Genomic DNA, 70,694 nt, shown 5'->3' with positions numbered 1-70,694 from the left:
TTTTATATGAAGTTCAGGGGTTAAAACAAAATTAAACCCTTTCATTTATCTTTTAAATTTTGTAAAAAAATTATATAAATTTTATGAATTTAAATTTTTTAAAGAAAATATATAAATTAAAAATAGTAAAATTATATATTTTCTATGATCTTTTATACAAATAATTTTATTTGAATATTTACAATTCAACTTGTTAAAAAAACCGATATATAATAAAGACAATTTGGTAAAATATATATTCCAATAATCTTTTATTCCTTTAAGCAAACACTGTAATCTTACATTCCTGTTAAATGAACCAAACACAACAATGCAATATTCCCAATAATGTGTTAGGTAATGTTATATTTCGGTAATTCTATTCCTGAAGATAATGTTACATTCCATGAACCAAACACACCCTAAGGTTACTCTACCTATTTGAATGTAATCCGAATCACCCTTAATTATCTGAATGACATTATCTTGCTATTCTAAATTATATACACATACACATATATACAATTTGTATTACATTGCATTTGTTGTAATTGCGGGCATAACAAACGTTATTGTGATGACTGCAAGTATCATGATCATGTTATAATATTAGACGTCACCGCTATTGTTATATAGCAGACGCTATTACAGTAGCAAAACGCTATGTAAATCCCTGCTTTTTGATCTACAAGGCAGAGAAATCAGGCTCCACGGGCTTAAACATTTTGGGCATTTTTAACATGGAATCATCATGGCCAAGCCGTGACATCATCCTCTGTGATCCTTTCCTAGTGTTTTTAGCAAATTTAGAAGCCAGTAGGGTGACACCAAGATCAGGTTGTTGGACCTGCTCGTGGGTATCCGGTGATCCAGCCTCGCCGTCATCGTCTTCTGCGATGGCTAATAATCCCTCGCTGCTATTGTCCATGTCGTCGAATAAGTTCTCTTGTTTTGCTAGCTCAATGGCCATCTTTTTCCTCTTGTACCGTCTCCAAGCAGCTTGGATGAAACAAGCTCCCCACGTCCTCCACTGGTGGGAATAGTATATGAATGCGTGTTGCAGTTGCTTGCTATGCATTCGCTTGAATTGCTTCGCCACGTATCTGAGATCCCAGGCGCGGAGGGTGAAGGCCTCGACTTCGGAAATCGACTTCACCGTTCGGGTCGACAATGGAAGGTTTAAGGAGTCGGAATTCGGAACCAAGGCCCATGTCAGCAACTCTTCTCCACAAAAGTCACCAGGGCCCAGTGTTATGGAATTGTAAAACCCTGTCTGATCGCCGTTGATCATCGAACTTTTGACTTTGTCTCGGATGATAAAAAACATCTCGTTCACCGGATCACCTTCACAGATAAGGAACATGTTGTTGGTGTTCAAGGATGAGACGAGGCACATAATGAAGGAATCAAATCTCTTATACCAATAACTCGGCGCCTGCTTTAGACCATACAAAGATTTGTTCAACCTGTAAACCAAGTTATTCTTTTCTTTTTCTTCAAAACCTTCAGGCTGGAGCATATAAATCTATTATTCAAGATTTCTATGAAGAAAAGTTGTTATAACATCTAGCTGCTCTAGATGTAAGTTCAATGTAGCACACATTGCCAAGACTACTCGAACTGTTGTTAGTCGAACCACGGAAAAAAAGATTTCATTGAAATCAATACCTTCTTTTGAGCATATCCTTTGACAACCAGTCTTGCACGATACCTCTCAACATAATCGTCACCATTTCACTTGATTTTGAAGACCCATTTGTTACCAATTGACTTCATTCCTTGTGGTAGTGACACAAGGTCCCATGTATTATTTTTATGAAGGGCTTCAATTTCTTCTTGCATCACCATCATCCACAGTGAAGCATCTGAGATGTTTATTGCCTCCTGGTATGTTGATGGCTCACCGTCATCTGTTAAAAGGCAGTATGCAATATTTCCTTCTATAACATAATATGAGTGCCAATTGGGACGTCTTCTTACACGATCTAATTGACGAGTTATTGGAACTTCAGAACTCTCTGGTTCTTGTTCATATGTGTTGGTTCTGCTTCAGAAAAATCTTATTGTTCAACCTTCTTTTTCCACATGTATCTGTGTAGTCTCTGACTTTTCAGTACTATCATCTTCTTCTTTTCTTTGTAGTTTATCTTCTACAAAGATAACATCCCTGCTGATGATCACTTTGCGAGCAGTGAGATCCCACAAACGATACCCCTTTACTCCATCAGCATACCCCAAGAATTTGCATTTCCTGGATTTTGGATCAAACTTTAAAATTTCTTGGGAGTTGTACATCACGTACATAATACTTCCAAATACATAGAGGTTTGAATAATCAGCTGGTTTTCCAGTCCACATCTCCATTGGTGTCTTCAGCTCTATTGCAATTGATGGAGCTCGATTCACCAAATAACAGGTTGTATTGAATATTTCTGCCCAAAATGATTTTTCTAGGCATGCAGCCCTCAACATTATTGTTGTTCTTTCTAACAAGGTTCTGTTCATCCGCTCTGCTACTCCATTTTATTGAGGAGTGTTTGCCACTGTGAACTGTCTTTTTATGCATTCTTTCCTGCAAAAGTCATCAAATTTTTCACTTGTGTATTCTCATCCATTATCTGTTTTGTAACACTTGATCTTATTTCCATAATCAAGTTCCACCCACGCTTTGAAGTTTTTGAAAGTTGAAAACACATCTAACTTCTTCTTAATAGGGTACACCCAACATCTCCTAGAGTAGTCATCAATAAATGAGACAAAGTATTTTAGTCCACCTAGGGATGTAACTGGTGCTTGTCATATGTCAGAATGAACCAATTCTAGAACACTTTTGCCTTTAGAATTTGACGTGTTGAATTTCAACCAGTGCTTCTTACTTGTTATGCAATGCTCACACAAAGTAAATGATACATTTGTTAAGTCTGGAAGTAGCTTTTGCTCCACAAGGACTTTCATTCATTGTTCTGACATGTGTCCAAGTTTCTGATGCCATAGCATTGCAGAATCTGAACTACATGAGGCAACAGAGGCTTCTCCTTCTAGCAGAGTCTCTCCCTTCAGCATGTACAAGTTTGCTGCTATTTTTTCGCCTTTCATCACCACAATCGCTCCACGGAACACCTTCATGATTCCTTTCCGTGTTTCAATCTTACTTGCATTATTATCCAATAATTCGTAGGATAATAAATTTTTCTTCAGGCTTTTCACGTGCCGCACATCTCGAACAACTTTAATTGTTCCATCATAAATCTTCAATTTGATGGTTCCCACTCCAATGATATCTAAGGCATGATCATTGCAACTATACACAGATCCTCCTAAGACAGGTTCATAATGATGGAACCATTATCTTCTTGAGGTCATGTGATATGTTGCTCCTGAATCAATGAGCCATATATCTGCAAATATTTTTCTGTCTTCCAAGGTGGTTGACGCTTTACAACATAGAGCATCTCCATTATCTGAACTGTTTGAGGTATTGCCTCATGGATTGGAGTTTTTATTTAGACTCCAACAATCATTTTTCAAGTGATCATTCTTTCCACAGTTGTAGCACTTTAAATTCTATTTGCTTCTCAACTTTGATCTACCATGTTTGTGACTGCTGCTTTGGCCACGTTATGTTGATCTCCCTTGCATCGTTGTCAACGCTTCTGCTTGTTGCAGATTTACTTGTCTGTCTTTCTTGTTCTTGCATCGATTTTCTTCTTATAGAATAGTAACTGCAACGTCATCGAAGACTAGACTTGTGACATTATTGTTTGTCAAGTTGATGATGAGTTGATCATACGAATCAAGTAGACTTTGAAGTAGAAGTTCAACGGGTTCTTATTCTCCTATTGTACATCTTAAGGATGTAAGCTGAGAAAATAAAGTGTTCAGCGTGTTTAAGTGCTCCGTCACTGAAGTAGATTCTGGCATTCGGAGAGTGTACAATTTCCTCTTAAGGAAAATTTTATTGTGCAACGATGTGACATCGTACAGTTTGGTGAGATGATCTCATATCTCCTTAGCTGTCTTCTTCTCATCGATGCTGGACAATACTTCATCTACTAATGTTAGATGAAAGTTTGCCATAGCATTCCCGTCCATTTCGATCCATTTGTTGTCATCTGTGAAATCTACCGATCTTTCACTGATAGTTGCTAGACAAACGTCTTTCCTCAGGATGACCTTCATTTTCAATTTCCACAATGAGAAATTTCTCCCATTGAACTTTTCAATATCAAATTTTGTTGTCATAGCTTCCATTACGGATAGCTCCCACTATTTCACGATCGTGAATAGTTCTCTGGAACCTTCAAATAATGGGTAATACCTTCTTACTTTCTTATGTTATAGGATCCACCTTTTGGTGGTAACCACAAAGACAATAAGTAGATATTACACACTCTAATCTAGCTCTAATACCAATTGTTGCAGAATACGGCTATCGGATAGAGCAAAATCTCAACTGATAATTTGAGAAAATAAAAAAAAGGATAAAGAAGACAAAAATTTTATGTGGAAAACCCCTAAATAATATAGGGTAAAAACCACGGGCAACAGTAGAAGAATTTCACTATAAGAAAATATGAATTACAACTTCTCTCGATCTAACAAGGAGAAAACAATAACAATTCTCTCTTGATAAAAAAGAGAAAAAAACTCTCAAAAAAACTCTTTAAATTCTCTAGTATTGGGAGAAAACTAGAATGATTTGGGATGGTTTTGAAGCTAAATGGGTAGAGTATTTATAGTTGAAGCTTAATGACTAATCTTATAAATATCCAAAATTACAGGGACTAAATGTACAATTACCCCATTACCCAATTTCAACAAATTCTGCACCTAATTCGGTGCCTACCATTTTTTCAACAATGCACTTTCGGTGCAGTCAAACTTTCAACAATATACCACTTGAAGATTTGATTGAAATAATTATATCTTCACACCATTCTTTCTACCTTGTACCTTCATGTTACTTACGTTTCTGACATGCCACAAGAGGATCGACACTGAGTAAATGTATCAACATTTACCACCTTTATCATAAAATCTGTTATGTTGTCTTTGGTATGTCTTTTCTGCATATCTACCGCCCCTTCTTCCACATGTATCTACCGAGTAAGTGGATATCATCGTTAATAAATTATCGGTTGACGGACTAAAATCTAACGTACCAATAATGTAAGAGATCAAAATTATTTTTTAAATTAATAATCAAAATTGGACGGATAAAAAACATCGAGGGCCATCTGTATAGTTTAGCCTTTGCTCTATTTCAACACTTCATTGTCGGTATGTCTACGGATGGGCATGGGTCGGGTTTCGGTCAACCCAACTCGAATTTGATCCAATTTTTTGAGATAAAATCAAAACCCGATCTAATCACATCCCGAAATTATAAAAATTATTATTTTTATTCAATAAAAAAGTGATTTAATTAAAAAATAATATATATAGAGGGTATTATTGTAATTATTTTTAAATATATATGGTAAAATTATATTTTTTGAATCAGATCGAGTCGAATATTTTTACCCTAAATCCGAATAAAACACAATCCAAACTCGATTTTTTTTTAAAAATTTCGACCCGATCTAGCCGGGTTTGGGTTCCATGCCAAAACCTAGGTATTTCTATGAAAGTAGGGTTTTATTACATCCCCCCCCCCCCCAGTTTCAGCTAAGAAAAATGGCAACCGAACTACCAAAACCGGCGACAGAAGAAGTAAAGGTGGATTTGTTCGAAGATGACGATGAGTTTGAAGAATTTGAAATCAATGAAGGTAATTCTTTTCCACTTTTTATCTACTTTTGTATATAAAACAATTTCCGTGGAGGCTGTTGTTAAACATTACTTTTAGGTCTATGTCAAGTAATTATGATAAGATTGATGTCGATTAGCCTGATTCTTTCGTTTTCCTCTATAGTTCTTGAAGTTGAATTATATGAACTTATGACGAACGGCTTCGTTTTGTTAAGCTTATATTGTTCTGGTTGTAATTAGATCGAGTATTTTCCTCAGCAGCTTCAATTTAAGAATAATTAGGGATATTTGCTGCGAGCGATACTTGATGGAGTCACACGGGCCATAGATTCTGTTGCGAATAGAATCTGAAAGATGTGATCAAATGAATCTAACATTGTCAATATTTGCAAAATTGGCTGCAAATCCCCCTTTCTTTTTCCATGTATCCCGGACTTTGTTCCTCTTGGTATTTTGTACGAATAATATACGCTGCCTGGGCTCTTCTCGTTTACTGGTTACTCGAAAAGTACAAAAAGAGACCCCGGCACTAGGTATGATATCAGTGGTCTCAAGCTTTTAGGGAACCGATAGGAATTCCCAATGGTAATACTAGCTCAGAGTCTTATTATGAAATAGCTCAACTGAAAGGAGAGGTGTTAAGGAGCTGCTTCTGCGAAAGAAGTTCTTGCCCTTTTGATCTTATAAAATCCAATTTTTTCCCATCGTTTGCACATCGATACATGCCTGATAGCAGTAAGAGTCTCAACCAAATCGCTTTCGAGTGAGGGTAATTGTCATAGTCAGCCAGCGAGCAATCCCAAGAATGCCAGCTACATAGTCTTTCTTATTTCCATTGCTAGCTGAAACTGAGAAATAGATTAGGAAAAATCTCACGGGGCTGGGGAGAATATCAACCGGTAGGAGTGCTTGTTTATGCAATTGAACTTCTAATTTTTTACTTGGATAATCTAGTTTGAAATCTTGGATAATTCTTGTTGAAAAAAACCTTGCAAAGTAAACTGATTCTTGATTCATCAATCTCTCTCTGCAATCCACATGCTGTTCACTTTCTCTTGTATATAATGGATGGATTATACGTATATCAACTTGTGCTTGGGGTAAAAGTGTGTGCTACGTTTTAGACTAATAATTCTCTTAGCGAGCCCAAGCTGAACTGACCTATTGTCATCTATTTGACTATGACAGTCTTTGCAATTAACAAGATGTGAGATGCCACCTTATTGCAATTTTATCCTCCTATAAGCCTGACTTTAAATTTTTCTAATAATAGAGAAGCATATTTGTTGTCTCTAGTTATGAATGAGAATTAAAATTCTCCTGATTTCAAGAGTTTGTTCCGGTACCAGATCACATTCGATCTATAGCGTTCTGAAACACTGAACGTCTGATGCAAGCAAACTGCAATTGGCTACTTGGTGTTATATTTCTATATGCCACTGGTTACATTTTTGTATGGCATTGATTTCAATACTGTGCTGCTAAGTGCTAACTGATGCACATATTTTAATTATGCATAGTATGCTTTGCCCACCCTATAGGACTCAGGGGACATGATGCTTGTTGTTCCGTCATTACTCTGTGATTTTGAAATGTGTTATCTGTTTCTTTAAATCACCACTTGTTTCCTTTGAATAATGGTGTACTTGGATTATTAAATCTTGCCTCTTGCCACCATAAGCTGTTGAATCTGTGTTTCGATTACCCCGACAATACAAATTTGAAATCTGAACACTTTTTTTTGTGGCAGAGTGGGACAATGAGGAAGAAGGAAAGGACATGACGCAGCAGTGGGAAGATGATTGGGATGATGATGATGTCACCGACGACTTTTCACTGCAACTGAGAAGGGAACTTGAGAAAAATGATGAGATGAAGTGAGTTCGAATCGAATTTCTATCGTCATTTCGTTGTGCTCAGCACACTTGTTTGAAACGGATTTTCCTTTCCTTGCAAAAAGAATGTTTGAACTTAGAACCGTTTTCGTTGAATAGCCTTGGATTGTATGTTTGATCGAAACTCAGAATGCAGAAATTGGTTTCATGGTTATGTTGACATTGATTTAACTGCTCAATGGCCATGAGATTTGTTGATATTAACCTTGGGCATAATGATCCGGATTTGTTTATTCGAATTCATTATTTACTTAATTTAGATGCTAAACTACAATAGGGCCAGTAGGTACAATTGGATCATTAACAGTATTAAGATTGATTTATTTCAGGGTACCAAAATGTCGGCCCATGTCTTGGCCCTTTAAATCTGGATATCTGTATTTTCTGGTTAGAGTATCTGGTTTATAACTTCTTTTAATTTATTTTTTAAAATTATATTATTTTTAAAAATATCCACATAAAAAATATATAAAATTTATAATTTATAATACATAATCTACGCATAAAGTTTATAAGTTCAAATTAGATAAAATTTGTTAAAAAAAATAAAATAAAGAAATACAATTAAATTTAAAATATCTTAAAATTAAAAAAATAATTTAAAATGTTAAAGGTGAAATAATTAAGAAATTAAGAATTTAGGATGTTATGGTGAAATAATTTTAAGAAATTAGAAATTTACAATGTTAGAGTAAAATAATTTGAAAATTATGAATAAAAAATTAATATAAAATAAAAATAAAAAAATATATAAGAAATTGAGTATCCGGTTAAGCATTATTTTATGACTTGGACCCGACCTGGAAACCTGTAAAAAATAGTGGGTTGGGTACCCTACCCAGAACTTTGAGTATGTTCACTATTTAATGTTCACTATTAAAGTTTAGGTCAAGGAGACTCCTCTAGTTTATGGTCAATGCATACCTAAGACTTAATTGGGATTTACATAAAAATCTACAGATTGTCCACCAAGAGTGACGGTGGTAGGATTCAAACTTGATCTTACAAGATTAAATTTTTTAATATCAACCACTTGTGCCAACACTCGTTGTAAAAGCGATTTTATAAGCATTATTAAACACAATACATTTTTCTTGTTGGATTTTGAAAAATACTTTTTCTAAAAAGTATTTTTAAAAATTATAATAAAAAATAAGTCTATTAATTTAAAGTTTTCTATATTACTTTTTAAAAATACTGTAAAATGTTAAAAGATTTAACTTAAACATGATATTAAAAATAAAAAGTAATTTAAATAATAATTAAATAATTTTATATTCAAAGGTTAAAAGTCAAAATTTTAAATTTGATTTGAAAAATATTTTTTTTATTTTCAAAAAATATTATAAATTTATTTTTATTAATTTTAGTACTAAAAGTATTATCGACTCTAAAAGTTTATTTAGAAAATAATGAAGAACTCATAATAAATCTAATCACGATTAATATTTATAATTGCAACCTAACAATTTTTTTATATTACAATTTATTTACTTTAAAAATTAAATTCAAATGGAAATTTTATTTTATCAAATAAAGTTATATCAAATTTACATGAATTAAAAACTTTTATATAGACACAAACCAAACGATCTCAATAGTAAATAAATTGTTATTATTATTTCATATTTTGAGTTCGAGCATGATGTTTACAAGGATGTATAAGACCTCATTATTAAACAATTGATTTTTTTAAAAACATATAATATATTATATTAGTCCGTAACTAATAAAAAAACTCTTATATTTTTCCTTTTTAAAAGAAAATCTTATACAGATGGGTGGATTGGACCTCTGTTTTGAAAATCGGATCGGATCGGTCGGTTCAACCGGTTCAACCGGGAACCGTTGCTTAGTCCGGTTTAATCTAAACCGGTTGAACCTCTATTAGTGAACCGGCCAGAACCGCTGAACCGTTCGAATTGGACCGGCTGAAAACCGAAAAAAACTGGGAAAAACTGGGATTTTTGTTTTTTTTAAAAAAATAAACCAAACAACGTCGTTTGTTAAACGAGCCAAGTCGAACTCGAGTATTGCTGAGCTCGACTCGAACTTGAAAACTTTAAAAGTAAGCTCAACTCAACTCAAACTCACAAGCTAAAAATTATCAAGTTCAACTCAAACTCGAAATATAATATTAAAACTTGAACTCAAAAAAAAATTAGAAACTCGATTGAAGCCTAAAATTCGAGCTTGATTGAAGTGAAAGAATAGTTCACTCAATGCTCACCAAAAGGCTCCATGATTTTGAATGCCAAATTACCTCTATTATTTATAGAAGTTAGTTGTGATGCGCTTCTATGTTTCTTAGCAATGTGAGATTGTTTTGTTCTCATATTTTTACTCTTTAGACTTTTTGTGATGCTCTTTTATGTTTCTTAGCTATGTGGGATTGTTTTACAAAAAAAAAAAAAACCAAACAATATCATTTTGTTATGATTTTTTAACCCCAAATTTATTTTTTAATTATAGTTATATAATTATATTTATTATTTAATATGTTTTACCTTAAATATTATGTTGTAGTTAATTTGAATCATTTTATTTCACTTGATTTTATGGTTTTTAACTTATATATATTATGACTTGCTTTGAATATGTCTTGTGATATAAAAACTTATTTTTTATTAAATATTTTTTGGTATTTTTATTTAATTTTTTAAATAATTATGACGTCGTCCGGTTCTTCCGATCGGTCAGATCAGTTAGACCAATTGAACCAGTAAACCGATAGCATGACCGGTTCACTAATCGGTCCGGTTCTAAAAACCATGGATTGGACCGAACCGATCCATTTCAAAAGTGAGTGGAGCAAGTTTTGGTCAAAATCCAACTCAACACACTAATATTTATGGGTAAATTATAAGTTTAGTATTTAAACTATCAGTTTTAATTTATTTTAGTACGTAACTTTCATTTTTTTCAAAATCATACCTAACATTTAGTTTTTGTTCACTTTAGTATCATTTCGTTAAAAACTTAATGGATAAGCTGACGTGTCATAACTCCGGTGGACAAATAACCAATTCGAATGGTGGACCATAAGAAAATAATGAGTCCACCAACATAGTCTAATTTCACACCCATCGGACGGTGGAAGATGAAGAAATCGAAGAGTACATCGTTGATTTGAACAAATTGAGGCGTTTCTGATGAAACATAGATCGAAATCCAATTTAAGGGTAAAAAGGGTACAAGTTAAAAAGTTTAGACTTCATCGGTCGACGGATGTAATGGCTGACGACAGCATATTTGACGGTTGATGAACTCATCCGTTAAGTTTTTAACAATTATGATTTAAAAAAAATTAAATACTATCAATACCGGTAGTTTAGATAGATAGGTTACCCAATATTTATAGCAAGAAACCCTTGAAAACCCCTTTATTTCCACTCTAGGTGCTTTAACACAGCCCCGCAAAAATGAACATGCCAAGCCACGAAGAGGAGGAGCAGGGCGAGGTGTTTGTCGAAGAATCTGATATAATCAACGAAGTTGATGTCGACGAAGAAGGTTTTCTATCTTTCTGTCTTCAAATACTCTTTTTCTTGTAATTTTCTCTTACTGTTATTTGTATGGTTTATTCAGATCTTCCAGATGCTGAGGATGAAGATGATACTGAAGATATGGAGGATCAAGATGACTCTATTCATATTTTCACTGGCCATACCGGTATTAACAATTTCTTCTCTTTTTTTGTTATTTTTGTCTTTCAGCTCCATTTTTGCTCTTCTGTTCATGACTGGGATTGAAGTAGAACTTTTCTAGGTAGCTTCAAACTTCTTAATTCTATTGTTCGAAACTTGAATTATCTGGATTTTAAGTTTAATTTTGAGGTTCAATATTAGTTCCTCGAAAGAATCATTGCTGTTTGTTGAATTTCAGTTTTCCATTTTGTTTCTCTTGAGAGAAGTTACTTTGCAATTATTTAAAGAAAAAGAAATCCTAGAAGTGTTTACACTGACGGAAATTATTCTATCAATATAGAACCAGTGACTAGAATCTTTAGAAAGGGTTGCCCCATCAGATTATTGTAATTTTTATTTTGTCTCCATTTACATTTTACTGCTTGTAAACACTGGGTTTTCCATTTTCTTTCTCCAGAAAGGCTATGTTTCACAATGGATGAACATCATTAAGAAATTCATCTCTATGTGACTGAAAGAATTTAGAACGGCAGCATAAATTAATGAATTAGCTTCGAAGTTCACCAAAGTTAGTGTGTCGTATCATGTATGTTCTGCGTGCTGAAGAATTATTTTCTATCACGATTTTTCCAGGTGAACTTTATGCAGTTGCTTGTAGCCCAACAGATCCTGTTTTAGTGGCAACTGGGGGTGGAGATGATAAGGGGTTCCTTTGGAAGATAGGTCATGCTGATTGGGCAGCTGAGCTACAAGGTATGGCCATGTTACAATATAACGGTTCATTCTCTTTGTAAAGCATAAGTTCTCCTCTTCATTTCTTATTCTTCTACTAAGCCTCTTGTAAATGCAATGCTTGTGCAGGCCATACTGATTCAGTCTCTAGTTTAGCCTTTAGCCATGATGGACAATTACTTGTAACTGGCAGTTTTGACGGACTTGTTAAAGTTTGGGATACCTCAGGGAATCTCAAAAACACTTTAGAGGGTCCTGGAGCTGGCATTGAGGTAAAACTACATAATACTTAGATGAGGAGTACTCTTAATATTATATGTTTCCATTTAGGGCATAACTAATGATGAACTTGTTGCTTGATAGTGGGTTAAGTGGCACCCAAAAGGACATCTGATCTTAGTAGGATTTGAGGATTGTACTGTTTGGATGTGGAATGCTGATAGTGGGAACTTTCTTAGTGTATTCTCAGGCCATGGTGCCAGTGTGACTTGTGGTGATTTTACCCCTGATGGTACTAGCTTTTAATTCTCTACCATTAGATTATTTGTTTTGTTTTTCTTTTCTTTTTCTTTTTTGCATCTTACTTTCTGTTTACAGGAAATTTATAATACATATATATGTGATTTAACTAGGCAAAACAATATGTACTGGTTCTGAAGATGCTACCTTGAGGATCTGGAATCCAAGAAGTGGTGAAACCATTCATGTTGTACGAGGTATTCATCTGAAATTGCATTTGAAATGTCCTCATCGATATTTCAGACCCAACCTAAATATTATGTTATAAAAGACCATGAGCTTAATTAATCTGAGAAAATACTATCGAAGTTAAGAAGCAAAAGAGATATATAGTTTGACCGCCAATATAGAAGCATTGGAATCTTCAGCTGTCAAAGTTCATGTTTTAGCCTAAAATTCTGCATTCTGCGAGTGTTACAGTCCCTTGTTTGCAATCGAGTATTTATCAGAAAATTATTTGGCTTACTAGGGATTTTCCCTTTTTTTTTCTCTTCCATGAAAACCTATGATGAAATGAGGAAACTCGTCAAGGGAGTTTCCGACCTTAGACTCCTTTAGTGAGAGTCATAAACCTCTTAAGAATTTTCTTAATCTGACTTTTAACTTCTTAGTCGTGTCAATTAGCCTCTTTAAATAGAGGTTACATAGTTTACTTGAAATAAAAGGCTTAAATTAAAAGATAAACAAAATAAAAAGAACTCGCAGTAATAAACAACTTTCTCCTAATAACTCTCATCATCATCTTAATAATAACTATAATAATTGAATCCTAATGATAATAAAACTGATGTCTCCTAAAATAATAACAGATAATAATTTTCCCGTAAAGCAATTAACATAACAGTGAGCCATTATGGAATCCAAAACAGCTAGCTGTTACAGTGGACATATCCTGCAGATAGTGATCATTTCAAGTTCTTCAATTTTTGGGACAAATAGGGCTGTTTCTAATGGTAGCAATTTGCTCAATTTTTACTGCTCTTTACAAGTGCTGACATACAATAAAACATTTTCTACCATGTTCATTCAATTAGAAGTTTCTTTCTCAGGTTTGCAAAAACAACATATAGTACTAAAATGTTTTGGTTTCATATGTTATAAAGTATGGTTAAAAGAGGTTTACAAGCATCCTTGTATGTTGACCTAGTTTTATTTAATTTGTAGTGGAGTTCGTGTTATTTTATTTGCTCTCATTTTCATAGTTTTTAGATTGTAGGTAGTAATTTCTTTTCTCTGTAGGTCATCCGTATCATACTGAAGGACTGACATGCTTGTCTATAAGTTCCGATTCAACTTTGGCTATTACTGGTTCAAGGGATGGCTCTGTTCACATAGTGAATATCACAACTGGGAAGGTATGGGTTCTGATACAGCTTAAGGAAAATGGATGTCCTAGCTCTTAATAAAAGGTCTTTTATAAAGGAATCTATAACCTTATTTTAGCTTCTTAGTTTTTTCCATAATTTCATCTTGAATTTCATAGATTTTTTTTACTTCTTTCCCTGCTCCAATCAAAAGTATAACTTAGTGACGTTATACGATTTAATATTTCCTAATATACTAGCAGAATATAGTTAATAAAACTTTACTGTTAACCAATGAATCAAGTTATGCTTGTGCTTCTGACATTAACATTCTAAATTTTCCGTTGTTATTCATATTTAGTTTTCAAACACGTTAGTTTTAACTGCTTTGGTACACAGCAGCAAAAAAATCTGCACCCCATTTCTTATTCCTTCTTTTGAGAGAGTGGGAGTACCGTGTGATGACTTATTCCTTACCTATCTACTCCTTAACATCGTTTTCACCAGCCATACAGCATATTCCTAATCATTATCTATTCCATTCAATTAACAGAACTGTTCAATACATATTATCCTTCTATTCGATTAACTAAACGTAATGTTAATGTTTCTCTGCACTTTTTATAATAAGCTTGCAAATATTGTCATCAATGCAGGTTGTTAGTTCTTGGGGTTCTCAGACAAGTCCAATTGAAGGCAATGCAGAGTCAATTGAATGCGTTTCATTTGCACCAAAGTATGTATATATATTGCTTTCTCACACAGCTAACCCAATTAGTTTGTTGCTTTTACCAGTCTGAATATGGTTGGTCTTTTTCATCAGATATTTTTTCTCTCAAGGACTTTGGTGAATCCGTGATTTTATGACAAAACAGATAGAAAAAGCTAGTATTTTGGGTTACAACTTAAGAAGTATTTTCCATAGATGACTAAGCTCATTAGTGAGATGATAGAAGTTTTCTCAAATTAGTTTAGCAAGCCCAGCTCGAGGGAGTGCACCCTAAGGTTGCCCTAGTGGGGTTAGGGCAGCTCGGGGATAACTTTGATGATCATATTACCCTATTAGAGTACATTCCATTGCTTTCTTTTTGTATGATTGATGTGGAGTTCTTTCAAAACTGTACATGACAGCTTCCCTTGGGCTGTTTCTGGTGGCATGGATCGAAAGCTTACAATTTGGGATCTACAAAGCTCATCACCACGTTTCATATGTGACCATGAGGTTAGTAGAATCATTTAAATCTGTGTAATAACTTAATAATAAGGGTAAAGTACACAAATGATCTCCCGACTATAGGGCGTTGTTTTGTTGAGTCTCATGACTATTAAAAGTTACAAAATGGTTCCCCGACTATAGGGTCATGTTTTGTTGAGTCCTTCAATTATTAAAAGTTACAATTTGTCATCTGATTATTCATATGTTTCAAACTTGTATTTTTCCATTAAAAAATTGACGGTTGTCTGAGATGGACGTTAATCTATTGACTGGGATATGATAAAATTATATTTTAATAATGTCTTGTTTTCAAGCACTAGTTTGCCAACATAATGTAAACAGAGATTCGATTAACAAAATATAGCTAAATTGATTTTGAGATCAGATTTATCATATACCAGTCAACAAGTTAATATCCATCTCAAAGGGTCGTCAATTATTTAACGGGAAAAAAAAGTTTGGAACATATAAATAGTCGAGTGACAATTTTGTAACTTTTAATAGTCGGAAGACTCAATAAAGCAATGTTCTATAGTTGGAGGTTCATTTTATAATTTTTTATTAGTTAAGGGACTCAACAAAATAACGTCTTCTAGTCGGAGGACCATTTGCATACTTTATCCTAATAATAATTTATCAACATTAATTAGCTTCGTGCTTAAAGTAAGCCTTTACCCTTCTGCAGGAAGGAGTGACATGCTTAGCTTGGCTTGGAGCATCTAAGTTCTTGGCAACAGGGTGTGTTGATGGGAGAATATGCATTTGGAATTGTCTTTCCGGGGAATGCGTCGAAACCTTCAAAGGACATGAACATGCTATCCAGTCTCTCGCCGTATCTTCCAATCTGGAGTTTCTTGTGTCTGTTTCCATGGACGGCGCTGCTCGTGTATTCGAAATCAGGAATTTCCATTGATTAAAAGTAAGCCTGTTGTCTTGACTAGTTACTGTAGTTTACTTTCATTTTTACAGTGTGGAATTGCTTAGAACTGTGTATACTTAAAATACTGTAATTTTTTATAATTTTAAGTCTGATTAAGTTGTGGGCAACAGTAAACATTAACAAAGAATATTTCCTAATTGTAAGCTTCTAAGAGCGTAGTTTTTTTTTAACTATTTAATATGATCTTATGGTAGTATCTGTTCTGTTTTTAGTCTGAATAAAACTCAAGCATATGTTACAGATAATGTTTATCTAAACTAGGATAGCCTATGTAAAACTTGTCTCCCGTTGTCTTGGGACCATTTTTTGGATTATAACTATAAATATTATCAAATTTTGAGTGTTTCGTTTATAATATCAATTCTTTTATTATGTCAATTTTAGTATTAATTTTTAATTATACTATTTCGCTGTTAATGACTTAACGAGACAATTATATGATAGTTGTGCGTCGTGACATTACTAAGGTTGTTGATGTGACTGTCACATCAAAATAACATCGTTTTGATATAGTTATTTTGATGCTCAAAATATCAAAATGACTTCGTTTTGCTTTTACAAAATTATTATAACATTATGCTTGGAAGTTTTTAACTCAAGGCTTTTAGAATCAAAGCTTAAAATTTAATCATTGAACCAACTTAAAATTTTAAATGATAGAATTTTTTGTTAAAAATACATGTTTTAAAATTTTAAATGATAGAATTTAATATTAATATCAAAACGATGTTATTTTGATGTAACAGTCACATCAACAACCTTAGTAATGTCACGACGCACAACTATCATATAATTGTCTCGTTAAGTCATGATAACAATAATAGTCTTTAAAATTTATAAAACTTGTCAATTTAATATCAGATAGTTTATCTGCTTTAATTATTTTATATTAATATTAAATTGACAAGTTTTATAAATTTTAAAGACTATTATTGTTATCATGTTAGACTACATTATTATTTTATCTAATATTAAATGTCACTCGGCCGTTGTTGTTTGGTCGTCTTTAATTAAAGCAGATAAACTATCTGATTTTTTGTCGAGAGAAATCAAAGATTGGGTGGTAATTAATATTGTTTTCCCGGGTTTTTATGCGCTTGAAGAATGTGATTGGGACTTACTCTTTGGCTCGATTCTTTGGTTGATTTGGAATAATCGTAATAAGAGGATCTTTGATTCAGAAAATATTGAGCATGAGATTGTTTTAGAAAGGAGTAGGCGCCTCTAGTTTGAAGCTACCTGTGCTCTTGAATCAGCTTTGTTAATGTTTCAGTCTTCTAATTGGGTGATTAACGTGCATGGTTCATGGTCTCCGTCTCCTCTTAATTGGTGTAAGATTAATACTGATGGTTCCCGTAGAACAGTCAATGAATTTGCTGCTTGTGGGGGTTATTCGGTCCTCAAATGGTGGTTGGATTCTTAGTTTATCAAAAGCGATTGAAATATGCTCTATCGTTGAGGTAGAGCTGTGGGGTGCTCATGAAGGTCTTACTCATGCTTGGAACCTTGGTGTGAGACAAGTGATGTTGGAAGTGGATAGCTTGGAGTTTATTTGTATGGTGCAGTAAAACTCTCATAGAGGCTCGCTCTTTACCCTTCTGGACCGTATTACAGAGCTGCTAAACCGGGAATGGAATGTGACCTTGAGACACATTAACAGGGCTGTTAACCAGGTTGCTGATAAACTAGCGAAGATGGCAGCAACAATAGGTGCTGCTGACATGGTTTTCTCCACGCCACCTTTGGAAATTGCTCCTCTATTGTAGCAAGACTATGTTGTTTCGTGATGTGGAAGTTGTTGTTTAAGATTTAGTTTACACACTTATTTCATCAAAAAAAAAGAGTTTCATTTACTTTCATTTTTAACAATTAAATTAACTAAAAACTATCACTTCTACGTACATTATAATCATCATTTTGGAATTTTTCCTTATAAACTTCTCTCATCATCTAAGAGTTAATTTCATGTGATAGGTCTTCCATTATTCCTAATCCAAAATAATTTTTCTCATAGAATCTAAGGTTTGATTCTAGATTAATTTATTTTAAGAGGGTATATTAATTTAGTTAAATATTATTTTGTTTATTATAATATTAAAATGCAATTTGGATATTCTTATTTGATAAGGAGTAAATTGTTATAATTTAAACCAAAATATGTATGATCATATTTTATTAAATTCACAATGGATAAAATAAATTTTAAATGATTTGTTGCATTATAGAATTTTCAAAACTTAGGTTACCATTTTAGACACACCATGTGCTATGAGTCGGGGTAAGATATTTTTTTTTACATAATCATATATGTCAAAAATTATCATAAAATAGAACAACAATATCCAATTATTATAAATCAAAGAAGCAAGAGAAATAAATACCCTATACATGATTCACTTTAAACTTACCATCATAATTTCATGTTAAAGGAATCATAATACTAAATAGATACGTACAATAATTAAATTAAAAATTCCTTTGAAATTTGACCAACAATATAAAACACCAATCAAATATGTCTCACAAATATTGAACTCATTGAGTTCAATGATATCAAGATAAAACAACTATTCTTAAAGAATATTTCTTTAGGCACCTAAAGTTAATTTAGGGTATAGCTTGGACACTTATTTTTGCATTAAGCCAAAATATAAACATGACACGCGTCACTTAACAATTTCTTTAAAGGTCGTTGTTGTGTAGGCACCTAAAAGTGTAATAGAGAAAACATTAGGCAAGTAAAAGTGTAACGGGAAATACATTATGCACCTATTTTTAATGAAAAATTCTTTAAGCACTTAAAATTAACTCAGGGTGTAATTTGGACACTTATTTTTGCATTAAATATTTTTTTCTTTTCAAAATCATACCTAACATTATGTTTTGGTTTCATTTTAGTCATTCGCTGTTAAAAAAGTAATAAAACTGTTGTCTGCTGCTATGACATTTTCTAAAGAAAGTTCAATGATGATGTGTCATTATCTTATGATGACACAACAATATTACCATTAAAATTTAAACGGTGGTTGATCAAAATAAAACCAAATGTAACACTATGTATGATTTTGAAATAAAACAATAGTTGAGTGACCAAAACAGAATAAAAGTAATAGTTGGGGTACTAAACTTACAGTTTACCCCAAAAAAAGAGAGGGTTGGGGCTTTTTCCGCAAGTTCAGCAGAATCGGAAGGGTGAGCGAAGCTAATGAGTTTCCGTTATCCTTATTTTTATTTGTTTCTCTCTTACAATTAAAACCAAGCAAAGTTGACCAAAATAAAAGATAAAAAGGAATTTAGGGTTTCCTAATCACCCAATTGTTTTCTCAAAATCTGTCCTTTTTTTCACCGGAACCTATGGAATCTGATTCGATCAGCAACGCTTCTTCTCCTTTGGCCTTTAGCTGCAAAGATATCTCCAGGAAGAAGAGAGTAAGGACTTTCTTTTATACTGTTTTTTTTTTATTTTCATTTTCCATTTTTTGTCATTTTAATTTATCTTTTTTTTAAACGTTTTATTTGTGGATTTTTCAGAGGTCTGCGAAATTGAAGCAGTGCAAACTCGATGCTCGACGCGAGCAATGGCTTTCTCAAAGTATGCTAATGGATAGTACTTTTTCTTTTGGTTTCTTTTTGAATTAGGGTTTTTTATGGTTGTTATTTGTTTTCTTTCAATTTTTGATTTTGAGTAGGTGCGGTGAAGAACAAGGTTTGTTGCAAGGAAGGAGCCAAGGATGGCGATTCGAAGCGAACTCAACCGGGTGAAAGGGACCGTTCCTTGGACAGCTTTGAGATGAGGAGAACTGGTGAGGCTAACGGAGAGGGAGAAGATGTATCTGTACAACACGAGAGCGATTCCGAGTCTTCTCCTATGAATAGCCACACTAGCAGCAGCCTGCTGGGAGGAATGGATTCCGGGACAAGCTTCACCAATAGCAGCAGTAGCAGTAGCAGCACGAGTAGTGGTGGATGCTGTTCTGGTAGCATTACAGAAGAAGAAGGCGATGATGGATGCTTAGATGATTGGGAGGCCGTTGCTGATGCACTGGCTGCCGATGATGACAAGCTGGAAACGGATCCAAACAAGAATAACAAGGAAAACTCTTGTTCAGGATCCACCCCTGGGAATGAGCCAAATCCCCTGTTAGGTTCGAATGGGGGAGGAACAGATTTGAGGAGCTCCAAACCTGAGTGTCCAAGAATGGTGCAGAGGGCGACAGGAAGTAGCAGAGCATGGAGGGCTGATGATACTTTTCGTCCACATACGCTTCCTCATTTGTCAAAGCAACGGAGTTTTCCAGCTAGGGACTGGCCTTTTGGACAAGGAGGGGTGTCATGGGTGCGAGGCAGTGCATTTTCGGTTCCATCATCATGCCCCATATGCTATGAGGATTTGGATTTAACAGACTCAAGTTTTTTGCCCTGTTCATGTGGTTTCCGGCTCTGTCTTTTCTGCCACAAGAGGATTCTTGAGGAGGATGGACGTTGTCCTGGTTGCAGGAAGCCATATGAGCATGATCCTGTGGAGGCTGAAGCTAGCGTTCAAGGAAGCAGTCTGAAATTTAGGATGTTGGCTCGATCTTGTAGCATGATTGCAAGGTCTTAGAAGCAGTCTCTGTTATTCTTGAATTATGTATGCTGCATTACTCATTTTTTTGCTCCTACTTTATTGTGTGTTTTGTTAGTAGTAGACTCTGGGAATTGAGCTTATGTTTCTATTGGTTTGGTTCTTATCTGTTTGGTGCATGAGTTGATGTAGAGTACTTATCTTGGATTGTGAATAGATAAGTTGGTATAGAAATTCAATAAAAAAAAGAGTATTATAATAAGTTTTGTGCCTCGCATTGTATCCAACTTCTCTATTAAAGTTCTGAATTTCATTTGATTATGCTTTTAATATCTAGTAAATATGAGTACTCATTTGATTATGCCTCACATTGGCATTAATACGACTGCTTTAATTTCTTTCTGTACCTCGAATCTGTGCTGTTTTCACTTTGAGATGAGACTTGCTTGGGTTTAGATTTTATCTTAGAAAGGCCATTTAAATTGTATTCACATTTGTTTCATATCATTTGCAGAATCTGTGTGCTTTTGGTAATTTGTGCATGCCGTGTTTTTATACAAGAATTACTTTTTCTTTATTTTTCTTTTTTCCCACGCAAAGTGATACATGAATATGGATTATGGACAAATGATAACACTCATTTTTAGTGGGTTGGTCTTACTTTGAGTATACATTTTGCTTGCATTTGGCTAAACTTATTTGAAATCTAAAATTTGAATGTCTAAATGTAATAATCATACTTTTATTTGCCTTTTTTCTTCTTGAAGGGTAGTTTGGAGGATGGTAATTAACCTCTCCATCAATTTTGCATAAAAGTTGCTAATTAGGACTATGAATAGAACTGTCTCTTTAGATAGTTAGATGTGAGATCCCAAGACATTGTTATATGCGTCTTAATTTATACCAGTATCTCTGTTCTGTTGCCATGTTGTCTTTTACTCTTGCACTACTTTGAACCTTTGTAGGCATTCTTCACTGCTAAATAAAGTTTCCACTAATATTGTTTCTGCCTTCTTTTTCAATGGTTTAGAAAATCATCACTTCAAAGGAGAATCCAAATGAATGACTACTACTAGTATGGTAATGGTGTCCTTTATAAGCTGAGGCGTTTTATAATTTTACCGATTGTTGGTATATCATTGTGTTAATGTTTGAGCAAATTGATGATCTTAGTATGCCAGACCTGGATGTTTTGCTAGGTTCACACCTTTTCTCTTTGAAAGATCCAGTGTTGTAAATGTGCTCAATCCAGTCCTAAGACCTACATTGCCAATTACCATTTATGTGAGATTAAGGGATCATTTCTTTAGTAGTTTTCTGAGGCACGTCGAAAGATTTCATATTTATCCATGCCTTTAAGGACTCCTGGAAGGTCATATCTCCGTTCTAATGGCCATATATGCATTGTACTTTCAAGAAAAATGAAGTCGGTGTAAACATAAGATATGTTTGCTTATGTTATTGCTTCAGGTTTAGTTATTATTCAGCTATCATCCTTGACACTTTAAACACAGATTTAACAATATTTGAGATATAATCAGGGGCGGACCTCCATGGAGCTCGGGATATCCCGGACAACCCCTCATCTAAGGGTGGACCTCCATGATGCCTATCCCAAACAACCCTCCACAAGTGCCACCCTTGGGGCTCTTGAAACCCCTAACGAAGGCTCCTGAGTCTACCTTTGGATATAATACGAGGACTTCTATGATATTTTACCGTCCAATGGTTTATTCTTTTAAATGAAAATTCTAATGTGCTCCTTTTATCCATGGATAAAACAGCAATCTAGCTTTTCTTTCAATTTAACCCCTAAATTTTATTTTTATTTATATTAATTTTATTTAATTTAATGAACTTATCTCATTTTAATCCCTTTAGTAATATAACATTAAGATTATGTTATTTCATCAAAAGGGCTAAAAATAGATCAATATTCTAAATTTAAAAATCCATGTCAACAAAAGAATTTGAAGATCAAATTAAAAACGTGCATTATATTTGTGATTTCAATGACTAATGAAACAAATTTACCTACATTCAACAAAAGTTGTATCTCTTCATTTCCCTGCTTTCAGGTCCTAATTAGTTCTTGTCAGCTTCTAATTAGGCCCATGCTAAGTGTATTTTACACAAGTTGTCTTCACCTAATGATCCATTCTAGTATCGGGCACAAAATTTCGACCTCTTTGATGATTGCAGAGGCGACAATAGTAGCTCCGAGGTTGCTAGATCACAACCAGATGGGGGAGCATTCGATGGAGAGGATGGTAGCGGTGATAACAACAATGACGATGATAGTGATGAGGTATGGTTATCATCTCCAAACTTCCTTTTGACGACTCTTCTCCCTTCTTTTTCCTCTGTTTCACCTCTCGTTACGCAGTCTTTCATCAACCGTTTTACATCCGACAGTTTCACGGGCTTGACTAGATACTCCTCCGCCCCTTCCTCTAGGCAGCTGCGGATGAAAACAATGTTCTTTAACAGTCCCTCGAAGTTAATGCAACACAATTATATACCGCACGACAACGACTAGTGAGAAAAACTGAAAAACAAACAACATGATCAAGAAAGCACAGATGCATATCTGAAGTCATCAAGAACAACCGGATAAAACCACATGATTTACATCTTGAAGGCAATCTGGCATGCTAGTAACCCCTGAACACTAATCTTCAAACTGAACTCAACTAATCCCGATCTTTTTTTCCTTTATACTCGAATAAGAGGGAAGTCTAATGATCAAAATATTATTTTGTACACAAGACAAGTGATCTTTCATTGTTATCAAGATTTTGGTTGGCCCGTTTCCCACACAAATCCAAACAAAACATAGAATCTTTTCAGTTTTGTCCCATTACAAAATATCAGACTTGGCTGATCTTATAATGGTTCATATGTTTGGTAAATCTTATCAGTAGCTGCTTCCTTCCTTTCAATTTTCATCCAATGGAATCAAGTAAAGGGATTAGGCTAAAAAATGCCATGGATCACATCATTTTTTCCAGATTTCTTCCAAAGGAATATTAAGCAAAAATAGTGAAATGATTATGAACATATATATTCAAAACAGATTGAATTTTCCGAGGAAATCATCATCAAATAGAAAAATCAACAGCATGGATCAATCATTATACCTATCAATACGAGTGAGGATGTTCTCAGAGGACATGATCACCACTGGAATTTCTCTGAATGCTGATGATCTCTGTTCCAAAAGGTCAAATGAAACATAATCAACAACCAAACTACTAATGGTTTCACCTGATGATCAAATCAATTTATAACTGCAGAAAAAAAATGACCTTGATTTTCTTGAGGAGTTCATATCCAGTCATTTCGGGCATGGAGTAATCAGTCATTATAATATTCACCTTCAAACCCTGTAGCAACATCCATTTTAACAAACACCACACCATCAATCTCCCAAAATTTTATCTAGATCATTTTCTCAGCAACCAAACAGACAGAACAACTCACATTGAAACCCAGAGACCCTTTTTCTCCATCCAAACCAAGACACTGCAAAGCTCTTGCCCCGCTCTCCACAGCCGTCACTGCACTCAAAACAAAGAAACCCCACACAACTTTTGATCCAAAACAAGATGGGGAAATCGAAAACCAACCAGTATATACCTTTACAAGAAGAAATCTTCAGCAACTTTTCAATAACTTTACGATCCACGTAACTATCGTCGACGGCAAGAACATGCAACTCCTGAGAAGACCCAGATGGTAAAACCTCACCAGCAACCTCCATAATCCTTTAGACTGTGTTATGGTTTTGGAAACACTGGTGGGTTTGGGTTTTTCTCAAAGAAAGAAGAAAGAGGTCTTTAAGAAAGAGAGAGGTAAAGGCGAAGATTGTGAAGATCCATCCAATATCGTAGGGTAAGATCTTACCAAATCTTTTAAAGCAGAGAGTGAGGGAGCATTATCTCCCACTCATTCATTGTCCTGTCAAATTCACTGCCACTATTCATTCCCATTTCCCTGTATTAATATCAAAAGTTAATAGTGGTGTTACGTTGTACGTGAAAATCACCATTAATGGAGACAGGGAGACAAATCGTATAAATAAAATTTTAACAGTGGGTTTTAGATTTGGCTTTTGACTCTAAGATATACTCATACTGATACTGAATTACTGATGCTCATACATACAGATAGAGCTAGAGCGTAGAGTTACGTAGGGAGTAGGGTTAGGACTGCAAATGAGACCAGACAGATCGAGAGCTATTCGAGATCGACTCGGTTAAGACTTGATAAATACTCGGATCGAATGAACTCGACTCAAGCTCGATTCGATTTCTTAACGAGCCTAAACGAGCTACTTGATACTCGACTCGAAAAGCTCGTGAGCAGCTCGAAAATATAATATATTAAGATTTTATTTTTTTTAAAAATAAATTATTAATAATATTAATATTTATGTGTTGATCTTTTTTTAAAATATAGTAAGATTTTCATGTATTTAAGGTTCAAGTTCGAGTTTGAGGCTTCAATCTAGTTAAGTTTAAGATTTTTTTTTTATTTTGAGCATTTTCGAGTTGTTCACGAGCTTCAATTCATGATTTCGAGTTCGAGTCGAGCTTAAAAATTTTAAGCTCGCGAGTTTTCAGTCGAGTCGGGCTACATTTTCAGAGTTTTCGAGTAGAGTCGAGCTTAGCGATACTCGAGCTCGACTCGGCTCGTTTACACCCCTAAGTAGGGTTGTAAATAAAATGAGTTAGGTTGTGAGTTATTCGAGATCAATTATATCAAAGCTCGATAAATACTCAACTCGATTAGTTTCGACTCGAGTTCTTAACAAGTCAAAAGGAATTACTTCATACTCTCAAAAAAATAATATATTAAAATTTTATTTTAAAAATAAATTATTAATAATATTAATATTTATGTGTTGATTTTTTTTAAAAAATAAATTATAAAAGTATTTAAGATTCAAGTTTGAATTTGAATTTGAGTTTTAACCGAGTTAAGTTTAAGTTTTTTTATTTCAAGTTTTTTTTAGCTTCAATTCATGATTTCGCGTTCGAGTCGAGTTTGAAAATTTTAGGCTCACGAGTTTTGAGTCGAGTCGAGCTCTATTTTAGAGTTTTTGAGTCGAGTCGAGCTCAGCAATACTCAAGCTTTCAACTCGATTCGGCTCGTTTACAACCCTAGTAGGGAGTTGTTGGATTGAAATTGGTGGATTGAAATTGGCATCGTTACCCTCTCAAAATGGAACCGAAAATAAGAGTGTTTAATCAGTATATTCGTTTAGCAGATCGAATTGAATTATAAAAAAAATATTAATCAAATTCTTTTTTCTTTAATTTTTAATTAAATTGAAGTTATTGGAAAAATTTTAACCAAATGAAACAAAATTCAACCAGTTATCAAATTAACTAAAATCTAATATTCTAAAGTTATATAGTGTATATATATATATATAAATATTTAATATTTATGATTAATCACTTAATTCAATCTGAATTAATCAATAATTAAAATTTAAAAATCATTAATTATCAATTAAATAAACTTAAAATTAACCAATCAATTAATCGAAAAGACTTTAATTCAAATAAAACCAAAATTTTAACCGTCTAGTTGAGAAATAGGAGAAATAAAACTCAGTTAACGATGCATTCATTTTGTCTTTGTGGTTGGTCAGTTTGTGGGGCTTCACTTTTTTCCCACGCCTCATCTCTTTGACGACATGACCTTTTGGTTTTAAAAGAATAAATCAGTAGTCAACACTTTGCTTGACAATATAGTTCAATTACATAAAGGCAATTTGTGTAATCATTCATGTTAACAATTCTTCTATTTTTCTTAAATATTTATTAAGATTTTATAATCGAAAAAAAAACTAATATTTGTGGGGTTCATCGCCACTACTAACCACAACTCGACATTCCTATAGTAATACTTGCGGAACCAACGAATTAGAAGAAACTTTAGACCTCCACCAAAAAATTACGATTCGTTGATGGTGAATCAGGGAGGAGGTTCCTCACCCTCATTAAAGTAGAGGAGACCACAAGGATCGGTCGAATCATCGTCGGAGAATTCATGTAGTCGAAAGACAACTGAAGGGACCGTTCAAGGGTTACACCGATTATACCCCTTTAACACCTCCTTAATTGACGTTCTCCAACATGTTAGAGACTCTGGTTGTTGAAACCACCTCCCCTATGAAAAATGACCCTCGAAGAAGCAATGCTCATTATTGCGAGCACCATAAGCAATGGGAACATAGCATCAAACGATGTGTGTACCTCAAGGGTGTGGTGGAGGAAGTTGTTAGAAAGAGAGCCTTGGACTAGTTCGTGCGGGAAGGGAGCACGAAGATGAAGTTCATGCAGCGTGTGAGGTTAGACTCACTGAGGTGGTCATTGGATGATGACAAGTAAAGCATAAATGATAAACGATTTTTACCCAATTTGATTTTGATTTTTATTTACATCGTACCTTATGGTGTGGTAAACACCTCTAATCAGAGCAACATCGGAGCTCTTGTTCCTCCTTTTAAAAATCAAAATCGCACAAGAGGCACATCATACACCTCTCTCGTCAGTAGTCCCTCGAAAATGTTATATATGGTCATGATGTCATGACTTTGAGTCGTCTCTATTGTGCTGCCGTCATGGGAATGTCTTATCTCAGGTGGATGTGTTGAGTTGTCTATGTATTAATTGACTAGATGGGTTAAGATGCTTCTGTTATCTAAGGAAAACAAAGATGCCTCCACCCTCAGACATCATTGAGATGTTTATATCGGGAGTCGAAATATCTCCACCTTAATCTTACAACTTATGAAAACTACTCAAGGGATTAGACAGCCTCCGCTTTAGCAATAGGAGTGATTCAATTGTGCCTTAACAAGCGTTGAGATTTCCTTTGCCCTAGCGAGAGATGTTTCAATTATTCGCTTCTACTATGGTAAAGATGTCCCAGTCACACATGTAGAATTTTAAAACATAGAGATACCTTCGCTACACTTCTTGTGGGTTGTCATAGACCGAGTTTCCCCATATAAGTTGGACGAGGGCGTCGAGATGCCTTGGATGGTGGGTATGCCTTTGAGATTAATTCTCTACACAGTTGTGGATTACCTGACCAACTGTTACCAGAGAACCGGCCTTTTACATCAGGAAGTGGACCGCTGAAGTTGTTGTTAGATACATTGAACAGTATCAGATTGGAAAAATCAAGCTTTGGTGTCTCTCCACTATGTAGATTATTATGAACAAGCAAAGTAAGTAACCTCAAAATTCGGGGCATATAGGAAACCTTGCCGGAGAAGTTACTGTTGGATATATCAAACTTTTTCAAGTTACTCAACTGTGTCAGAGAATATGGAAGGTGACCTGATAATTGGTTACCATTTAAATATAGATGAGCCAAAGGTTTGCAATTCCCTATCTCTTCTGATATCAATCCAACAACATCGTTCTTGACGAGGCTGAGTACGGAAAGGGAACTTGCCTTGCAAATTGAACCAAAATCGACAACTCTGGAGAGATTTAACTTGTCGAGAACTACTTTCTCGACGGACTACAACCGCAAATCACACGATACACCCTTCCATTTGTGTTTGCATGGGTCCGATGTCATGTTCCAACCCCAACTTTGATCTCTCTCTACATTTACAGCCGCAAGTTGGTCCATGAATCTACCAGGGATTGCTTCACTTGTTCATTTTCTGAATTTGAGACATGGAAGAGCAGAAATACCAAAATGGGAAGTACCCGGATGAGAACTCGGTTCATTTTCAACGACGAGAGAAAGGTTTAGCGGAAAAAAAGTGCAGGAAACATGGTTTTACCAGCTTTATGAAAAGGGTTTGCTTGATAATGAATTGTTGTAGAACAAACCAAAAACATGTTTTGCTTGCCAAATGGCTGGATTTGCCTGGTTTTCTTATGTTCTGGAAAAAACTCAATAATCATTCTAAATTGTCAATGCCGTCTAACTCACAGGCCAGTTCTTCAGGCTCTATACAAACACAAATCTTACAAGTAAAACTGCAAATTTTACATTGCTCTAAAGCCAGAAATCAAATGAATAAATGTATATATGCATATGCATATATGGAATTTCTCAGCTGAAACAAGCTTCGCTTTCGGCCGACATCATGGATATGCATATGCGTGTTCATTTTTCTTGATTAAAATAGAAATTCAATGAACAAATGTTTATTTCAGCATAACGTTAAAACAAATGTCATCGAATACCAAACATATACATATACAAATACAAGACAATGTATTCCCTTAGTACAGGATCTATGGGAAAAGAAGATACAAGCTGGTGTTTGATAAGAATATTTGATTTTTAATGTATCAATAGTTATTGCCATTTTTCCTTTTGGGTCCTAGCATGTTGGAAATCACTAACTTTACTTACCACTTTCTATTTTTATCTATGACTAGGAGAACGACAAAGGGGTTCATCATCGCTTTCACTGAATGTTCAATTCATAGTAGCCATCCAAGGTAAGCTATGGATCTGCATGTCCAGCAATTTCATCATCACTAGATCCGGTTTCTTCATCAGTGATGTCGTCATCAGTCTGGTTGTCACCTATGGATTTCGTCGTGTCTTCCTTCTTTGCGTATCGCTCACAGTACTCTGCTTCCGCACAGACAAAAAAGGACACTAATTAGATCACTCCCAGTAGGAAAGAATACTTGGTTAACAACTGCCCTCTATTCTTACACACTCACAGATAGATGTCTTATAATAAAGCAGTAATCATGAGTTTACGACCAGATCACAAAATTTCCATGTGCCACTCAACGAAAGCAATTCCAAATGGAGGAAAAAGAAGCTAGACCAATTCAGTGTAATCACCTTTTACTTTTTGATCATATTGCTTTCGATCCTTCATCATCAAAGATGCTGCATCCCCATTTAGGGGGTCTGAAGGGTTTGGATAAAGCAAGAGTTGTGGAAGGAAAACTTCGAAAATATTTAATAGATCTGCACCAACAGGAAAATAATTACTTAGTAAATGGGAGACGAAAGGGTGATAATGCAAAGAAAAATGTAAAGGGACAATGTAATGGTGTCGATCAAGAAAATGAAGAAGGTATCCTGCTCATTGGTAAGAAATTACAGTAAACTGATGCTTACCAAACATTGGACTCCATGATTGATTAATTACATCCAAGCATACAGAACCGGACCTGCAATTATTCGAATACAGGGGAAAGAATCGGATTCTGTCAGAATTTTGAACAAGAACCAGCATGGCAAAACCAGAAATATAAAAAAAACTATCATAACTCTTGTCTATTAACAATTAATGCAAGACATCTTAAGTGTTTTTCTTAGCAAAACCATTACAAATTTTATATGGCTGACCATGAAAGCTCGAAGAGACCATTTTTTAATACATTTAACAAATGAAAAAATATACAGCAGAGGTACTCTGCAGTTTGTAAGAGTAAACCCTGAAATTATAAATTCCTCACAGTTCATCAACATTCGGATGGAATATCTTGTTCACAAATCCAATAGAAGGAGATTTGAATGGATAAGCATCTGGAAGCTCAACCCGAATTTTCCAAACTCCACCTTCATAGAGACCTGTAAGCATTGAATTTGATATTAAAGAAGGAAAAGTGGATTCGGAACAAGTACCTGAACTAATGTTAACACACATTTTCGTCCAGGTACAACACTCTCAACAACCCCAATTTAGTGAGATTCAGAAAGCAAACGTTAGAATTTTAGTAGGATTCAAACTCCTAAAAATATGATAGAGTTTTACTAGGATTCAAACTCCTAAAAATAGGATAGAATTTTACTAGGATTCAAACTCCTAAAAATAGGATAGAGTTTTACTATGATTCAAACTCCTAAAAATAAGTTCTACGAGAATTATAAATAGCCATTGTAACTCACTATGTTAACACACGATTTACATACAAAATACAGAGGAAAACACGAAAAATATAAAAGCAAAGCTATTGTAAACGATTCAAAAAGGAAATAAAATGTAGCATCTTTTTTGCTTTTGATTCGATCTCTTACATTTATGTTTTAATTATTATTACTTTATTTATTTAACTTTATTTATACGCATATTTCCCTTGTTACTCATTTTATTTAATTATTTTGTTATTTTTTTCTTTTTTTTTCATGTAATATTTTTTTACATTTTATGCATTTTCTTTTTTACTTTAGTATATATTTTTATTTTTTTAGATTATATATATATATATTATTTTTTTATTATCAGTTTTATTAATTTATATATATATTTACTATTTTATTTATTTATTATATATATATATATATTATTTTTATTATTTTATTTATTTATATATTTCTTCTTCTTTTTCTTTATTTTTTTTATATTTACTTTACTAACTATTTTATCTTTGTTTTCTTTATCTTATCTTTTATTTAATTTGTTTTTTTTCATTTTAATTTTATTTATTTATTCTTACCTTTTTATCTAACATGATTTTTTGATTTACTTAAGGACACACCTTTAAAACTATCTAAGGTAAGTAATTGTAATCGTATTTTTACCTTTTAATTTTAAATTACAATTTTATTAATTTAAGACAACCGGTAAATTAATTAGTACCGAAAGGGCAGTTCAAGGGTACTAATCCTTCCTTGACCGTAACCGACTCCCAAACCCGACACATTTCTGGTAAAAACGCAAATCAGGTAAGATGGTGTCCGACCCAAAATTCGTTTTAAAGTGGTCGGTGGCGACTCCCAACCCAATTATTTCAAGTCGAAGCCCAATTCGGGACCCAACCGAGAGACGGTTACGACAACTTGGCGACTCCACTGGAGACAGGTAAGTGAGTCAGGCCGAAATTAATTTTCGGTTGTCTTTTTATGCAAAAATGGTAAATTTTAATTTTAATTTATTTATTCAATTCCAATTATTTATCTTTGATTATTTTTCAAATAAATAGTTGTACTTACGTTTTTAATGATTTAAGATTGTTCAAAATTCGTCATCTCAAGCTCTATACCCGAGCTCCAAACCCTTTTAAGTGGGGTGAAAGCGACGCCTTCGTGGGAATTTATTCTCCGTATGGGCCTAGCAAGTAACTTTCGAGATTCATATACCTTATGTCTTCGTGTGAATTTATTCTCCGTATGGGCATAAGGGAATGTATCCTCTCGAGTTTAACTTATTCCACATAAGCTTGTAATGGGCTTAGGACTAAGGGTATGGTAAGCCCAATGGGGCACCAGCAAGTAGAACTCAGATACCCTTTTTAGAACCTAAACCGGGAGACTATAGAGAATTAGAGCCTACCCAAAACCTCATTTCAAACCCTAGGCTGCTTTGATATTATTTCCTGTCTTATTTTCTGTTCAAAACATGTGAACTATAATTTATGCGGTTAGGACTGATTCAAAATTAACATGTGGGATAGGGATCATGTCCGGGTAGGAATAATAAGCATGTGGGGGTAGATATCATATGTGGTAGAATTTTTATTTTCATGATTGTTTTGATTATTACATTTACCTTACTAACTCTTTTCATTTTTTCTCTCTTTTATTTTATTTCCATCATCTGCATCATTCAAAAGAGGTGTTGATCCACCTAAAACGTGTTCGTTAAAACATGAATAATCTGCATTAATGGACAAAGGGGTTGTAATACAAGAGGTGATAAAAGAGGGGTCCGACTATGGTCAAAAAAAGACTCATGGGCAAGACGAGAAAAAAGTTACAGACCTCGAGAGTCATTTCAAAGACAACAAGAACAAAATGACAAAACGATAGCTGAATTGGAAGCCATTGTCGACAGATTCAATGAACTTCTGATAATCCCTTTGATGAAGGATTTCAATGATGTTTCCGTTATAAAACAGGTTCAGCAAAGGATGAAAAGCCAGAGATGCAGTCGTTCGATACTTCTGGGAATAAGTACAAAAAACAGCTCGTAACTTGCATGATTTAGCCAGAGAAGCCGGAGCGGTTCGACAGGGTAATCAACCGGTGACAGATGAAGGCAGAAGACTAGTCAACTTGTTTCAGGGTCTAGAGGATTTAGTCCGGATGTACCTTTAAATATGTTTATTGTCTCTTAAAAGATAAAACACTTTTGCCCCAATAAAGATTATTTATAATAACAGACATGTTTTTGGATCAATGCCTCGAACATTTCATGCATTTTTGCATTTTGCATTTACATTTCATTTTTAAGCATTTTCATAAACATGAAATTTCTTCATGGAAAATTCGATGAAGTGATTGTAACCATATGACACCACATGTAAACAAAATTTTAACAATTAAAGAAACAAACTGAAATCACAACGAATGAGCTCGATCAGCTGGTTGTACGACTAAGCCTGCCAAGATGGTATGAGAAAAGAGTCCACATATCCTAAGGGCTACGATGTTAAAGCTATTTGCAGTTGTCACATAGAATGCTCCAAACATTCCTTTGAGAACTATAAGACGCTGAAACGCGAGATCCAAAACCTAATGGATTCAGGGGCACGGACAGCCGAAAAAGGGGGCATTGCATATATCATTTGCACTTAGAGGATTGTTTTGTTTGAACACGTCTTTGATCTTTCATGTTCGCTTAATCTTTTAAACGATTGAATTTTATGCTACTTTCTAAGGTGGAGCAATTGAACAAATTTTAATATTTAGTTCTTCGAATACTAAATGAATTAATGATTCTTTTAATTCTTCAAGAATTATGGATTTTGACATATGGCAAGACTAGACCTTTCTTATCCTATCTCAAACCCCAAAATAAAATACCTTGTTTCTCTACCCAACATAACTCATGGTCATTACCAAAGAGACCAAATTTTGACATTACCTCTCTTTGAAATTTTTTTAACAATGCCTTTATCTTTTTGATACACTCATACCTTTCTTTGAGTTAATAAACTCACACCATTATCTTTTTAGACTCAAAATTGACATTTTTATGCCATTAAAACCCAAGGCATTGAGTTGTTAATTTGAACATGAGCATTCTTCTAAGACACAACTTGGGCCATCTCGCAAGGAGCCTGAACATTGAGACATGTTGGGGGCAAGAAGCAGAAAGAAGAATTCACTCGAAATAATTCTACCATGTATTAATTATACTGTTTTCATGTGAATAAAAATTAATCCTGAAAATCTATCCCCTGGGAATACCTCTTCTGTGAGGACTTCTATGTATGAAATGCTGAACGACTTTCTTTCTTCATCCCTTCACAACAGGAGAAAATATATATCCCTTGTGTCATCTTTTGAGCCTATAGTATTTTTCTTCTGATTCAACCCTAACCAAGGATCACCCTCCACACTGGGGGGCAAGGTGGAAAAAATTTGCTCGCATGAGTGAAGACATTGATTCAGATGAGATACCGAAAGGTGAACCAAATGCCAAGTGCGAAGATTCAATCAGAACAAAAAGAGAAAAAAAACAAAGAGAAAATAAAAAGAGAAAAAAAGGAAAATTGAAGAAAAAAGAAGACAAGTTGCATATGCAAAGATTCTCTCGATTCAAATGACGCATCGAGATTCAAACTATGAGATTGATCCAGCACAATCATTTCCGAATCACAAAACCACTTCACTCGAAGATCATAGAGCATCAAATGAGATCGATCAAGCACAATAATTTCTGAATTACTGAATCACTCCACTCGAAGATCATGGAGCATCAAGAGAGAGACACATACGAGACGATTCAAATTGAGCAAGATATAATCGAAGACATCAGAATGAATTGATCATTGGTTCAATCACCCTTAAACACTTGTTTGAGCCTTTTATCCCTTTCTTTCATAACCATTAATCATGACTTACGTTACGTGCCTTAAAAGTCCATTCTAATCATACATGGATTTCTAAACAGAAAAGACTATTTTCAGATTTCATCCCACCCATCAGGATTAATCTTTATTTGCAAAAAATAGTGTAATTAATGCATAATAGAGAAAAATAACAAAAGGGGGTTCAAGACGTAAATTTCGAATGGCGTCTTGAAACCAAAGGAGGATTCGAGTTGAAAAACTGAAAAGGCGGTTCGAATACAAAAATTGGGCAGCTGAGGCGATCGCACGAATTCCTTGATAAGGCATCGCACAATTCGAGCTTGACCATGAAAGTTGGGAATCGGAGAATACATCCAATAGAGGAGCATGCAAGATACCCCATCAAACCTTTGAGCATCAAATAAACAAAAATGCCAAACCTTTGACCAAACACAATAACCTGAGACATTTTTATCCTTTCCTTACTTAACCATTTCCCAAAAATAGATTTGATCTTGGCACGTGTCAAACGGCTATAATCTATTGAAGGGTTAACAATGTAATTAATTTTTTGATATTCAATGAACTCTAGTTTTATGATTTGTCTCAATTGTAAAACCGTGAAAGGGACAATATTTTCAAAACTTTTGGTTAAATATTTTTCGAAACTCTTTTTTGATATTTTCATAACTTTGAAAATAAAAAAGAAAGAAAAACATTTTTTTTCAAAACAAGACAATCTCTCTAGAGTGGATCTTGGTAAATAACATGTGGCTCTCAAACACAAAACTCATGCTTAGAATCAATGTTGAAGCAAGAAATCAGGAACAATGAGGGCATTTTTGAAGATTCAACATCAAATGTTGAGGCATTTTTTGAGATTCAACATCGAATATTGGAACATCTTTGGAAATTCAACATCCTAATGCAAATTATCAGATCTTTTGAAGGCATTTCCTCCACGTGCAGGAACTAGCAGACAAAAAATGAGATTCTGTCCGATGAATAAAACAAAAACTAATTCATTATGCATGCATTGTAGAGCATCATTTTTTTCACATGCATAATTTTTGCAGCTTTAGAGTCAAATTTCAACTTCAAGACGAAAGATACTCGATTCAAAGCACATTCAAAAATTGATGGTGGTTGCTCAACTTCACAGCGAAGGGGCAACTGTCTGTTGACAAATAACTTTCCAATTTCATTCAGAGTCAATTTCAACTTCACAGCGAAGGATATTGGACTCAAAGCGACACAATTTGCTCGAGAGAAGATTTCAACTTCACGACGAAAGATATCTAGCTCGAAGTCAAACTTCACAATAAAGGGGTCATCCACGGTTTCAACTTCACGGCGAAGGGAATCGTGTCCACCCGCAACATACAATACTTGGATTTCAACTTCACGACGAAGGATATTCAACTCAAGGCTCAACTTCACGACGAAGGATATTCAAGTCAAGGCTCAACTTCACGATGAAGGGGCCATCCACGATTTCAACTCCACGACGGAGGATATCGTACCCACACATCTACGATTTCAACTCCACGACGGAGGATATCGTGTCATTTTGAGGCTCAACTTCACGACGAAGGGGCTTCTCAGTTTTAGAGCCAATTGCAACTTCACAGCGAAGGATATTGGACTCGAGACAACACAAGTTCAACTTCACAGCGAAGGGACGGCTGGTTGTCAACAAACAATTTCTCAGTTCCAGAGCCAATTTTAACTTCATGACGGAGGATATTAGACTCATAACAATACAACTTACTTGGATTTTAACTTCACAACGAAGGATATCCAATTCCTAGCTCAGCTTCACGGCAAAGGGCCCACCCACGGTTTTAACTTCACGACGAAAGGAATCGTACACACAAGCAACATCCATCTTCAGATTGGATTTCGACTTCACGACGGAGGATATCCAACTCAGAGAATGAGTGTCTGTCAACAAACTTTCCAGTTTCGAAGTCAATTTCAACTTCACAGCGAAGGATATTGGAAACAACATACTGGATTTCAACTTCACGACGAATGATATCCAATTCCAAGGCTCAACTTCACAACGAAGGGGCCATCCCCGATTTCAACTTCACGACGAAGGGAATCGTTCTCACCATTGTCTCTCTTGAGACAGTTTCCCTTGAAACAAAATTTTTTCTCTCTTGAGACAATTTCCCTTGAAACACCCTCATTTGAGATTGTTTCTCTTGAAACAAAATTTTACCTCCCTTGAGACAGTTTATCTTGAAACACGAAAAAAAAACCTTTGAAATTATTTCTCTAGAAACACAAAATAACCTTTGAAATTGTTTCTCTTGAAACACAAAAAAAACCTTTGAAAATGTTTCTCTTGAAACTCAAGACCTTCGAGTTTGATTACACTCAGCTTCGAGGGCATATCATTTGCAGCATAGCTCAAGGCAAGAAGTGATATCTGTCAACGAAGATTTATGAGTTCGATTCCGATCCAAGGTCCTTAAACTGAGAAGAAGACCGAAGGGCAACGAGAAGCCACGTGCTGATTCAGATTCAGAACTACAGCTTCAATTTCATATCATTTCAAGATAAACTCGACTTCACGACGGAGAAGTCATCCGCAACTCAATTCGACAAGTAGTTATTGAAACATCAGAGTCAATTTTCAACTCCACCGAACGAAAACCGTGTCTTTTAATCTTTGCCCTATCCCCGTTACACGACTATGGGCAAAGAGGGGCAACTGTTAACACACATTTTCGTCCGGATACAACACTCTCTATGGTAACACACGATTTACATACAAAATACAGTGCAAAACACGGAAAATACAAAAGCAAAGCTATTGTAAACGATTCGAAAAGGAAATAAAAGGTAACATCTTTTTTGCTTTTGATTCGGTCTTTTACATTTATGTTTTAACTATTATTACTTTATTTATTTAACTTTATTTATACGCACATTTCCCTTGTTACTCATTTTATTTAATTGTTTTGTTATTTTTTTTTCATGTAATATTTTTTTACATTTTATGCATTTTCTTTTTTACTTTAGTATATATTTTTATTTTTTTAGATTATATATATATATATATATATTATTTTTTTATTATCAGTTTTATTAATTTATATATATATATATTTACTATTTTTTATTTTATTTATTTATTATATATATATATATATTATTTTTACTAACTATTTTATTTTTACTTTCTTTATCTTATCTTTTATTTAATTTGGTTTTTCTTCATTTTAATTTTATTTATTTATTCTTACATTTTTATCTAACATGGTTTTTTGACTTTCTTAAGGCCACACCTTTAAAACTATCTAAGGTAAATAATTGTGATCGTATTTTTACCTTTTAATTTTAAATTACAGTTTTTTTAATTTAAGACAATCGGTAAATTAATTGGTACCGAAAGGGCAGTTCAAGGGTGCTAATCCTTCCTTGACCGTAACCGACTCCCGAACTCGACACATTTCTGGTAAAAACGCAGATCAGGTAAGATGATGTCGGACCCACCTAAATTCGTTTTAAAGTGGTCGGTGGCGACTCTCAACCCAATTATTTCAAGTCGAAGCCCAATTCGGAGCCCAACCGAGAGACGGTTACGACAACTACCCAACAGAAACAATGGCTATACGCTATAGCATGCATATAAATAATATGCTATGAAGAAAAGTCTCCAAAAACAACGCAGTTTCGAAATCAAAACCCTTCCATAAAACGAAAAAGAAATGAAAAGAGAGGCCATCCGAGAAAGATAGAGCTCTCTCAAGTATATAATATATTTAATCAAATTAACAATGTATTTCCAAATCTATAAGCATATATAACACTATGCAACGGTTCTCTGATGGTCATGCACCTGTTTTCCGTTCGTACTACGGATGCAAGTTTTGGGAATTTGATCACAAAAGTGTTTTGGTTGAATTTGTAATGATAGATATTGTATCCTCTCTTAATAATAATAATAATAATAATAATAATAATAATAATAATAATAATAATGATGATGATAATAACAGGTGACTAGATGAAGTACTTAAGCATATGAATACTATGTCAGATGGATCATACCAAACACACATAATCAGAGAACACAAATTGAACAGATTAGTATAAGCATACTCTCTTTGGGACCATGAAACTTGACGTTGAATTCATTGAGCCCATCATTAATTGTTTCCACATTATAATCACTCATCATCCTGATAAAATGAACAAGGTGAAAAGAAAACTCATCAGAAGTTCAGACTAAAATCCAAACTAGCAGCAATTTCTAAAATCAGTAAAACATCACACAGTGGAAATGGAAAGAGTTCATTGAAATAAAGTAGAACTACCAAGAATTGAAATAATCACTAAGGCAAACAGAAATATAAGTATCACTAGACTTGTTGAAGTGGGAGGGATGCCCAATCAAAATGCAATAAACTCACCACTGAGTAATGGTGAAATCTGAAAAACAGTAACATATTTTTCTGTTCATGGATTTCTTAATTGTGGAAAAGAAACAAAAGCAATAGCACAGACAGTTGAACTTCATAAGTATTGTTTAATGAATATCAGCCATTCAAATTATAACACTATCCTGCCCTACCCACTCCATTCATCAGATTATAAATGTTCCCATTCAAAAAATTCAATTCCAGTTACCATCTTCACTACAAACATCTTCATGATGCTACCCCTGTTAAGGTTACAGTTCAAAACATCCCAACTTCTCTAAATTACTAGTTATGTGATTTATTAAGCTGATCTGGGTGCCTCGGTGAGACAAAAGTACTAGAACCGCTTTAGAAAATTGCAACTAAAAGTGCCCAAAAAGCACCATTGAAAATATTATTTCAGTAAAGGCATTACAATTGCAAGCTATTCTGGACATCGAAATTAGAAAGAGAGATAGAACCATGTGAGCATAAAACAGCACGAATATGCATATGTAAAATATGTAAGAGAAACTTACAACTTCATTACATCCATTTCTCTCCTCTTACTCGGGGAAGACATTTTAAGCCAATACTACAAATCCCAAACTACCTGCAGAATATAGAAAATATAATTTCTTTTTGCAGCTTCTGCGAAACTAAAATTTATGAAATGGAACTTCACATTTTACACACTTCCTAGTCCAATATTATGGTGCACCAAAAATACGCGTTGATGCTGAGATTTTTTATATAAAAAAAACTAGTATAAACATGCAAACAGTGGAAGTATGCGTTTTGAATATTTGACATACCATTACTAATGAAATCCTCTTGTCAAACACAAAGTAATCAAAGTTACACTTAAATGCAATTCTTAAAAAGACAAACGGAATCCTTAGACAAAGATTAGGAAAATAAAATGGCCAAACATTTTTTCCTGTGGCCAATGCTTACGTTTATTTGCCAAGTTCTCAATCTCAATTACAAAGGATAACAAGCTCTAAATTATGACTAATTTAATTCACTGATCCTTAATCCTACTTCTCTTATTGAAGCTAGCCTGAAAATCCTGAAATCAACAAGAAAGCTCAACAAATTGTCATGCAGATCAAAAGATTTAACTCCAACATGAGCAAATAACTTCAGGAAAAAAAAGCACATCAGCTAAACAAAGTTAAATTAAAGCTAAGAGCAAAGAACACTTTTTTGCAAAATGGCCATACAATTTTCCTATCCTTCTAGTATTGATTTTGATTCATAAATCAATATAAAATCCTATAATGCAATATTTCAGTCTCAGAGTTGAAATCAAACAATGCTGAAAACAGGAATTTTCTGATCATTATCATAAAAGGGTATAAAAATGCCTTATTTTATCCAATATTCCACGTTACATTACACATTACAGCATCAATCCTTAGATTGCACATTTGCATTAGAATACTACACATACAAATCTGGACCATCCTCAATAAACTACCCATTACCCTGAGAATGTAGCCCAATCGAAAAAGAGGAAAGAAAAAACATATGAATCCCCGTTTTCTTCCTTAAAGCACTAAAAACAGATACAGGGCATCTTTGAAAGAGAGTAACGAGGCATTAGAAACGCACGCACACACACACAGGCATTTAATTCCTAATAGAATGCAATAAATCTAAGATCCATGGCCGAAAGGGTATCGAGAAATTACAAAAGAAACGACCAACAAATTGTTCCCCGTTTTGATCACATAAAGATAAAACGGAGAAGAAACCCAAGAATGAAACCGTGGTATCTGCAAAGGGTAATCTACCTACAATGAATTCAGGGAGAGATTTCCAATAAACAGAGATTCCCAGAAATGAAGCGAGGAAGGGGAAATAGAGAAAAGGAGAGAGATTTTATATTCTGCATCCAAAATTTCATGCGCGCGCACGTGTTGCGTTTTATGTGGCATCCACCACAATAGTTTCACGTAGCCGTGCAATATTCATCTATATTTTCTGGATTCATTACAAAAATAGTAATTTCAAACAAATACTCTCTTTACTAATTATTATATTTTTTTAAAATTATATTATTTAGGCTTAATGAAAAAATAAGTGTCAAATTATATTATTTGCCCAATGGATCGCAGGGACGGGTGGGAAGAATCGCCTTTGATTTCTAAAATTTTAGAAATTCGCCTCTTAAAATTAGATTATGAGTCTGCCCCTGTTCTCATGTTATGTGTCTAAATATTTTTCGTTCAAAAGTAGGTACCTAATATTTTTGATGTTACTCTTTTAAGTACCTATGTCGTAACAGTCATTAAAAAAATCGTCAACCACTTAAAATGTAACATGTGGAGAGTTTATATATTTTTAAAAATTTTATTTTAAAAAATTAATATTATTATCTTTAAAAAACTCAATTTTTTCCTAAAATCTAAAAAAATATTTCTTAATCTCTAATTCTAAACTCTTAATTTCTATAGTTGGTTATCTTCGATCACTGTCACCATCGTCGAAAGTTCACCCAAATATCGTCGCTCACTCATTGATTGTCGTCCACCTATAATCGGTTATCATCTTTATTATTGCCTCAAATCCTAAATCCCTATAATGAAAATAATTATTAAAATGTGAAAAAAGTTAAGTAACGCCTTTGATGACCACTATATATTTTAGTGAGTCAAGCAACATAAATCATTTAGGTGCGAGTGAAATGGAGCCATTTCAAGGAGATTATGAGGGCATAGTTTTCTTAGATCTTGCAGAATCAGGAAATGTCCATGGTTATATGGGCATAACCATAAGAATCAAATTTTTTAGGGAGGTATTTGTGCGATGTATGTTATCGTTTATATAAATGACAAGACAGTTCAAGGACATCGCGTCTACAAGACAACTAATAAGGTAAATATATTTTCACAAGAAAATGTCAAAGGAAGATGTCCACATATCTTATGCAAAAATCGAACGTAAAATCTATCATTGCATCAAGTCAATGTTTTTGAACTATCAATTGCATTCATGTCGAAGATTGTTGGAAAATAATGATTTAATTGAATGATATTGATGACAATAATAAGTAACGACACTTGATGAGTAAACTTATTATTTTTTTGTTTATAATTATGTCCTTTCAATCATATCTATTAGCTTTTTAACATTTCTCTTCATGAAATGATCTTAACCTTTCAATTCATTTCCTCTCTACTATATAAAGGCGGTTTGAGATACAATTTAGACACAACTTTAGAAAAATGAAAAGACTTACAAAATTTCTTCTAAATTCGTTCTTTTCAATGATAGAAAAAGGCAAGAATTTGTTATTATTGTGAGTCATGGTTTAAGTTGGTCTGGTAACGCTTATATGTGTTATCTTGGTTACATTGACTTATTACCATGAATTTGTTTATCGATCCTTATTTTGAAGAGTTCAGCTAATATTATGGCTAAAGCGTTATATGCTGAATGGTGTGTTTCTGAATCAGAGAGCTGAAAGATTAGCTGGAACTGTAAACTGCGGCACAGCCTCTGTAATTGGAGTGTTTGTGGGCATGTTATGTGGAGGTAGTAAGGAAGCTGCTAGAGAGCTGAAAGATTAGCTGGAACTGTAAACTGCGGCACAGCCTCTGTAATTGGAGTGTTTGTGGGCATGTTATGTGGAGGTAGTAAGGAAGCTGCTGCTTCTGCTGTAGGTTATATGTTTGTATAGAAAAGCCTTCAATTTGATTCGTAGGGAGTTTGCAAGAATGTATGAATGTGATATAATCTTTGTACATGTATGTGTGTGTACCTATGCATGCATGATCTGATTTTGTATGCATCCATGGTTTACAGAATTTGTTGGCTGAGAAACGGGGGGTGTCCATGATGTATTCAATGTCGTTGGTGCTGGTTCTGCAACTGCTGCAGCCTTTGGTCTAATTAGTAATAATTCATACGTTATTAAATGCAACCATTTTTGTACGAGTTCCGTTATAGTTTACCTCTATCATCAACTTCTTTCACAGTTAAAATTGGAACCTTGGAAACAGAACAAGGATAATATATGCTCCTCATCTGTATTTAACTCACAATCAGATGGAAAAGTAACAGTAAACAACATTAATCCACTTCTTAATGAAGATTATCATAATTATTCATCATTCCATTCCATGATGATCCCAAGTTGTTGAAGAACCTGTTGGTGTCTCGGTCGTCAAGAGACAAGAGCTCGGTGTTTGGTTTCAAGTCGACTGCATGTCGGTCTTCACTTGCAGCGTAAGGGAACGCTCTCCTCTGCCAAGTATCCATGAAAGTACCAACATTGCCATCAATGGACATCACATATGGAGAGCAAGTGCCAGACGAATTTGGTGCTAACCCATCACTCATATCCCCAAGTCCACCACCATTCCCCATACATTCATGTTTAGTATTGCTGCCGAGAGTAGCAAGTAAGTTGTTGTCAAGGAGAGAAATGTGCATTTGAGGAAATGAAAGATGAAGATCAGTTGGATTATGGGAATTATTAGATGATGCGGGATTGTTGGATGATTGATCACTTGCTGCTTTGGTTACAACTTTCTTGTTCTTTCTACACCCTCCACCAACGGGGATTTTCCTAAGGGTTCCACCCTTTGTCCAGTACCTCCTACAAGCCTTGCAAAAGTACCGGGGCTGAGAGAGGCTGTAATTGTTGTAATAGCAAAACTTGGTGTGCGTGGACTCACACCTTGGGCACTTGACAGCTTCTTCATGCTGAGTTCTTAGCATCCTCTCTATCAGTGGCCTTGAGCATGTCAGAATATCCCCATCCATTCCAGCCTCCTCATGAATCGTTCCCTAAACATGGAAATTAAACAAGCAAATTAAATTCTTCTAGGGTAAGCAACGTATTTAGTGACGTTATCTTATGTTGACAAATCAGCATCACCGTTAATTTTTTATCGGCAGGTGACCAAAACTGAACAAAAACATAAGTTTAGTGATGATTTTGAAAAAAAAATTGGTGATCAAAACGGATTCATGAGAATAGTTGGGTGACTAAATGTGTAGTTTACCCATTCTTCTAATAACATTGTTTCATATGCATGGTGTCATGCTCATTATACTTTGAATTGAATGAATTAACCATACCTGAAACCAGTACTCGGATGAATCCATAGGAAGAGAAGTGAAACCCTTTAATAAAAATATATATTACCCAACAAAAAACTGAAAACCAAATATGCTTTCTCTTCACTAATTCTTGTCTAAATATGACACCAAACACTATAAAGAAAGCAGAAAAAAGAAATGGTTCGCCAGCTAAAGGGAGGAAGCTGTAAATAAGAAGGAAGTACAAGGCATGAGTTTAGTGTACATATATAGATAAAGAATTGGTATGATCGATCCCTTTCCATCCCTAAGCGTCGGTGGGCTAAAACAAATATATTCTATGGGGTCGACTATGCTGTATGATCTAGGGACACAGGTCCCACTTATTAGATCTTTACCAACACTCAGCTTGAAAATCTAGGACATTGGTCCTCCCGTTGGGAGTTGTTCGATAAAGGAAAAGGGAAGGGCATATTGAAAGTGAACTCCACTTGCGGGTCCAAGCTATGTAGGAGTCACTCCTGGATCCTTTGGACAATTCTAATTTCAATACCTAGCTTGAGGAACACACTATATAATGATTAAAACGAGTATTGTTTTCTTTACTTATCTTAAGTAATTATATTTATAAAATATATGTGAATTATAAATGATTAATTTTTTTAAATAAATATTATTATATAATAATCTCAAATTATTAAAAAAAAACATCGACGAATCATTGTCTTCTTGTGGTTGGGGATGGGATAGTGAACCAGAAGGTGAGAAAAATAAATGTGAATGTATGGAGTTTGGCACTTGGATCAAGATGTCAGTTACTTCTTTCATAGGAAAAGTATATTGTCAAATTAACCATTTGAAAGTGAGAGGTTGTTTGTTTATTTCATAATGATTAAGCGCTGAATGATTTAAATATTGAATGATTCAGAGGTTGTATAAATTAACTTTGAATGTGACATGCTGTTTGATAATAGCTTTGAATCATTTATAATGTACTTATGTGTTGAATCATTAAACACTGTTTTGTTGAATCAATCAACACTGAATCATTCAGATGTACGAAACAAACACGCTGAATACTGAACAGTTCAACATTCAACGCTGAATAATAAACAATTCAATATTCAACGCTGAATAATTTCATTAAAAGACAAGCGCTGAATAATTTCATTAAGAGACAAACAAACGGCCTCTAAGAATTGCTTTGGTTCAGTGTCTATTTACTGTGAAATTAATCATTTTCCTATGACTAAATCTGTACCATCAAGTTGTTTCACCGTTGAAAATCGGGTACCTAGGAAACAGAACAAGGATAACACTGCTTAGGATGAAATCTTTCTGGGTTCATCATTTGATGCGAATGAAGTCAGATGTCAATCCCTTTTGATTAGCGTTGGTATCGTGATATCATAAGAGCCGGGATGAGCACGACAGTCAAACTAAAATCTCTCTTAAGAAAGGACATTCAAAGAAGATATGATCCCGAGATTTTTTACTATAACCACGACATCTTTGAAATTTGGTTTCTAACAAACTAAAATTTGGTTCGAAATATCATTTAGCTAAAATAATTTTCAATGTTATTTTCTTAAAATGTTTTTTATGGATAAATTATATCAGAGATCATCAAATTATACGTAAGCTTCAATTTTATCATTTAACTACAGAAGTTTCTCTTCTTATCATCAATCTAATCAAATTTTTCGTTTTAATCATTGACAGTTAATTTCATACGAGTTCATCCTCTTTTAAAAAAAGAAGTTTATCAATTTAATCTTAATTCTAAAAGAAATTTAACCTGAACCTTCACACATTGTATCACGAATCTCAAGTTTTTTCTCCTGAGGTGTCCTATTGAACCTGGTGCGGGAAAAGAACTTGACCTGAAGGTATGCAACAGAATAGCAGTCTACACGGCTGTTAATAATATAAAGACAAATCGTGAATTATTAGAGATCAATTCGATCAAAGTTCAATCTACTCTTAAAGTGAATGGACTCGACTCAACTTCTTAATAAGCAGAAGTAAATTACTTGATACTCGATTCAAAAAAGTCGTGAGCAACTAAAAAAATAATATATTAATTTTTTTAGATTTTTTAAATTAAATTATTAATATATTAATTTTTTTAGATTTTTAAATTTAATTATTAATATATTAATTTTTATATGTTATTTTTAAAATACAATATAAGATTTTCATATAATTAAAGTTTAAGTTCAAACTAAGTCTGAAAATATTTTGAGTTCAAGTTTTTTAAACTCACAAGTTTTTGAGTCGAGTCAAACTTCAATTTTTATTTCAAATTCGAATCAAACTTGACAATTTTAAACTCGTGAGTTTTCTAATTGAGTCGAAATCGATTGTATATTTCTTAATTTGAATCAAATTTAACAATATTCAAATTCGACTAAAATCGTTTACGGCCTCAATAGGATGCATGTTTTTCATCGTGTGTTATCTGCAATTTAACTGGTTCTCTCTTTTTCAATTATTTTTTTTTGAAAGAGTTTGATTCTGTATATAATAGACGAGTCTAATACAAAATCGGATACAAACATGGACCTCGTTAAAAAGCCTCCCTAAATCTAAATGGAGAAAAAAAGAGAATCCAAGCTCGTATCAGAATTTACACACGACAAGTTATTAACCGCATGCAATATGCAAAAAACGAAGTAATTACAATCCGTCCAAAACTATGGAACAATAGCAGCACGGACCTTGCCTCAGAAATAGCATCACAAGCCCTGCTTCCTCTTACGAAACACCCAACTAATGGGCAACGACACACACCACCCAGCTCCCCAAAACATAGCAAACGATATAGAAAATAAGGCAGAAACGCCAAAGCATTCCGACACCACAGGAGCAGCATCTCCTAACAGCACCAAAACAGCATCTCTTTTTCAATTATAGTTTAACTTTCCAACGCATCCAGGTGTATGACATTATTTTGTACAATATTTGTTGGCATCTCCGCTCATTCTACACATTTAGTACCTAAATTATTATTTTATTCCGTCTTGGTACCTAATTTTTTTTTCAAAATCATTCCTAACATTTAATTTAGATTTTATTTTGGCATTTATCATTAAAAACTTAATGGTGATGTTGATGTGTCATCATAAAACAATGACACATCACCATTGAAAAAATAAAAAATATCACATCAATAATTCTATTATTTTTTCAACGGATACCAAATTAAAACCGAAACTAAATTTCATGTATAATTTTTTAAAAATTAAGTATCAAAACAAAACAACAAAATTAATAGTTTAGGTACTAAACATGTAGCTTACCCTACATTCTTCAAAGCTGACAGATCTAGTATGAAAAATGTTTGGCTGATGATTATGTAGGATCTTCCTCTCTCATATTTAGTGTTTGATTTTTATTTCCCAAACCCTAATTCCCATAAAATTGGACAACGTACAACTAAACTGGGAAGTGATACTAAGGATCACTGCCTTCAAATTATAATGTATGATACAATTCCTCGCTGCCCCCACCCCTCTTCCCAAATCTGTGCATGGCCTTCGGCATAAATCAACAACTTCTGAGTCATCACGACAGAGCCATTGTCAGTTTAGTCCGAGGGGTACAGGGGAGAAATCTTTTAGGAAACCAAGCAAGCAGTAAGCCGAAACCGATACACATGGAAAAGCGTTGTACACAAGTTTGGTACGTAGGGTATTCACCTGTAACAATGAGCAAGCCATCATTTTATGCAGGAACGGGACTCAATCCAGATGACCATTGCACGCCAGCAGCATATTCTCGAGCCCACTGGTCATAATGTATAATCTCCTCTAAGGAAGGAGTGGCCACAAATTCTTCTTGGTGCTTCTCACAAGTTAACTCCACCACCTTGAAAATATCCAAATAGCTGATCCTGAAATCGGGTAATGAAAGCCAGAACTCAGAAACGAAACTGCAAAATGAAAGCCACGCTAACAAGATAACATTGGGATACAAAATACTTACTTTTCATTGATGAACAGTTCCACAGCTTTCTCATTAGCTGCACTAAGAACTCCTGTCATGGTGCCTCCGGCCCTTCCAGCGGCATAGGCAAGACTCATGGACGGGTATTTCACATTGTCAGGAGCCTTAAAAGTTAGTGAACAGAGCCTGTAGCATCCATCAACCAACTTAACCTCATGAGTATGGTGGCAATGCATTTTCAATAAACTTACTTTTTCGACAAACAAAACTTTAAAAGTGAAATTCCGGGTTATTAGCATTATTGTTATTGTTATTGTAAAATGTAAATCGAATGAAAACTAGTCGAATTTTGATAAATTAGTAGTGAAGTAAATTTTGAAAGGAGACAAGCTAGTTACTTGCAAAGATCAAGGCAAGGCCAGGTCATTTCAGAGCAGTAAATTCTTTCTGGCCACGACATAGTGTAGAGAATTGGCAAGTGCATATCCGGCCATCCCAACTGAGCTAACACCGATGAATCCTTAAAAGTAAGAAAATGCAAAAATGACGGATAACGAAAATCGAATTCCAATCTGCACTCTTCGTATTTTGCAATTCAAGGGCACAGCTCCCTCAAAAACTAAAAGGTGAACAACATTGTGGCATCACTGAACAGTGGCCAACAAGATAAAGTTAAGGGTAAAACCTGTGTTTCAACCATTGAATGTATGATAGATTGCTGATGAATTACTATCTCGATATTATCATACTCAGCTCCGAATAGGTAATGAGCTTCAATGACTTCGAGACCCTGTCGAATAGAGAAATCGTTTAGTGCTAGTAATTTAGACAAGGGAAAAACTAATTGATGACGTACTAGATTAAAAAGTATGATGCTTGTTGATAAAACTAAACCTTATTGAAAAGGGTAGCAGAGTCCACAGTAATCTTTTCCCCCATACTCCAGTTTGGATGCTTCAAAGCATCAGCTACTTTAACTTCTTTCAATTTATCAACAGGCCAATCCCTATAAGAAACAAAATGAGCAAATTGTTCAATACAAATTCTTTCTTAGGGACACTAATCCGAGTTATATTACATGTTCTGTAATAAAAACACACTCGAACTTAAAAATGGAAGTTCATGCTTGTGCACACTCAAGCCTAGTTTTAGTATTGTCAACTTCAAATTCTTTTCAGTTGAGGAAAGAAAGTGAGGAGATGTATGCAATTAAACGGTTCTTTATATTAGATTTTCAGCTTACAAACTTAATCATTCTAACTTAGATTCAGATTATACACCTGAAAGCCCCACCAGATGCAGTCAAAATAATACGCCGAAGTGCACCCTCTGGCAATCCCTGAATACACTGTAAGAAACACAAGGTTCTATGAGTTTGTTTTGTAATTTTCAAGAATTAAGTCAAGCGATAAATGACAGGTCAAACAAGTTGATGCAAAAAAAGTTCACCAAGAAAAGAGCTAAGGCACTCAACTATCGAGAAGAAAATAACATTATTGAAAAAGAATCTCTTAGCAATGAGCAACTTTCATATAGTCTTATTCATCGTGTTATAGTTCCATACCTGAAATATGGCAGAATGTTCGGAATCAGCTGGAAGGATTTTTACTTTATGTTTGTGAGCAAGAGGAAGCACAAAGGGGCCACCTGCGATCAGCGTCTCTTTATTGGCCAAAGCAATATCTTTGCCTGCTTCTATTGCAGCAACCGTAGGCTACAATAGACAAAAATCGATGGAGAATTTTAGCAAAGCTAAAATATATACTAATAAACAACAAACTGTTTGCTTCTCTTTCTAATACATATTCTAATGGTTGATGGTAAACTGTTGTTCCTAACATCGCTAACATACTTTTTTTAGTGGGTGCAAAGAAAGTTATACATGGAGAATTCAAAAAAATATATCTGCAGACGTTGGTGCATACCTTCAATCCCGCACAGCCTACTATCCCTGTAACTACACTAACAGCATCTGGATGGCGAGCAACCTGGAAAATTTTTAAGCCAAACCATCCAAATACTAAAAATTGCCTTATCTAGTTAAATAAAAGAAACAGTGAAAGCAAATGATAGGCTACCTCTATAACACCTTGTTCCCCTGGAATAATCTCAGGCTTTTGTTCCAGATCGGCCAAAGCCTCTTTTAGTTCACTTACCAAAGACTCATTTCTAACAGCAACCAATTGAGGTTTGAATGTCTTCACCTGTAACAAGCAGAAAAATTATAAGCCCTCAAAATTTATCAGCCTCTGGTATACTGATATGCGATTAAGCATATGCTAAAACCACATTGTATGAGATTATGACACCAAAATTGTGTTAGTCCATGAATCAAGCTACTCGATTCCGAGATTGACATCTCCAAATGGTTTGCCTGCAAGTTCAAATGAGTTTCCGGTAAAACTGGAAGTTACCTGATCAGCAAGAAGGGTGACATTTGAACCAGCAGCAAGCCCCACAACTCTGAATTTATCTGGATTCTCAGCAACTATGTCCAGCGTCTGCAAAACACCAAATTACGATTCTAAAGAACTTGATCAAGTGCTAAACAAAACATGGAAGACTAAAATTGGAGCAAAAAGGTACATGAGAAGTTAACTGGATGCTTCAACAATAAAAGGCCAAAAAGTTACTTTTTAACATGTAAAAGGTTAAAACTTTTTCACCTGAGTTCCAATAGAACCAGTTGAACCAACGATGGAGATAGGCTTGGGGCCAACCCAAGTCTTGCGTCCAGGATCTGGAAAAGCTCGTCCAGGCCATGCAGGTGGCGGCTGTGGAGCCTGAACTGAACATTGAACTCTCTTCCAAAACGTGGTTCCATAGTCCTTCAAACCAAAACCCCCTTAAAATTTCACAAAACAACGATCTTTAAAATCGTAATCTAAACCCAATAAGCAAAAAGAGAAGCATTTTCAAGGTTTTAAACAAAAAGAAACAATGGTTCAGGTTTCTAGGAATCCAAGCACAGAACCGGGGGGACCTGAGAATAGCTTGGGGAATGAGTTGGAGTTGGTGGAACCCAGGAAGGAGATGGACTTGACTTCAGTAGGAGAAACCAAATTCAACGCCGTGAAAACTGTGAAGAAGGAATGGAAAATCCCAGCAGGCTGGGCTTTGGAGAAACGGAAAGTGGGGTGTCAAAAGAAAAACTTTGAATAGAAAAATGGTACAAATGTGTGGAGGTGAGCGAGGGAATTTGGGAAGTGGCAAGAGAGAGTTGATTGTTTTTAGCATATATATATATATATATATATATATATATATGATAAAATAATTTCAGTAACCGAAAATATCTTATAATATATGATTTTAACCAATTTTTTTAGATTTACGAAAATGACCAACAAATTCGCAACGCAATCTGAATTCGAAAATCAACCACCGAGAGTTATTTTTTTAATTATTTTTATTTTGAAAATTTTCTATTATTATTAGATTTTTCATATTTAAATTGATGATAAATTTACTGGTAATTTCAATATATAGATTAACCATTTCACTTAGATTGCTTAGTAAATTCATTCGGTTGCTGACAATACTGCTAAACTGTTTAGTCTTTAACCCTGTGAAGTTAGTATTTATCTTTGTTTTGTCTGTTGGTTGAAGTAATGCAATTTATTCAAGTTTCAATTTGCAGAAGAATAGTTTTTGAAACTTAAATTCGCAACACGAAAATGAAATTCGCAACACGAAAATCGCAATGCGAAAATGAAAATCGCAACGCGATTTTAGTTTCGCGTTGCGATTTTCATTTTCGCGTTGCGAATTTAAGTTTCAAAAACTACTCTTCTTCTGCAAATTGAAACTTGAATGAATTGCATTACTTCAACCAAAATTCTATGATAGAATAATTACTTGGGCGAATATCGTGTTAGTTTGAAATATATTTGGCTTTTTTTCACTATTTAATATCATGTCTGTTTATAGTGTATAATTTGTAATTTTTGGTATATCTAACTTGGTATGTTTATTGTTTTTGTTAGATTTTTTTTGGCTTCATTGACTCTAAGGAATAAATTAAGCCTAGCAGCTACAATAGCGTCGACACTTACACATGTACAAAGAAAATTGTTTGAGGATACTTGCTTCGGGTCATGGCTGAAAGTACAACATCCAGGTGGAGATGCTATGTTGACCCATCTATTTCTTCAGATCATGACTAACGATATACCCGAGAGGATACAACGTGGTGATGAAGAGATATAGTTTCATTTTCCACCGACGTATACTTGTTTTGGGCGGGAGGAGTTTTGTTTAATCACTGGTCTACGTTTCGGACACGATGAAGTAGGTCGGTACACTAGTCATATCGCCCGCCCATTATGGTTATCTCTGGTTTTTCGTGAGCTGGCAAAGACGAAGCCCAGTTTACACGTCGATGACTTGAAAAGATTACTTCTTAAAGATGGTTTTACTAGGATGGATGACCTTGATGTTGTCCGAGTATGCCTTTTATTACTTTTGAATGCCGGTTTTTTAGGCAAAGAGGCCAGACAACCTATTTCTGAGGACCTAATATTATTGGTAGAGGACCTATATGCATGGAACGTGTTTCCGTGGGGTTCATATCTATGGAAAGCTACCTAGAAAAGGTTGTCGTCTGCCTTTGAGGACCGTCGTAGTTTGCGTGGCGATGGTTCCAAATACACTTTGGTAGGCTTTATTTGGGCCTTTAAGGTAAGAATTTCTATATAATGTTTCCAAAATTTTAATTAATTATTTAACAATTACTAATGTTTGTGTATTATATTGTTTGTAGATTTGGATATTTGAGGCTTTTCCCAGCATGCGGACATATGCAAGAAAAAATTCAAATTATATTCCTAGAGCTATTACCTGGAGGAGGATCCGACTGTTGGATTAGAAAGATTTACTACCATATACGACGATGAATGATGTAAGTTAACACAAATACTACCATATATAAATAAGTTATTACTAGTAGACGTTTAACTTTGTTTGAGCTTTTATATTGTTAGGAGGCCAACTATCCATTACAGAGGCTGACACCCACAGAGGCTGAGCTTGCCACTGATTGGTGGCAAGCTAGTAAGCATTTTTTTATGGGACGAATGATGAGCACCCCCACTTCGAGAGCCATCACCTGATCGAGCTGATTCTACAGCTCGATACCCAGAGCCATCACCTGATCGAGCCGATTATACACCTCCACAATGAGAGCCATCACCTATTCCATCACATCATCGAGCCTCTTCTCCACCATCACCTCATGATAGGCGACCGACAAAGATGCCACAACATTTATCTCCCTGTTCTCCACCTCCACGGGATGAGTTAGGGGAGTTACGTGATGAGGTCAATGCTTTGCGTGATGAGGTTGGTACTTTACGTGACGATAATGGTGCATGGCGTGATGAGGTATGGTCTTTACGTGGTGAGGTAGATGTTTTACGCGATGACAATGGTGTTTTACGGTGATGAGGGATCTACTTTACGTGATGAGGTAGTCGCTCTACGTGAGATTGTTTCATCGTTGCAGAATGAGGTTCATACTCTACGCAATAAGGTAAGTTTGTTTAATACTATACTAAAAATGCAAATAACCTTTTTCGGCATTATTTATTTATTTATTTACTGATTTATGTATTAATTTTTTTTAGCGGTCCGATAAGGTAGATGCTTTACGTCGGGTTTTTCTTGCACGATTCATGCATCAGACGTCGTGCACGTGCCATTACGTCTCCTTTCACCCCAATAGTGCCAAGACTCCGTAAGAAGAAGCCCGATTCACCTATCACCGTTCAAGAGGCCCCTCCTATCATTCAAGAGGCCCCTCTCATCGTTCAAGAGGCCCCTCCCACCGTTCAAAAAGCCTCTATCATCGTTCAAGAGGTCCCTCCCACCGTTCAAGAGCCCGATTCACATGGCATACTATGTCGACATATTGATAAACCCCCTCACGTGCCCGATATGATGGATGAGAGTTGGCTTTCGTATGAGTTACCGGCCAGTACCATTCCTCAGCAAGAGAGGAGAACACTACCGGACACAATTATGGATAATACCCTTTGGGCTAAGACCGCAGTTGATTTTTATCTACATGAGCGGAGCCAGGGGTATTACGCTGACATATGCAAAGTCGACGATAGTATGCATTTGTTTCTTGATCGGTGTTGGTGGGGTGTTTTATTAGGGGTTGAAGAGAATGATTATTTCGAATGTGGGTAAGTCTTATATATTATTCTTATATTGCATTTTGATTTTTTTAAAATTTATTAAATTCACTAATATATGTACTTTTTTATCCACAACATATTGATGTATGGGTGTCACGTCTTCTGATTATAATGAAATTGAAGAAAATAAAAAAGACGCGATGGACTATTATACATTCGTCTTTTCACGTAGCTCACTTGAAGGATCAGAGAAACGCTTCATATGTATTGGGTAATGGAAAAAGCTAAGCTTTATCCTGTGTGGTGAGAGGTCGATAAGGTTAGTATTTATTTTTGAATATTTTAAAGGTGTTCATACATTTTATTTGATGTGCGCAATTGAATTATTATTTATGATTACATGTGTTTATCCCTGTTATGGAACGTTATCATTGGCTTCGCATCGAGCTTCAGCTCCTATACCTGAAGACGATAGTATATGAAAGCATGTTGAATTACATACCATTGTCTGATTTTAAAGATATTATTTGTAAGGGATGGAGTGCTCATTTGGTTAAATACTTGGATGCGATTAATTATTGGACTAATTTTGGAAACAAGAAGCCAAAAAAGTTCAAAGTTACAATGCTGAGAAACGAGACAGCGCCACAACAAACGGCTGGAGCCATAGGGGATTGTGGTCCTCTTGTATGCATGTACTTGGAACGTTTGACGACAGAAGGTAAACAGTTTCTACCTCCCACAAATAGAGATAGAGGTGCAGTAGGGTTGTGGTTTCGTCATTTTATGGCTAGAGCGATATATACGAGACGTTGCCTACCTGCATCCGTGTGTTGAAAGTGTGCATAAACAACCATTTGTTATTGGTAAGTTTGAGCAAGTGTTGTTAACATATATACTCTTTGTTGGTTTGAAAATGTTTGGTTAAGTACCTATAATTCAATAATTTGTTATTTGTTGGTTTTAGATGTGTAGAAAGTGTTGTTTGAGCAAATGTTTGGTTTCTGCAGGTTAATCCTAAAGTGAGCTGCATGAATGTATTTGGATGTAAGCTCTCAATTGTTAGGAGCATTTGGATGTACTATATGGGGATAATTATATCAATGTGCTATTGATTTGTTTTTTTAGATGTGTAAATAAGAATTGTTTTTTTCTTGTTTAATTGATTTGTAAAATTTGATTTGTTGTTTAAGAAAATTTCAATATGTATTATGTTGAAGGCAAAAAAGACCTGTTGAAGGTACACTTTCGCAACGTGAAATTCAAATTCGCGTTGCGAATTCAAGGAAACCACCTTTAAAAAGATAACAGACAACAATATGATAAGTGATAATAACTGAACAGATCATAGCAATGTTCAAACTCAAGTTACTAATGCATGTCTAACTGAAAATGTATGCATTCATACATAAAATACACATAATACAACGTTTGCATTTAAAAAACACCTAAGTTAATAAGTCCCAAATGGTGAAGCCGGTTGTGATTGTGATTGTTTTATTATGATTTTGATTTCCTTTTGCTTTACACCATATGCTTATTAAAATCCACTTCCCGATAAGCTTTTACAGCCTTCCAGCATGTCCATTTGTGATTTTTTATACCAGCAGACCTTGATTTTAGATTTATGTACAAATGAACACCACAAAGTCCATGAAAAGCATATGGGAAACACCTTCTAACAGCGTTGTCAATTGAGTTTTCCCTATCGGATATGATTGTCAGACTGCTAATAGGATCTATGCAATCCCTAAGATGCCCCATAAACCATGTCCATGAATCAGAGGTTTCAGATTTGCCAACCCCGTAAGCTATTGGCAGTATCTCATTGTTAGTATCCATGGCCACTGCTAATAAGTTTACTCCAATGTATCGACCTTTCAAATGTGCTCTGTTAACTATAATAACTTGGTGCATGCAAGTAATAAACGAACGAATCTACAAAATAATATACACAAGAAATATAATCATTTAAATGTGAAATGCATGTAACTAACAAAAATGAGTCAACAAAATTATATTGATTTACTAACCACAACACCAATGACGATAAACAACAACTCAAAGCGTCCATCTCTATATGTTTTTATATGAGTTACTGATCCATGATTTTTCAGCTTTAAATTGTGACAATAAGCCGACAGTTGGGCAAACGATGGTTCTGGAGACCCCCTCAACAATTCCAAAGCATAACATTTGGCTCTCAAAGCTTGAGAATATGAGATACTAATCTTAAACTGAGCATTCATGTCAGTCATAATTTCATGTCCCCGATATACCCTGCCATTCAAAAACATTAACTCAGATAGAAAACCACCAAACACCTTTTTGTTTGCCTATCTATGGTGAGGAAAAACTTGGGTTCTTGAGCATGTATGTTTATCAATAAAAGTCCTAACTTGAAACATTTCGCAATCTTTTATCATCTTTACAATCATACGACACATACAGTTTTTGTCAATCATACACTTTGTTTCGAAATGATCTTTGCTTGTTTTTTTAACTTTTAGTTGATAGCCATCTTCCACACATTTCGTATACAAAGCTATCTTCAAGTCTTCCTTTGTATCAAAATAATCATCTTTCTTGATATGAATAACTTTTGTCTAACAATCAACTGCTATCTTTACCAACTCTTCTTCCGGTATCTGAAGTAATTCTGGCATATTCCAGTTATAATCCCGTGGCATTTTCTTCTTTTTCTTTTCTTCGGAGGCTTCTTCTTCTTCTTTTTCTTCTTCATGGTTATATGAATTACAAAATGGATGTTCAACATGTTCATTCACAATTGTAACTTCCTCCTCATTATTATCAACAACATCTTCCTCGGCAGCGGCTGTTTCATCATCAAAATTCGGGTATTGACCAATATCAAAATCATTACACGCAGGGTCTATTTCTTCTTCTAAAACATCATCAAAATCCGAGTATTGACCAAGATCAAAGTCTGGGTATTGACCAAGATCAAATTTCGAATACTGACTAATACTCACAATTTTTTCTGTTGGCTCAGAATCGTCTAACTGGTCAATATGAAAATCGGAATTTGGTGCTGAAAGTTGATTGAGATTTGGATTAGGAAAAGGTTGTGGGTTTTGAGATTGTGTTTGGTATTGGAAATGTGGTGAAACAAAATTTTATTGGTGATGAAATTGTGATAGAACCATTAAATTTTGAGGTTGATAACAACGTTGTACATTGTGAGCTCCATAAACTGGGGTTGAAGAACTTAGTTAATTAATACTCGCTACTGACCCAACTTCACTACTTCTAAGTTCAACAACATACAATGTAACATCATCTTCTTGCGAAACACTAATGTAAGTAGTGAATCGTTCAACATCTTCATTGTCAGTTAACAAATAAACTTTACATTTTCTCTGATAAGATAGCCTAAATCCACTTAGAGGCTCTAAATTCAATTTCTTTACAACACGTAACATTTGAGTTTCATAAGTTAACTTTTTTAATGACAGTTTTAGTTGAAGATTCATGGGTAAAGTCATATATTATAAAACACCATGAACATTCTCTCATGACCCTCCAAAACACAAATCTATCCAAACATGATCAACATTAGATGATTTCATTCTACAAATTGTAAATTAATTTACTAAACAAACGAACTATAAACTACATATCATCACTAACTTAGAGAAAAACATGCCTTTATTAAGTTGATAGTTGATAATTTGGGAGAGAAATCATTGAAAAATTATATAGAAATAAAATTATGTAAAAAAAATTAGAGATGAGGAAGGATATCGTTGGATATAGGAACGTATGTCTCCGGAGAGAGTGATAGACGGAGATGGAATAAGTTGCGATTTAGGGATTTAGGTTATGAGTTGCTGCTGCTGCGTAGTTATATACCCAAAACATTTGTGTTGCGAAAATAAAACATGGTGTGAAATTAAAATTCGTGTTGCGAATTCGAAAATCGAGTTGCGAAAACAAAATTCGCGTTGCTAATTCAAAAATCGAGTTGCGAATTTGAAATTCAGTGTTGCGAATTTGGAAATCGTGTTGCGAATTTGGAAACTGTGTTGCGAAATTCGAGATCGCGTTACGAATTTGTTGGTCATTTTCGTAAATCCAAAAAAAATGATTAAAATCGTATATTATAAGAGATTTTCAGTTACTGAAATTATTTTCTCTATATATAATTAGGCAATGGAAAAAGTGGGACGGTAATATCATTAAATTACATACATTAACTGCTCACTTACCGGTGTCGTACTTATAGTTTCAGACTTCATGGTAGACGACGACGGAGACGAACTCAACGATTCAGCTGCATCAGCTTGCCTTGTTGCCGTTGGATCATATCCGTGTTAGATAATCTTATATTTAGTGGAGCCGGGATTATAATTCATGGATGAAGTATTAATAATAGCAAATGGAAAGGGCAAAATCAGAATAAACCATAATTTTAAGGTTTAAATAGATATTTATCTTAGTATATCTTTTAATTATAAAAAAAATTAGGGAGCAGTGTACCGATAGCCGACACGATACATAACTTCATCCCTGAATATAATATTTTTATATTTATATTTTATATATAAATATAATAATAATACCCCTCAGTCCAATTAAAAGTGTTCATTATTGACCTTTTAAAAATCATTGTTATTTTAAATATTTTAAACAATTAAATTTTATAAAATATATATTTAAAAATTAATTAATTTAATTTTTTACAATATATTTTTCATAATTTTATCATATAAATTTTAAATAATAATGAGTCAAACTTAAAAAATGACAAAAAATCAATATTGAACAGCTTTAATGAGACAACGGAAATAATATTTAATAATGTTTAAAGGATATTGATTAATTAAAACAATATAATTTAGATAATATTGATAAAATGTGAATATGAAAAGATATGACGTTAACATAAAAAAAATATAATGTTAATACAGAAAAGGCACGATGTTAACACAAATAGATGTGATACTAATATAAAAAGGTAAATTTATTCTATAAAAGTTATGTTCTTTCTTTACCCACAAGGTATGATAAATTTTATTTTCTATATAAAAGAAAATTATCACACTTAAATTTAATGAGTTTTAATTTAATTTTACAAGATAAATTTTGATGAAATTTGAGTTTGAATTAATTTTCGTCAGGTGCATAATCAGATTTTGAGTAAAAGATATTCGGTTCATCCTAAAATTATTATTATTATTTATAATTTTCTATGTATTTAGATATAATTAGTATAATATTCCTACATATATATTAATTATATCTTCATTTTGTTAAAAAAATTAAAAGAAATTATTAATATTGAATTGAGTTAAAATAAGGTTAATTTTATCTCAAAATTCAAGAAAATTTTAAAGCAAATAAAACATATCTTAATATTAAGATGAGTCAAGATTAGATAAAAGCTTTTGATTTTTAGATTAAAAAATAAAACAATAAAAAAAAGTAAACTCATCCCGCCACGTCCTTATCTTTAATAATGTGACATGATCAAGAATTTTCTTTGGTTCTCATCTCAATTATTAAGACTTAGTCCAAATTATTTCGGTTTGATTCGAGTCATAAATTTGATTTTGATGAACTATTTTTTTAACGAAATTTTTTTGTATACACAATATTAAATTCCTTACCATTTAAATCAATCCTTCGATATGACCAAAATATTTTACATGTATGAACTTGTCATTATTATTATTTTTTTAATTTGGTTGTGTATATAGTTTATAATTTATCGCATTAAAATCAATAGTTCACTTTAAATATCTGGAATTTTTAAATTGAAATTGTTGTCATAATCAAGTAATAAATTATTTGTCTGCTAAAATCCTATTTGGGAAGTACAGAAATCGCTATAAATGTGTTTCCAAAAGAAAACGTTATAAATGTGTAGCAAGTCGAAAATGGCTGCTAGCAGTAGAGATAAGTATCTCATTGATTAAATTGTAAAATTTTGAGTTGATGGAATTAATGAGTTTTAATTTATAATTCATATTTTATTTAAAGTTTTTTGAGTTAAATTAAGTTTATAAAATTTGAATTGAGTTATGTTGTTTAAATTTTTATTTAAAATTAAATGTAAATATTTATAATTTTTGATACTAACTGATTCCAATTTAAACGGGTTTCTATAACTATATACAATATACATATATTTCTTCATATGTGATATAATATATCATGTAGAGTTGAGAGACTCAACTCAAACTTAAAAATTAATCTACTAATTACTAAATATTTAGAGTTATTCAAGTCCTATGTTATACATTGGCTCAAATTTAATTTTTTTAATCAAATCAAATCAATTCAAATTGATAAATTTAATTTTTTTTGAATCAAATCAAGTTTTATTTGTTCCAAATAATATTCTAGTGTTTATGAAGCGGAAGAAGTCTGTTTAAATTTGTTCATTTATTATTAAATGTGAAAAAAATTTACTACACTAGCATAAAGTTTCATGTTGTGAGCCATTTTAATTTACAACCCAAACCCTTTTACGTTTTAATCCCAAACCAAACAAAGCCCCAAACCCAACTAAAGCCCAATTAATAACTCTCAAAACCGACCCGAGCTCACCCAGATCCAATCCGACCCGGGTATACTTTACCCAGTTGGGCAGCCGCCCACTTCACTCAATCACAACCCACCATTTTCTTCCCCAACCGAAGTCCACCTTATTTTTGCCCCAATCATCCAAGCGCGCCGGCTATCATCAACACTCCACGCCTCTGCCAAAACAAGGGAGAAGATAACAAAATTGTAATGATTTTATTTTCAGAAGAATTGGTATTTAACCCAAACAAATAATATGTAAAAGGATTGGAAATCCTTCTAAAAAAAAGGATGTAACACTCTGTTTCAAGCAATTACAACGAATTCAAAGGTTATTCATCTTTTTTTTTTTATGTTGGAGTAGCTTATTTTTTATGTGCTCTTTCTCTGTTGATTAATTTCGAAACCCAGTAGTAAAAAAAACTTCCTTTTAGTTCGAATAAAATTATCCCCTCCTGTTTCATTTTTTAAAAACATATACAATGATTTTCTGAAGAAAAAAAACCTTGCATGTTTTGAATAAAAAATAAAATAGTGTTTTTTTCCTAATAATCAACCAACGATCCAGCAGTTTTTACAGTAAATAAAACGAAAAATAAAGGGGGCTAGATCGAAATCTTACCTTGAGTCGTCGTCGGAGTCACCGGAGATCGAAAAGCCGAACGATCTCGGTTGTTTCGTGCGAAACCGAGTCTTGATCCATGCCGAGGAGCCTGAGACGAGCCTCCCCGTGAATTTTGGTGGCTAACGGCCACCGGAGGCGACGGCGGTAAGGCGGTCGGCAGCGATCGCAAGGCGACCGGTCGAGAGGAAAGGGGAGAGCTCTCTACTTTTTTTTTATGTTTTGTGTTTCAAATGAAAAAATGCAAGAGGTTGGTATATATAGGAAAAAATAACGGTCTAATTATGTTTTAAATCCCTTAAACATTATCGTGTTTTTACATTTTGGTCCCTGTAGGGACTAAAATTGATATTTTACCTTTTTTGTGCATGCTTTAATTTTTTTTGGTAAATTTACTATTTTAGTCCCCCAAACTTTGACGTGTTATTACATTTTGGTCACTGGACCTTTCGTTTCTAATTTATTACAATTTTATTACTCTGTTTTGTTTTATTTTAATTTAGTCATTGTTAGTTTCTGATTTAGCTATTGTTATTTTAATTTTTGCATTTTGGTCAATGTTTATTTCTGATTTAGTTACTAACTTTTATTTTCTTGCATTTTAGTCATTTTTATTTTATTTTATTTCGAATTAGCCCTTACATTTTGGCTTGTTTTAATCTAGCCCTTATTGCATGTTCAATTTATTCTTTTTAGCTTGGTAATTTTATATTTATACAATTAGGTCCTCATATTTTATTTTTATTTTTATTTTATGTTGTTTTTTTACTATTTTAATTTTTTATTTGTTGTTTTTATTATTTTTATTATGTTTTAATTGTTTTAATATTTCATAGTTTTAATCTCTTAGATTTAGTTTTAAGTTAGAATAACATTTGAATCGAGCTTAGCAATTAGGACAACACTTTAGTTTAATTAGGGAGCAATTCGAGTCGAGTTTTCGCATTATATGCCCGATTACTTGAATCGATTGTTCGATTCTAAAATTAATTAATAATTAATATTTTCTAAAAATTTTAGTGTAATAATTTAGGTAATAATTAGATCTTAATTAGCGCCTAACTTTAGAAATTATTAATTTAGGTCCCAAACTTTTAAATCTTTTAGAACTTAGTTCTTTAGACCATGATCCTTTTAGTCTCTCACCTTTGATTAAACTCTTAATATTGACATAATTAAATAGGCTAAACAGAGCCACCATTTTAACTTAGATATCAAATTAGTCTCTTAATTTAAGGGATAATTCGAAGTGGCTCTCGCTTAAAAGCTCGAGGGACCATTTCGGTTATTCGACTCATATAATCAATTAAAACCAAATAGTATTAATATTATAGCCTGCGATTTTAGATTTAAGCCCCTTAGGTTCTTTAATTTTCATAATTTGTCACCGTAAGTTAGAAAAAGCCTTAATTTATTTTTAGTATAAGTAGGACAAATAAAATTTTGCTTGATCACATTGTTTTTATAAATCTAAGGCATTGTTCACTCATTAAGGAATTAATAGTATATCTCCCGCAATCATGCTCAGGGGGTGACTACTGGTAATTCCCTAAATAAGTCAACATCTTTTTCAAAACCGCATCATGTTTTCTAAAAACGAGGCAATGTTCGATTATTAGACATAATAGTTGATCTCCCGTATTTACGCTTGGGGCGAATGTTATCGGTCTCAATAAATGAATACCCTTTTCAAACTCTCTATCCTTAATGATTTTTAAATTAAATAAAGATCGAACTCAAAATTTCCAATTTTAAATATATGGTAATCAACTAGGTACCAATTTTTGGGCGCTTGTGGGGGCGCTAATCCTTCTCCACGCGTAATCGACTCCCGAACCTGATTTCTGGATTTTCGTAGACCCAAAACTTGATATTTTAATAAAAATAAAATGTTTTATTAAAATCACCCAATTTTTATGGTGTCCCAGTCGCACCTTAAATGATTGGTGGCGACTCTTCACATTTCGAAACACTTTTCAAAGAGAAAACCCCCGAGTCGGTATCTGTCTTTTCCCCGCCCGGGCGAAAAACTGTGTCGACAACTTGACGACTCTACTAGGGACTTTTGTTTTTTTAAAACAAATTGAGAGTCGAGCCACTAGTTGGTTACCCTATATTTATGATTCTGGAAATTACGAGTTCGATCTTATTTTAATTTACAGTTCATTATGATTTTTCAAAAGAAAAAGAGATTTTCTCTCTAGTTAATGCTTACACTTCCATGAAATTATTTAGGATTGTTGCATATCATAGCTCTAAACCCACGCTCAAACCTGGTTTACCTAAGTAGGGAGAAACATTACACCTCACGAGGAGCGTTGGGTTTCCTTGTGTGGGTCTGATAAAGTATCTTTGGAAAGCATCCTAAGTTGCCTATCCGGATATCAGATCCGAGGTACGTTTTTAGTGGTGTGATCCCCTAAGCCGAACCCGATTTGTAAGTCTGTAATGGGTTAGAATCAGGGTTAACCTTAGTATGTTGTAAAAATTGCTCGAGAACCTTTGCTAGAACCCCAACCTCATATAGAGAATTTAGTTAGCCTACCCCGCTAGAGCCATATGGATAGCCTAAGAGAACTAGAACGCATGCGGTTAGAATTATTAATTTTCTTTGTATGCTTTATTTTTTAGTCTCAACTTTGAGTCGAATTTAATTATTTTTGCTAAGATTACATTTCTTGGACTAACCATTTCAACTAAATCGATTCTTTTTGTATGGTTTCTACTAACATTAATTTCTTTTTATCTGTTTTGTTGCATTTTTTCATGAACATGACATATCATTCAAAGGTATTGATCCTTAAATAGCTGATCATTTAGAAGGTTCTGGAAAAACAATGCCACAACAATGTCTTTCGCTGGGATTTGTACGATTTCATAGATGCTCCACATAGATCGAGTAGCGTTAAGAGGGAGTCTACCTACCAAAGAGATGAGCCAGGCATTTTCTTGCTAAGGTAACAAGTTGGACTCGAGACGATTCGTCATCGAAGCCAACAGTTGAAGATCACGAACCAGCTCAAAAGACTTTTGAAAATAGGAGACAAGGTAGAAGCTTTGAAGATGATGCAGTATCCAGATGCTCGCATGAGCTAGGTAACTTACAGATGGATAAGATCTTCACTTCCCCAGTGTACCGAGACATTGTCGATTTTTTGAGAATTGTTCTAGGAACAATTATTTTGGGATCAATTTCTTGTTGCATTTGCATCTTGCAATTTGTACTCTCATTTTTGCATATTTGCATTTGCATGTGCATCTTTGCATAAGTATATACACAATTTGCATTACGTGGTATATATATTGCATCTCAAAATGTGCACTAATCATGGATTCTGAGAGTAACTCGTGAAGATTTTTGTGATAAAAGTTTTGAGATAAGATGAAGTCACACCTTTCGTACCAAAAAAGAAATAAAAGCTATGGACATAATGTTAGCGCCATCTGAAGATCAAGACACCTCATTGAGAAGTGTAGGGAAATAAAGCGCAAGATCCAGAACCTGATGAATTTAGGGGTATAGATAATCGAAGAAGGATGGGGGCATTGCATCTACCACTTGTACTGAGAGCATTGCTTTGTTTGAAATTGTTTTTGTTCTGTCTTTCATATTTTCTTAATCTTTTAATGATTAAACTTATGCTACCTTATAAGGTTGAATAATTGAACGAGTTTTAATCTTTAGTTCTTTGAAAATCAAATGAATTACGGGTTCTCTTAATTCTTCAAGAATTATGGATTTTTGACATATGTCAAGATTAAACCTTTCTTATCCTATCTAAAACCCCAGAAATAAAATCTCTTGATTCTTTATCCAAAATAATTTATGGTCATTGCCAAGGAGCCAAATTTTGACATTCCCTCTCTTTGAGACTTTGAAAACATTGCTTTTATCTTTTTCAAGAAAAAAATCATACCCTTACCTTTCATTGAGCCAATAAAGTCACACCATCGTCGTCTTAGATGCAAAACCATATTTTTTCTACCAATAAAGCCTAAAGACATTGAATACAAGATGTTCACTTGGACTTAATCTTTCCTAAAAGATGGCGCATCTCGACTCAACTTCCTGAAGATGAGCCTAAACAATTCATACACGCTAGAAGCAAGAAGCAGGAAAAAAGGAAGAAATTAATTCAAAATAATTCCATCATGCATTAATTACATTGTTTTCAAGTGAATATATTAATCTTGAAAATCTATCCCCATGGGGATACCTTTTTTTGCAAGGATTTCTGTGTATGAAATGATGAACAACTTTCTTTCTTTATCCCTTCACAAAAAGAGAAAATATATATCCCTTGTGTCCCCTTTAAGCCTAAATTATGTTTTATTCTGACTCAACTCTAACCAAGGATCACCCTCACATTGGGGGGCAAGGTGATGGAAATCTGCTCGCATGAGTGAAGACCATCAATCCACATAAGACAATGAAAGCTAAACCAAATGCAAAGTGCGAAGATCAAATCGAGGCGAGGATAAAAACAAAGAAAAAAGAGCAAAGAAAAAAAGAGAAAAGAAAAAAGAAAAAAGTAAAGAAAAAGAGCAAAGAGCAAAGAAGAAAGAAAAAACAAAGTAAAAAAGCAAAAAAAAAAAAAATAAAGAAAAAGAGGACAAGAAGAACATGCAAAGAGTCTATCGACTCAAATGACGCATCGAGTTTCAAACCATGAGATTGATCAAGCACAATCATTTCTGAATCAGTTCACTAGAAGGTCATGGAGCATCCAAAGAAAATAAAGCACGCATACGAATAGATTCAAATCGAGCAAGACAAGATTGAAGGCATCAGAATGAATTGATCCTTGGTTCAATAACCCTTAAATACTTGTTTGGGCCTTTTATCACTTTATTTCATAACTGTTAACCATGTCATACATTGCGTGCTTTAAAAGTCTCTTCTAATCATACATGTATTTGTAAACAGAACAGACTCTCTTCAGATCCCATCCCCCTATCAGGATTAATCTTTTATTTACAAAAAGGTTTTCTAAAATCTTTAATGCATGATAGAGAAAAACTAACAAAGAGAGGTTCAAGACTAAACTCTGAATAACGTTTTGAAACCAAAGGAGGATTCGAGTTGAAAACCTGAAAAGATGGCTCAAATATAAAGGCTGTGCAACTGTTGCATAGAAGGCGATATCACAAATCCCTTGATAAAGCATCGCATAACCCGGATATGCCCCTGAAAGCTGGAAGTCAGAGAATACTTCTAGTAGACGAGCATAGAAGCCACTCCATCAGATCTGTGAACATCAAAGAAATAAGAACACCGTAAACCAAAACCAATAACTTGAGACATTTTTTCCTTATTTAACCATACCTCAAAGATAGTATTGATCTTGACACTTGTCAAATAGCTATAATTTATTGAAGGATTAAAAGTGTAATTAATTCTTTGATATTCAATGAACTCTTATTTTATGATTTGTGTCAATTGTGAAACATAGAAGGGGTCAATATTTTCTAAAAAATCTTTGATTAAACATTTTTTAAAACTTTTTAATTGATATTTTCAGAATTTTGAAAATGAAAGAAGAAGAAAAACATTTTTCAAACAGGACAATCTCTCTATAGTGAATCTTGGTAATTGACATACGGCTTTTAGACACAAAGCTCATGCTTAGAATCAATGCTGAAGTAAGAAACGATGAATGATGAGACATCTTTGGAGATTCAAATTCGAATGTTGGGGCATCTTTGGGGATTCAACATCTTGATATGAATGATCAGATCTTCTGAAGACATTTCCTCAACATGCAGGTGTGGACAATCTATAATCCTTTGAGATCGCCTCTCTAAAAAATAGACTTCGTCTCGCTTAAGACAGTTTTACTCGAAAGAATATATTTCTTAAAATAGATTTTATCTCGCTTGAGATGGATTCACTCGAAACAGAAGATTTATCTCGCTTGAGATAGTTTCGCTCGAAACAAAAGATTTTAAGAAACTAAGCCTAATTTTTAGGGTTTTCTTGATGAAGATTTTCAATGAGGTTTTGAAAGGAAGCTAAGGCTAATTTTATGGGTTCCTTGACTACTAAGAAACTAAGCCTGATTTTCAAGGGTTTCTTGATGAAGATTTTCAATGAATTTTTTAAAGGAAGCTAAGCCTAATTTTTAGGGGTTCCTTGACAACTAAGAAACTAAGCCTGATTTTCAGGGGTTTCTTGATGATGATTTTCAATGATTTTTTAAAAGGAATCTAAGCCTAATTTATATGGGTTCCTTGACAACTAAGAAACTAAACATGATTTTCAGGGGTTTCTTGATGATGATTTTCAATGAGTTTTTAAAAGGAAACTAAGCCTAATTTTAGGGGTTCCTTGACAACTAAGAAACTAAGCATGATTTTTATGGGTTTCTTGATGAAGATTTTCAATGAGTTTTTAAAAGGAAGTTAAGCCTAATTTTTAGGGGTTCATTGACAACTAAGAAAGTAAGCCTGATTTTCAGGGGTTTCTTGATGAAGATTTTCAATGAGTTTTTAAAAGGAAGTTAAGCCTAATTTTTAGGGGTTCATTGACAACTAAGAAACTAAGCATGATTTTCAGGGGTTTCTTGATGAAGATTTTCAATGAATTTTTTAAAGGAAGCTAAGCCTAATTTTTAGGGGTTCATTGACAACTAAGAAACTAAGCATGATTTTCAGGGGTTTCTTGATGAAGATTTTCAATGAGTTTTTAAAAGGAAGCTAAGCCTAATTTTAGGGGTTCCTTGAAAACTAAGAAACTAAGCTTGATTTTCAAGGGTTTCTTAATGAGTAAGTCATTCGGGCCATCAGTAAGTCTTTCGAGCATGATGCGTAAGTTCTTCGGGCCATTTATAAGTCTTTCGAGCAAGATGATAAGTCATTCGGACCATCCATAAGACCCTCAGGCAGGATGTTTTCAAATGAGTTTTTAGAAACTAAGCCTGATTTTTAAGGGTTTCTTGACGATTATTTCCAAAGAGTTAAAAAAAGAAAGAAAAAAGGAAGCTAAACCTAATTTTTAGGGTTTTCCTTGACAACTAAGAAACTAAGCTTGATTTTCAAGGGTTTCTTGATGAGTAAGTCGTTCGGGCCATCAATAAGTCTTTCGAGCGTGATGCGTAAGTCCTTCGGGCCATCCATAAGACCTTCGGGCAGGGTGTTTTCAATATTTCCTTTTGCGCGATGCACAACATTTCGAATCAAACGCCTCACTCGAGGGATGAACATTTCTAGTGGATAGATCATGAGATAGTTTTTCTAAGAACAAATTTTGTCTCACTGGAGACAAATTTCCTTAAAACAAAATTAATCTCACTTGAGATTATTTTCTCCTTAAAACAAATTTTGTCTCTCTTAAGACAGTTTATCTTAAAACAAGTTTTGTCTATCTTGAGACAGTTTCCCTTGAAACAAAATCTTTGAATCTGTTTCCCCTGAAACAAAATTTGTATCTCTTGAGACAGTTTCTCTTGAAACAAAATTTTGTCTCTCTTGAGACAGTTTCTCTTGAAACACAAAATCTTTGAATTTGTTTCCCTTGAAACAAAATTTGGTCTTCCTTGAGACAGTTTCTCTTGAAAGACAAATCTTTGAATTTGTTTCCTTTGAAAAAAAATTTGGTCTCCCTTGAGACAGTTTCTCTTGAAACAAAAAAACATTTGAAATTATTTCCCTTGAAACAAAATTTTGTCTCCCTTGAGACAGTTTCTCTTGAAACACAAAATCTTTTAATATGTTTCCATTGAAACAAAATTTATCTCACTTGAGATTGTTTTTCTCAAAACAAGTTTTGTCTCACTGGAGATAGTTTCTCTTGAAACAAGAAATTTTATCTCACTCGAGATGGTTTTTCTTAAAACCAACTTCGTCTCGCTTGAGACAGTTTTCCCTTGAAACAAGATATTTTATCTCACTTAAGAGAGCTTCTCTTAAAATAGGTTTCTTATTCGTTTTCATCTAGATGTTGAATATTTGACAGGAATTCAATATTTGACAGGAATTCAAAAGTTAACAGAGGTTTCATTTCACAATTCCATGTTGAAGAAGATTTCAGCAAAGAATCAATTCACGTATTCATTTTTGAAAAAAAATGGATCTCAACAAAGATTCGAGAACCTTCGGGTCAATACCTTCGGGTACTTCAAACACAATAATCACTAACACATGATAATCTTTTGCAGGTTTAAAACTTCAAAGAGAAGATAAACCTCAACATTTCCAGCGGAGAGTTCATAATGAGAATAATCCATCCAATGATTTTCTGAAAAAAAATCTTACATGTTTCAAAGATAAACCTTAACACTTCCGTTTAGTTCGAATAAAATTATCCCCTCCTGTTTCGTTTTTCTAAAACATATACAATGATTTTCTGAAAAAAAATCTTTCATGTTTCGAATAAAAAAAATAAAATAGTGTTTTTTCCTAATAATCAACCAACGATCCATCAATTTTTACAATAAATAAAACGAAAAATAAAGGGGGCTAGATCAGAATCTTACCTTGAGTTGTCGGAGGAGTCACAGGAGCTCGGAAAGCCGAACATTCTCGGCCGTTTTCACGGCGATGAAGGTTGTTTCATACTAAAGCAAGCCTTGATCCGCGACGAGGAGCTGATTCGAGCCTCCCTATGAATTTTGGTGGCCAACGGCCATCGGAGGCGGCAGCGGTACGGTGGCAAGTAGCGGCCGATGGCGACCGCGAGGCTGCTGAACTTGGCCGACCGAGAGGAGAGGGGAGAGCTCTCCATTTTTTTTGTGTTTCAAATGAAAAAAGGCAAGATATTGGTATATATAGGAAAACATAACAATCTAATTGCGTTTTAAATCCCTTAAACTTTGTCGTGTTTTTGCATTTTGGTTCTTGTAGGGACCAAAATTGATATTTTACCTTTTTTGTGCGTACTTTAATTTTTTTGGTAAATTTACTGTTTTAGTCCCCCAAACTTTGTCGTGTTCTTACATTTTGGTCACTGGATCTTTCGTTTCTAGTTTATTGCAATTTTATTACTCTGTTTTGTTTTATTTTAATTTAGTCACTGTTAGTTTCTGATTTAGCTACTGTTATTTTAATTTTTGCATTTTGGTCACTGTTTATTTCTGATTTAGTTACTAACTTTTATTTTCTTGCATTTTAGTCAATTTTTTTTATTTTATTTCGAATTAGCCCTTATATTTTGGTTTTTTAATCTAGCCCTTATTGCATGTTCAATTTGTTCTTTTTAGCTTGGTAATTTTATATTTATGCAATTAGGTCCTCTTATTTTATTTTTATTTTATGTTTTTTTACTGTTTTACTATTTTTATTTGTTGTTTTTATTATTGTAATTATGTTTTAATTGTTTTAATATTTCATAGTTTCAATCTTTTAGATTTAGTTTTAAATTAGAATAACATTCGAATCGAGCTTAGCAATTAGGACGACACTTTAGTTTAATTAGGGAGGAATTCGAGTCGAGTTTTCGCATTATACACCCGATTATTCGAATAGATTGTTCGATTCTAAAATTAATTAATAATGAATATTTTTTAAAAATTTTAGTGTAATAATTTAGGTAATAATTAGATCTTAATTAGCCCCTAACTTTAGAAATTATTAATTTAGGTCCCAAACTTTTAAATCTTTTAGAACTCAGTTCTTTAGACCTTGATCGTTTTAGTCCCTCGCCTTTGATTAAACTCTTAGTATTGACATA

The 70,694-nt window shown here is 34.0% G+C and overlaps 9 protein-coding genes across 10 annotated transcripts; 3 read left to right on the top strand and 6 right to left on the bottom strand.

The window, feature by feature from the left end:
• Positions 1–664: 664 nt before the first annotated feature.
• Positions 665–1,375, bottom strand: LOC120191886 (probable cyclic nucleotide-gated ion channel 16). Its single transcript, XM_039194763.1, has one exon. The coding sequence runs from the start codon at positions 1,373–1,375 to the stop codon at positions 665–667; it is 711 nt and encodes a 236-aa protein (XP_039050694.1).
• Positions 1,376–5,613: 4,238 nt separating this feature from the next.
• On the top strand, positions 5,614–7,804 carry LOC120192078 (protein DSS1 HOMOLOG ON CHROMOSOME V-like). Its single transcript, XM_039194931.1, has 2 exons — positions 5,614–5,749; positions 7,481–7,804. Exons 1-2 carry the CDS (start codon positions 5,656–5,658, stop codon positions 7,609–7,611), a joined length of 225 nt encoding a protein of 74 aa, XP_039050862.1. The 5' UTR covers positions 5,614–5,655; the 3' UTR covers positions 7,612–7,804.
• A 2,634-nt stretch (positions 7,805–10,438) lies between these two features.
• On the top strand, positions 10,439–16,139 carry LOC120192076 (angio-associated migratory cell protein). Of its 2 annotated transcripts, none has more exons than XM_039194929.1 (11): positions 10,439–10,480; positions 10,987–11,138; positions 11,214–11,297; positions 11,906–12,025; positions 12,134–12,276; positions 12,368–12,515; positions 12,637–12,720; positions 13,763–13,878; positions 14,484–14,563; positions 14,959–15,049; positions 15,729–16,139. In XM_039194929.1, exons 2-11 carry the CDS (start codon positions 11,048–11,050, stop codon positions 15,954–15,956), a joined length of 1,185 nt encoding a protein of 394 aa, XP_039050860.1. In that variant the 5' UTR covers positions 10,439–10,480; positions 10,987–11,047; the 3' UTR covers positions 15,957–16,139. The 2 variants fall into 2 exon arrangements, with proteins under 2 accessions (XP_039050860.1, XP_039050861.1); XM_039194930.1 differs by having other exon boundaries at positions 10,442–10,480; positions 14,959–15,084; positions 15,670–15,750.
• A 3,089-nt stretch (positions 16,140–19,228) lies between these two features.
• On the top strand, positions 19,229–20,879 carry LOC120191761 (suppressor protein SRP40-like). Its single transcript, XM_039194683.1, has 3 exons — positions 19,229–19,412; positions 19,515–19,575; positions 19,673–20,879. The coding sequence occupies exons 1-3, from the start codon at positions 19,338–19,340 to the stop codon at positions 20,584–20,586; spliced, it is 1,050 nt and encodes a 349-aa protein (XP_039050614.1). The 5' UTR covers positions 19,229–19,337; the 3' UTR covers positions 20,587–20,879.
• A 1,693-nt stretch (positions 20,880–22,572) lies between these two features.
• Positions 22,573–24,441, bottom strand: LOC120191716 (two-component response regulator ARR6-like). The gene is made up of 5 exons (XM_039194635.1): positions 24,187–24,441; positions 24,031–24,107; positions 23,856–23,933; positions 23,688–23,758; positions 22,573–23,008 (listed from the first exon to the last, which is right to left on the bottom strand). The coding sequence occupies exons 1-5, from the start codon at positions 24,308–24,310 to the stop codon at positions 22,708–22,710; spliced, it is 651 nt and encodes a 216-aa protein (XP_039050566.1). The 5' UTR covers positions 24,311–24,441; the 3' UTR covers positions 22,573–22,707.
• A 3,111-nt stretch (positions 24,442–27,552) lies between these two features.
• On the bottom strand, positions 27,553–28,310 carry LOC120191885 (probable inactive receptor kinase At2g26730). Its single transcript, XM_039194762.1, has 2 exons — positions 28,218–28,310; positions 27,553–28,095 (listed from the first exon to the last, which is right to left on the bottom strand). Exons 1-2 carry the CDS (start codon positions 28,308–28,310, stop codon positions 27,553–27,555), a joined length of 636 nt encoding a protein of 211 aa, XP_039050693.1.
• A 410-nt stretch (positions 28,311–28,720) lies between these two features.
• LOC120191989 (ubiquitin-conjugating enzyme E2-23 kDa-like) lies at positions 28,721–40,612 on the bottom strand. The gene is made up of 7 exons (XM_039194835.1): positions 40,513–40,612; positions 39,253–39,326; positions 38,415–38,494; positions 30,018–30,132; positions 29,677–29,729; positions 29,395–29,523; positions 28,721–29,172 (listed from the first exon to the last, which is right to left on the bottom strand). The coding sequence occupies exons 2-7, from the start codon at positions 39,294–39,296 to the stop codon at positions 29,042–29,044; spliced, it is 552 nt and encodes a 183-aa protein (XP_039050766.1). The 5' UTR covers positions 39,297–39,326; positions 40,513–40,612; the 3' UTR covers positions 28,721–29,041.
• Positions 40,613–42,805: 2,193 nt separating this feature from the next.
• On the bottom strand, positions 42,806–43,908 carry LOC120191884 (dof zinc finger protein DOF5.6-like). The gene is made up of 3 exons (XM_039194761.1): positions 43,808–43,908; positions 43,071–43,513; positions 42,806–43,034 (listed from the first exon to the last, which is right to left on the bottom strand). Exons 1-3 carry the CDS (start codon positions 43,832–43,834, stop codon positions 42,806–42,808), a joined length of 699 nt encoding a protein of 232 aa, XP_039050692.1. The 5' UTR covers positions 43,835–43,908.
• Positions 43,909–47,189: 3,281 nt separating this feature from the next.
• LOC120191883 (1-deoxy-D-xylulose 5-phosphate reductoisomerase, chloroplastic-like) lies at positions 47,190–50,856 on the bottom strand (the record flags this gene model as incomplete). Its single annotated transcript, XM_039194760.1, has 13 exons — positions 47,190–47,362; positions 47,470–47,663; positions 47,756–47,902; positions 48,115–48,236; positions 48,402–48,506; positions 48,611–48,722; positions 48,997–49,064; positions 49,281–49,430; positions 49,642–49,704; positions 49,795–49,920; positions 50,131–50,217; positions 50,383–50,561; positions 50,700–50,856. Coding segments are annotated over 12 exons (1,485 nt in total), but the record flags the coding sequence as incomplete, so codon positions are not given.
• Positions 50,857–70,694: the final 19,838 nt, after the last annotated feature.

The sequence above is a fragment of the Hibiscus syriacus genome, unplaced genomic scaffold (assembly GCF_006381635.1).
Source record: "Hibiscus syriacus cultivar Baekdansim isolate YM2019G1 unplaced genomic scaffold, ASM638163v2 tig00116971_pilon, whole genome shotgun sequence".
Taxonomy (NCBI): Eukaryota; Viridiplantae; Streptophyta; class Magnoliopsida; order Malvales; family Malvaceae; genus Hibiscus; species Hibiscus syriacus.
The sequence above is the reverse complement of the archived record's forward strand: the minus strand, read 5'-3'. Positions and strand labels throughout refer to the sequence as shown.

Bases quoted from the DNA above. Each gene is read 5' to 3' on its own strand.
- LOC120191989 (XM_039194835.1), bottom strand. From the start codon at position 39,296: ATGTCTTCCCCGAGTAAGAGGAGAGAAATGGATGTAATGAAGTT. The intron at 38,495-39,252 runs GTAAGTTTCTCT...TCATTTTATCAG, and splicing joins GAAATGGATGTAATGAAGTT to GATGATGAGTGATTATAATG. The intron at 29,730-30,017 runs GTGAGGAATTTA...GAATAATTGCAG, and splicing joins CATCCGAATGTTGATGAACT to GTCCGGTTCTGTATGCTTGG.
- LOC120192076 (XM_039194929.1), top strand. From the start codon at position 11,048: ATGAACATGCCAAGCCACGAAGAGGAGGAGCAGGGCGAGGTGTTTGTC. The intron at 11,298-11,905 runs GTATTAACAATT...CGATTTTTCCAG, and splicing joins TATTTTCACTGGCCATACCG to GTGAACTTTATGCAGTTGCT. The intron at 15,050-15,728 runs GTTAGTAGAATC...ACCCTTCTGCAG, and splicing joins GTTTCATATGTGACCATGAG to GAAGGAGTGACATGCTTAGC.
- LOC120191885 (XM_039194762.1), bottom strand. From the start codon at position 28,310: ATGAACCGAGTTCTCATCCGGGTACTTCCCATTTTGGTATTTCTGCTC. The intron at 28,096-28,217 runs GTAGATTCATGG...TTGCGGTTGTAG, and splicing joins AACAAGTGAAGCAATCCCTG to TCCGTCGAGAAAGTAGTTCT.
- LOC120191761 (XM_039194683.1), top strand. From the start codon at position 19,338: ATGGAATCTGATTCGATCAGCAACGCTTCTTCTCCTTTGGCCTTTAGC. The intron at 19,413-19,514 runs GTAAGGACTTTC...TGGATTTTTCAG, and splicing joins ATATCTCCAGGAAGAAGAGA to AGGTCTGCGAAATTGAAGCA. The intron at 19,576-19,672 runs GTATGCTAATGG...GATTTTGAGTAG, and splicing joins CGAGCAATGGCTTTCTCAAA to GTGCGGTGAAGAACAAGGTT.
- LOC120191884 (XM_039194761.1), bottom strand. From the start codon at position 43,834: ATGGATTCATCCGAGTACTGGTTTCAG. The intron at 43,514-43,807 runs GTATGGTTAATT...TTCCATGTTTAG, and splicing joins CATCCGAGTACTGGTTTCAG to GGAACGATTCATGAGGAGGC. The intron at 43,035-43,070 runs TGGGGATATGAG...ACCAAATTCGTC, and splicing joins ATGGGGAATGGTGGTGGACT to TGGCACTTGCTCTCCATATG.
- LOC120191886 (XM_039194763.1), bottom strand. From the start codon at position 1,375: ATGTGCCTCGTCTCATCCTTGAACACCAACAACATGTTCCTTATCTGT.
- LOC120192078 (XM_039194931.1), top strand. From the start codon at position 5,656: ATGGCAACCGAACTACCAAAACCGGCGACAGAAGAAGTAAAGGTGGAT. The intron at 5,750-7,480 runs GTAATTCTTTTC...TTTTTGTGGCAG, and splicing joins AGAATTTGAAATCAATGAAG to AGTGGGACAATGAGGAAGAA.
- LOC120191716 (XM_039194635.1), bottom strand. From the start codon at position 24,310: ATGGAGGTTGCTGGTGAGGTTTTACCATCTGGGTCTTCTCAGGAGTTG. The intron at 23,934-24,030 runs GTGAGTTGTTCT...ATGTTGCTACAG, and splicing joins AAGGGTCTCTGGGTTTCAAT to GGTTTGAAGGTGAATATTAT. The intron at 23,009-23,687 runs GTATAATGATTG...TTTCATCCGCAG, and splicing joins ATCCTCACTCGTATTGATAG to CTGCCTAGAGGAAGGGGCGG.